At 39.0% G+C, this 60,948-nt stretch overlaps 1 protein-coding gene, 1 non-coding gene and 1 pseudogene across 2 annotated transcripts; 2 read left to right on the forward strand and 1 right to left on the reverse strand.

The window, feature by feature from the left end:
* The first annotated feature begins 29,644 nt into the window (after positions 1–29,644).
* LOC145086910 (UDP-glycosyltransferase 43 pseudogene) lies at positions 29,645–31,284 on the forward strand (annotated as a pseudogene).
* Positions 31,285–33,226: 1,942 nt separating this feature from the next.
* LOC145091000 (small nucleolar RNA U3) lies at positions 33,227–33,437 on the forward strand. The gene has a single exon (XR_013701916.1). It is a non-coding gene; the product is annotated as a small nucleolar RNA U3 (small nucleolar RNA).
* Positions 33,438–34,611: 1,174 nt separating this feature from the next.
* On the reverse strand, positions 34,612–36,148 carry LOC145086911 (mitochondrial import inner membrane translocase subunit TIM22-4-like). The gene is made up of 4 exons (XM_079024763.1): positions 35,802–36,148; positions 35,213–35,403; positions 35,060–35,132; positions 34,612–34,975 (listed from the first exon to the last, which is right to left on the reverse strand). The coding sequence occupies exons 1-4, from the start codon at positions 35,971–35,973 to the stop codon at positions 34,887–34,889; spliced, it is 525 nt and encodes a 174-aa protein (XP_078880889.1). The 5' UTR covers positions 35,974–36,148; the 3' UTR covers positions 34,612–34,886.
* Between the last annotated feature and the right edge of the window lie 24,800 nt (positions 36,149–60,948).

Consider the following 60,948-nt stretch of genomic DNA (forward strand, 5'->3'; position numbering starts at 1 on the left):
CTGCTGATGCGGAAATTAATGCCAATGACAATAACATACCTGAATCAACGAAGTTCAATAATAATTTAACATCACATCATCAACCAATGGACGAAAGTATGCATATTAATCCAGTGGAGGGGGAGCACTTGGATTCGAACACTATTGTTGAGGGGGAGCATTCTTTCTAGGGGGAATGAGAGGGTGAATGCTGATGTTGAGGGGGAGCAAATTGAACAAAATGAACATTTTCATGATCTTAATGATGCATGTTCAATTGCTGGTTCAGAACACGATGATTTGTACGAAGATGCACCTTTGGAATTTGATTCAGCTTATCCACCAATGGAAAAATGGACAAAAAATCATCCGAATGAGCAAATAATTGGTAATCCACAAGAGGGAGTCTTAACTAGAGCTCAAATTCGTGCGAAGAATGAGGTATTAAATACTCATCAAGAATTTTGCATGTTCAATGTCTTTATCTCTAAAATTGAACCAATAACAATTAAGATTGCAATGGAAAACCCAGATTGGGTTGTTGCATTGCAATCTGAATTGTCTGAATTTGAACGAAATAAGGTTTGAAGAATAATTCCTAAGCCAAATAATGTTTCGATTGTCGGGTTAAAATGGATTTTCAAAAATAAAACCGACAAAGATGGAAACATTGTTAGAAACAAAGTCAGGCTTGTTGTTAAAGGATATTCTCAACAAGAGGAATAGATTACGAAGAAATTTTTGCCCCTGTCGCAAGACTCGAGGCTGTTCGTATATTTTTGGCTTATGCAGCTCATAAAGACTTTGATGTTTATCAAATGGATGTGAAGTGTGCATTTTTAAATGAAGAGCTTGAAGAGACTGTTTATGTTGAACAACCCTTGGGTTTTATTAACGAAGAACATCCTAATCATGTTTATATCTTAGATAAGGCAGTTTATGGTTTGAAACAAGCACCACGAGCGTGGTATGCAACATTAACTTCATTTTTGAAACAATCTAAATTTAAACAAGGATTAGTTGATCCCACATTATTTCGAAAGAAAGTTGGGAATCATCTAATGCTTGTTCAAATTTATGTTGATGATATTATTTTTGGCTTAACTAACCTTTCCTTGTCTAGTGAATTCGAAAATTTGATGAAAAGCAAGTTTGAAATGAGCAAGATGGGAAAAATCAATAATTTTCTTGGATTGAATATTCGTCAAAACAGAGAAGGTATTTTTATCAATCAATAAAAATACACGAAGAATTTGCTAGATAAGTTTGGATTGACAAATAGCACAAAGTTACGAGTTCCACTGGCAACTGGCATAAAGCTGACACCTTTGATAGAAAAACCTGCAGTTGATCTAACTCTTTACAGAAGCATGATAGGTTCGTTGCTTTATCTAACTGCTAGTAGACCTGATATCATGTTTTTTGTATGTAATTGTGCTAGGTACCAGTCAAATCCACGAGAACCACGTCTCACTATTGTAAACAATATATTTCGTTATCTTAAAGGAACAATTTCGTTAGGATTGTGGTATCCTTCGAAAACTGGGTTCTTTGTTCAAGCATATTCGGATGCTAACTTGGGAGGTTGTAGTCTGGATAGGAAAAGCACAAGTGGTGGTTGTCAATTTCTGGATGGCAAACTGGTGAGCTGGGAGTCGAAAAAGCAAACATGTGTCTCAATTTCAACTGCTGAAGCAGAATATGTAGTTGTTGCTTACACTTCACAAATCATTTGGATTCAAATCCAATTATGGGATTATGCAATTAATATGAAAAAGATTCCATTATATTGTGATTCTCAAAGTGCTATAAGAATTTGTCATGATCCTGTGCAGCATTCGAAGACTAAACATATTGCTCTTTGTTATCATTTCATTAAGGATCATGTGGAAGATGGAAATATTGAAGTGCATTTTGTGAAAACAACACATCAGTTAGCTGATATTTTCACAAAACCATTGGATGAAAAATCGTTCGTGAGAATTTCGGAAGGACTTAGAATGATCAATAGAAATTCTGTTCCATGCGAAAAAGGAGACTGATGGTCATAAAGAATTGGTTCAGAGACACGTCACTAAAGAAAAAGGTTATTGTTCCTAGTCAACTCTTCGAATCCTTCGTACTCGTATAATTGTCATTTTCTTGAGTGTTTTAAATTTCGTATGTTTGCAACAAATACATTTTTTTTTCTTCGAAAAATCAAAAATACCAAAAAGATTTTTTTTGTTTTCAAAAATTCAAAAACAACAAAAATATTTTTGTTCTTTCTCTCTTTTTAGTTGTTTGTTGCAGAATTTCATACTCAATTTCTTGGAGCAGTGCTTGTAGTTCTAGGGTCAGGTATTTTTCACACACATTGAACTAGTTAAGATGTCCCTAGAAGCATGCTGCAGCATGTTGACTAAAGCCTCTAAATGACTCAATGTTCGAAAGCCTTAATGAAATTTTCATACGAAGATTTCTACCTAATCAGGCTTGCATTCACATTAGTCTTCTGAGCTACCTGACTCTTCTCACATGAGTTAAGAGTTTAGTGTTTGGTCCAAACTAACAGAGGTACATGTTCTTTCTTATACCAATCTTTTTCATCTCAAACTTCTTACACTATCACACACGAAGACATATGTCCAAGAGGTTTCTGGTCAAACCAATCGAAACCTCGATATATCACAAATATGTGTTTATGATCAAAAATCATGAGACCGTGATGGAAGTGAAACCCAAATCAATCAACCTTTAAGGAATTGACGGGGAACTTTGTTCCAGATTTTAACGAATCATTTGTTTTTGTACCTTTATTCGAAACTCCAAATCATATTCATTTCTTATGAGTGGTCTTGATCAAACATTCGAAACCGACGATGTTTGTTACCCAACAGGATCCAGAATACAATTTTTTTTCTTGAATATAATTTCAGTGTGAGTTTTATCAGAAATTCCATGTTACTTAAAAGTTTTTCAAAGAAAACTTGTCACTGACTACACTGGTCAAACAAGTAATTTTTGTTACAATTACTCACCTTATGTTTAGGTTGATATGTAACGAAATTCATTAAACCACCTCAAAAGCCTTTTAAAAGAAGCCTTTCGATACTTCTTTACAAGTATATGATTGTAATTCACAGGAACATACACAAGCTGTTGATTATCTCTCTTGATAATTAATGAAGCAATCTTTGCCCGGGGTTTTAACTACCTTCGTGTCAAATTGAATTTTTGACATCACTGAATATGCAAAAAAAAAATTGCTTCTCATCTATATTCTTTGAAACACGACACACACAAAATCCTTGAGGTTCTAAGTAACACCAACTCAAGCTGGTGATTTCAAGAATCTGGCAAATGAATTTACTTTGAAACCCTAAAGTAAAAGAGCCTTACTTCCATCTGCAGGGTTTCGACGGTTACTATTCCATTAGGGCAAACAATCCAGCCTATTTGAGGGGACTGTTTGAATTATGTGCTGGTTTTGAGGAGACTTGACAGTTACTTTATCACGCATGGTTACTTTTTCATCATCATGACGCGATTTTCTCGATGACACGTCACAAATCATTAAATGCTTATCCCGCTTTGATTTCAAAATCAAGAGTTACATATAAAAGGGGATTCAAGGGTTCATTATCAGTTTATGCTTTCATATTCCCAAATACTCTCTGATAAAAATCCCGCTCTCAAACCCTAACAATGGCGACTACTAATCCTGATGCAAATCTGTCTCACACCACAAATGATGTTACCTCGTTGCCAATAATGAAGATTCAAGGTACAAATTACCAAGTTGAAGAAAATGTCTCTCTTTATCCTGAAGAACTTAAGATGCTCGTCGTTGCTTTGAAAAGCTCTGTATTGTCTAAAGCCATGTTCAACTCCATCTCTATTCCTCTTACATGGTTGTCTCAAGCTGGATCAACAGCTACTTATTCGAAAGCTTTGGATGTAGTTTTGTTTAATCTGGTGATTGATAAAAAGGTTAGACTCTCAAAAATTGTTCATATGTTCAATGAAATGGGTCATCAACCCTAATTTTCCAATTTGTGAAAAGCTCTGTAGTTATCCAAGATAAGTGATTTCAAGAAGTCAGGACTTCCAAGTGCTTGGAATTTTTTGTTTGGTATTTTCCTAAGATGTTTAACTGGAAGAATCGTTGGGTTAGACAAGGGGAGAATGGAGGCTTATGCTATGGTCGCAGGCTTATATTATGATCTTCAAGTTGATTACTCTACTCAGTTATGGAAAGAGTTCTTGAAGAGTATTGAAAACACGAATGGTCTTCATGGCATTTCGTGTGCCCGATACTGGAGCTTGATTCTACAATATTTCTATGAGAAGGAGGGGATTCTGGTTCCTGCAGATGAAGAAAAAGTTGTGTTCCATGTGTATAGTTATCCGAAGGATGCAACTGATGATACTGAAGAGTTTCCAGCTGTTGCTCGTATTCCTGATGCCATGCTTAAACAAGTTGATCCTACCAACACAGTTCTAGTCACTTACTTAGCAAACCATCGATACCTCTGTTGAAACTGGAGTTCTTTTGGCAAAAGAAGAAGAGACAAATTCCAAGCGTTGGAAGAAGACTGCTGCTGGATCTTCTGAGAAACAAGTCAAAGAATCTAAATCTACAAAGAGTCCAAAGAAGTTACCGATTACAGAAGCAGAGCCAATCAAACCCGAAGTTTTCTTTGCTGATACACCATGAACTCAAAAGGAAATCATTCCTTCGAAGACTGGTGTCTTTCGCAGAATCAAAATGAAATCCAACCATAAGAGTCGATCTCCAATAACAAATGTTATCCGAAAACCACAGGTTTCGCATCAAGGACTTCTCTTTCGTGAGATTCCTGCACCTGCTTCACCATCTTCTAAGAAACGAAGGGCAACTGATATGGCCAAACACATCTCAAAGAAGAAGAAGAAGAAGAAGAAGAAGAAGAAGAAGAAGAAGAAGAAGAAAAGTAAGATGGTCATCGCCTCTGAGTCTACTGCTGATGAAATTGAAACAATTCTAGAAACTCCAGAAGCCGATCTTCAGAAAGAATCTTCTCATCCTGCACCAACTGATGTTATACCACCCGAAGATTCAGTTGCCAAATTAGTTTCTGAGGAGGCACGAACTTCTAACATTTTTGTAAACGTATCTCATACGGATGCAAATGTCACAATGGGTGAGGATGCTTCGCATACATGAGACCAAGGTAAAACTTCGGATGTTACCTCAAACATTATTGTTTCTTTACCTCCACAACTCACACCTATCATTCCTACTACATCCACCACTAATTCTCCTACCTTCGAAAAAATTATCAAACAACCAATTACATCTCTTTTTTCTTCACAATCCACTGATCCACCTACCACAAATTCATCAATTGAAGATTCTTCTTTTATGGAAACTGAGCATGAGTCAGAAGGTTTTGGAGGAACATTTGAAAAATTGGAGTTTGATGAAGAAGAAACGGACTTCCAAGATCACATGCTCATGACAATGAAGCAGTTCAAGATATTGAATACAAAGCTCAATTCAATTCTTCAATCACAGGCTGATCTTGGGGGAGGAAATTCAGTGACCAGACTAGAAGTGGATGGTCTGTTAAAGTTGCTTGAATGGAGGATTACTTCAAAGGTTTCGGGAATGATAAAAGATTATGAGTCTTGGATAAAATTGATATTTGTGATCATAGCAATGAGATGAGGGTAAATTCTCAGAAATCTACTTTTGAAGGTGACTTGAAAGAATTAAAATTGGTGGCAAAGGAACGTCATGTCTTATTTGTTCAAGATGTGAAGAAAGTGCGAGAAGATGTGAATTTTAAACTCCAAGAGCTTCGACAAGACATGGAGAAAGAGATTGCAGTTGTTCGCACCGAATTTGCATCTCTCAATCAGAAGGTGGATATAATCTATGATGCAGTTACCAAATTTGCCAAGTTGTATGAAAGTCTGAGTCCTCAAATTGCTCAACTTTCTACAACAGAGAACAAGAATTTTATGGAAGTTTTTACACTGTTAAAGGAGCTCAAAGCACTATCTTCAACAACAGCTTTGTCTTCTCCGCTATCTTCCGAAGATCTTATCCAGAAATTTTCTAAATTCGAAGCCTTACTTCTTCAATAATTGGCTCCTCTTTCATGTATATCCAGCCTTCTTCCCACAATGAATGCCCCACCTGCTAGTACAATGGTGCAAGGGGGAGAAAGGAAAAGCGAAGGTTCGAAGGCTGGAGGTGAAGATGTAAAAGTGGTGGGAAAGGTGTTTCCTTCAAAGTTCCCAGCAACAAAGCCAGTAACAACAACTGCTGGTCCTACCTCTTCAACAGCAGTAACAACTATGCCAATCACAAGACCAATTTCGAAAGGAATTGTGATTGGTAAATCTGATGACACTAGTGGGAGTGATTCGAAGGCAAAAGAAGTGATTGAAGAATCAGCTTCGAAGGCAAGGGGAAAGTCAATTCTTATAGAAAAATCTAAAGAAGAAAAGAAGGCTGAGGCTGAGGCAGAACTGGAAAAGATGAGACTGATTTAAAGCATAATGAATCAAAGGGATAGTGATCCTCCTGGCATGAACAAGGGTGATCCATCAAAGCACTATAATTATAAAACAATTGAAGTGAGCCGTTGGTTGTGAGCCGTGAGTATTCCATCCCGAGGATGATTGGACTCGCAGTATGTGGGCATTACAACCTGTTGGTTGTGGGCCTGGGGTATTCCATCCCGAGGATGATTGGACCCATAGTATGTTGGCATTCCAATCGTATGGTTAAGGACGTGGGGTATTCCAACCCAATGGTTGAATGGACCTATAGTATGCTGTTTGTGATTATATGTGTATTGTTGTGTGTATGGGTATTTTGGGGTAACTCACTAAGCTTTGTGCTTACGGTTTCAGTTTATTGTTTTAGGTGCTTCAAATATCTCGGCAAGGCGAAGGTGTGACCGTACACATCCTCGTATTTGGGACTTATGGTTTCTGGGATACTCTGATATCAAACTATTTTGAAAACATTTTGTAATAAGTAATGGTTATTAGATGTTTGAAATAGTTTTAAACTGGTTTGATTTTTATGGGTGTTACAAGTTGGTATCAGAGCCTTGGTTTGAGTGAATTGGAGGAACACTTGTGTGAATCCAGTCCCAAATCAAGGAAAGGATTTTCAAAATGATTTTTAAATGGTTTTCAAAATATTAAGGGAGGATGCAGAGTGTACGATCAGCCGGAGCCAGTAATTAGACCCCAAAATACCAAACAGTTATTTGATATTGTGATATGTTAGAACAACATGCTAGTATAGTGCTAGGGATCTTCAGGAATTGCATGATAGAATTGCCTGCTTATATGATGCCTGATAGCCTAGGGATTTCCTTATATGAAAATGACATCATTATTGTAGTTGCTTACTGTTTTCATCATGATTGTACATAATTAAGATCTTATAGTCTACGAATGTTTGGTTCGGGTTTATTTCCTATTCCTTGTTTGGTTGTGGGCTTAGAGTGGGACCGAGAATTCGGATGTCTATGGGGTCTAGCGTTATGTATGGCTAGCATACACTAGTGCTGCAAGGTTGGTAGAAGTTTGAGGGGTGGGTTATGTGAGGCCGGGAGCCCAGTTACGAGATATTTAGCATTCCTCTAGGAGTGATGAGTGAGCACTCACTATGATTATGTATAGTGTTAGGCATTGTGATGATACTTGAGACAAATATGGGTAAGTGTCGAAGTTAGTATGGGCCCGTACTACTAACAGCACAGGACCCATACACGTAGCAAGGAAGTCACAACCCCTAGGGTTGGGTTGGGAGTTGGTCCCCTGTCATTATATGGATTATCAGAGATCTTTCTGGTGTCTTAACAGAATGATGGTTACGAGACGTCTTGAGACCAGATCCAGGTAAGGATCAGGAGCTGGCATCCAGGATAGGCCAGCATTGTCAAAGGACCGTGTCAGTGATATCATCCGGGAGGAGGTGATCAGGGTTGTCCGGGGACAGTTTTCGGAGATGTTTGGGTCTATTAAGACCGCCATAGTTGAGTATTTCGACGAGTGTTATGTAGCCATTGACGAGATGGTTGTCGCGGCAACTATAGCAGTTGTAACGATGGCAAGGGGAGGAGCTGGTCTAGCTTTCCAGTACCGGGACTTGTTACTGGGACATATTCTGATGAGCAGAGGGCTGCAGTTACTTGGGACCAGGGTGATATTCTTTACTCATTACATTCTGCGGGCTGAGCGGGAGTGGCTATCATAAAAGTTTTTGGAATTGAGGCTTTGGGGGTTTGCTCAAGGCCTGAATGCGAGTCGCAGGGACTCTTGAGGGGAGTGATGATTATGTTCAACTGGATTTTTGCAGCTGGAAGTAGAATGGTTAATTGATGGATTGGAATGTCGTTTTATAGGGAAAGGATTGTACTCTTTCAGTCTTCGAGCTCGAATGAGTGAGCAGGATTGTGACCCCATGATTAGGTTGTATTCCAGCTCGGGGTTAGCTAGTCGCAGGGGTTGGCGATAGTATTTCAATGCTGGTGGGCGCGGGTGAGTCGATGTGGCATGAGTATCTTGTGAGGTGCACATGATTACCACCCCTACTCATAGGAGCTAAGATTCGTTTCACCTTGGATCTCTTGTATCGGGCGGTAAGGATTGATTGTGCGATTTATTGCACTTTTCGGATTGGAGACTATGTCATGGGAGTAGTTGTAGCTGGTTTAGGGAAAAGGTTGTTTCAGCTACTGTAGTTCAGCTATGGATGATTGAGCTGCTGAGTGAGTCAGGGTGCGAGGCCCTGAATGATATGATTTCTAGAGCCAAGAGCAGCAGAATTATGGGAACACTTTGGGAAGAAGGGTATTATGTGGGAGGTCTATGGACAGGGTCCCAAATGATGGTTATTCAGCATTGTCAGGATTCAGTGGTTTTAATAACCGTTATTGATTGGCGGATGAAAGCGCCAAGGGAAATAGCTTGTTGTTGAGGTATTAGTTAGAGCATCTATCTTTTGGACTTCAAGATTTGAGTATGGGAGCATTCAAGCATTAGGAACTATCGGTTTCCCTGGGATTCTGGAAGTGTTCATGTAGTTGTATGAAGAAGTGTGATCATTTGGGATTAGCTATCAATGGAGCACTAGTTGGAAAGAGTTGGTTATCATTGGATCGATCGTTGGAAAGCGAGGACGATTGGAATTCTCCAACTTTGATGTATTGTGAAGACTTAGTCAAATCTAAGTGGGGGAGGATTATCCTGGGATTCAGAAGTAGGAGCATTTTGAAAATGGGATAAGTTTTGCATCGTTGTCAGGAAGGAAGACAACCCAAGTGGATGTTTGGTTCGAGGGTTGTGTGAGTTGGGAGTTCGGTAAAACTCCCCAGCATCAAAATCGCGTCATCTTGGTGCCTGATAGCAGAATTTAGGGAATCAGGTTGGGATTCTAGCCATGAATTAAGTTAAGTTGTGTGTTAGGTCAAGTGTGTGTTCGACCGGTATGGAAAGTGTTGTAAGACTACGGGGGTAGTCGTAGCATTCACTATAAATCAGGTAGTATGGAAAGTGTTGTAAGACTGTGGGGGTAGCCGTAGCATTCACTAGTGATCAAGTAGTATGGAAAGTGTTGTAAGACTGTGGGGGTAGCCGTAGCATTCAATATCGACCAGGTAATATGGAAAGTGTTGTAAGACTGTGGGGTAGCTGTAGCATTCACTAGCATCAGATAGTGTTGGAAGTGTTGTAAGTCTGCGGGTGTAGTCGTAGCATTCACCAGGATAGTGTGAGGAGTGTTGTAAGTCTGCAGGTGTAGTCGTAGCATTTACAATGTTAGCAGATAAGTGATAGAGTGATGTAAGTCTGTGGGTGTAGACGCGGTAATGGTAAATAGCATGAGTGCGTTGTTAGGACGCGGAAGGGACAGTAGTACCCACCAGTTCGAGTGTAGCAATGAGGATATGAAAATCCACGGATTGGTTTATGTGTTTCCCCAGAGAGAATTAAACCTGGTTAAGCCATTGATAAGACTGTAGGAACGTCACTACAGTTATGAGATCAAGGAAGCAATGTATTGCATAAGGTTGCTTGTGATGTAAGGCTACCATTGGTCATGTAGTAATCACTTTTAGCCATGGATTTGGTAACGACGGGATTCGACACATGGATCCGATCGGTTGGATCAAGAGGTTGTTAGAGTCGCAGTGGCATGATAACTAGTGGCAACTAGTTCCAGGGAAGGATTTCGTTTGGAAGTTGTGTGAGGAAACTATGTGGGAGTCCTTTAGCTCCGTGACCGGGCCAGAACCCGATATGTCAGATGATTGGTGAACAAATTGAGACCAGGGAGGTCTCGGTAAATTTTGGAAAGCAACCATGTGGCAGCATACTACTTCAGGCAGATCAGTTTTTAGGCAATTTCCATGTTTAGTGCGGTATTGACAAATTGGGTGTTCAGGTGTATGAGAAGTATCTAGATGTTGGAACCCCCCAGATATCAGAAGTTGAATAGTTAGATGAGAGACAAGCGGACTAGGCTCAACAATAATGATTTGGTATGAGAGGTCTGTTAGGGAGCTACTCCATCTCGAGACATCAGATTTCGGATCGAGTAAATGTGATCATATTGCAAGGGATTCGTTTATTTTCAAGTTTTAGAACCCTGTGAGGGTCGGTTATGGTTGCCTTGGAAAGGATAGGCTTATGCTCGGGATTGTAGTTCAAGTTGTTTGGCATGTAGGGAACGAGAAGAAACGATTTTGAGGACGAAATCAAATTTAAGTGGGGGAGAGTTGTAACATCCCATTTTAAATATAATAATTAAATAATAAACCCGAAACCCCGAGAAGTAATTTTTATTATTATTATAATCCAAAACCAAATAATAATTAGTTGGGAGTTGGTTTCAGGAAGCCAAATGACAAGATTTGAATCTCTAGGGGTTAAAGTGTAATTTTGGGATCTATTTTGAAAATGATTTTAGAAGTCGGGGTGTGTTTGGTATCATTTGGACTTCTATTGAATAGATTCTTGGGGGCAGGGACTAAATGGTAAATTTTGGACTCAAAATGAAAAGGGTTTTGTATAGGAGGGGTTGTTTGGTAAGTTTGAGGGTTGAGATGAAAAAGAATTTATGGGGAGGGAATAAAAATGGAAAAATGGACCAAAGTTGTATGAGGACACGGGATATACCCGGTGATCCCTTCCCCATCGTTTCCTGGAAACAAACCCTAAGCCTCACTTGTTAGATCAGCCACTGCTACCCTTGGTACACCTCCAGTCATCGTTGCTCGCTGAGGATCTCCGCCATCAAAGCTTCGCCACCGGAATCGTCGTGTACAACCGGAATGGCCGCCAAAGACCGACAATTGAGCTAAGATTGTTGTTGTGGGAGTCGTGCACGACTGGAAAACTACTGGTAAGGGTCGTCTGCCACCTCTCCTTCTCCATTTTCAGTGAGTCAACGTTGTGTACGTGTCACACCCCAAAACCGGATCGGCAGAACGTTTTGGGGTGGATGACGTCGTGTCAAGTATCACAACACATGCATTATAGTAATCAAAGTACAACAAAACATTGCATTAATAGTAATAGTTTTACATGGTTACATTACAATACATCGAAGTAATACAAGTAATAGAATGAATACAGCGTGGTACTAAGCTATCTTCATCAACAGCTCCGGGGATGTACATGTCTAATGCTAACCTGAGAATACAAGTTATTTGAAAAGCGAGTATCAGCATTTTTACAAATGCTGGTGAGTTCATAAGCATTTAGTGACATTTATTCAAATAACTTTATAAAGCAGTAGTTTAAGTGTTTACTGTGTATTAGAGTTCTTTCCAGAAAATCCTATATTTTCTTTAATAAAGCAGCCTTCTACCAAGACTGGTCAGTGTTATGTGGTAAAAAGTAGTTTTCCCTAAATTGCTATCATTATCAAAATACTGATTTTGATTATTGAGGAAAGCAAACGACATCAGGGAATATCATATGCCTCAGTAGTGAGGACTGCTGACTAAGGCAAGGAATCATAGACTACAAGAGAATATCGAGCTAACGATATGCCTGGTTCAGTCTAACAAGTGGAGACACAGACCCCAGAAGGTACCAAATGAAAGGTACAACTAGTAGGGTCTAACACAGTGAATACAGACCGCAAACAATATCAAATGAAAGATTCGTCTAGCAAGGTCTAAAACAGTGAATACCGTGAATACAGTGGATTCTGTGAATACAGTGGATACAGACCCTAGACAGCATCAAATGAAAGATACGTCTTGTAAGGTCAAAACAGAGATAACAGACCTCAGACAGTATCAAATGAAAGATACATCTTGTAAGATCAAAACAGTGATAACAGACCCCAGACGGTATCAAATGAAAGATACGTCTTGTAAGGTCAAAACAGAGATAACAGACCCCAGACAGTATCAAATGAAAGATACGTCTTGTAAGGTCAAAATAGTGTGACTCTGAAAATGAACTACCAGCATACAGTGTAAATAGTTGGCGAAATATCGTTACCTTAAAGCCATGAATTATAAGGTAACACGGGATACTCGTAACCATACTAACCGACACTAGAGAACCAGACGCCCTACAAGCGTCTTGAGAATGTGACATTTGTCACCCCTTGGCTTCGTGGGCCGTGGACTGTAGCTAGCAGTCAGGGTGCGGGGGTGTCAATCCCGTATAGATCTATACACACAATGTCCGCTCTCCCTACAGGAGACTCTGGTTACCAACTAGACGACGGAGAAGGTCGTGTCCTGAAGATGCATCCCAAATAGTGGGTAGAGACTTCCAAATAGTGGGTAGTGTGTAAGTGTTGAACTAGAGATAGAGACTTCCCAATAGTGGGTTTCTAATGTAAGTGTAGACTAGAAGTAGAGACTCTTAACTGAACTGACTAGAGAATTCCTATATGTCCATACTTATATACATAATATATAACTAATGAGTCAAACGACCTCCGGACGGCCATCCGATCCCACCAGACCACATCTCAACGAAGAAAAGGAAATAGGGCAGATGAGCCTTCCTAAGTCTCTCAATCATTACTTGTATGTACCTATATAAGCACAGACATACATCTAACTACAACTGAGAGGGTATTAAGTAGAAGTGATCTTTGTGAAGTAGAAGTGTCTAACAAGTGAAGTAGAAGCGGTCGCAAGTGAAGTAGAAGTGTCGAACAAGTATAAGCGTATCACGAAGTAGAGGCGACAATAAGTGAAGCGACGAAGTAGAGCCGACAATAAGTGAAGCGAGAGCGTATCAAGTATAAGTGAAGTAGAATCGTATCACTAAGTAAGAGCGTGAATAAGTATAAGCGTCATCAGGTATAAGCGACTACAGGTATAAGTGAAAGCGTTACAGAGTAGGAGTATGAAATAAGTATAAGCGAAGCAGTAGTATTTAACAAGTAAAAGTATACGTCGAAAAAGGAAATCTTTGATGAAAAGCCTTTATGTATAGAGAAAATCACAAATTGTATTCTTTTGTAAAAATATGTTTAAAAACCTTAGAGAATCTTTCATAAACCAATTTAAAATGAATTTGGATAAATCAGTATAAGTAAAAGTTATGAAATAAGTAAAAAATCATTATAGTGTCCTACTCGGTACAACAGTGTAAAGTGGTAAAATCTTGTGCATGCGGGTTATCAATCACATGTGATTGATATGATAACTGGCATGCGTAACTTCTTTTCCCCCCCTATAAAACATTTAAAAACATTAAAAGGTTCATTTAGGGGTATGAACTCACCTAGTGTAAGTAGGTCCGACGAAAGTGCCGTTTGGGCGTTCGGTGTCACGCAAGGACTTGAACACACACAATGACCTATTTAACATATGATAACATATGTTCACATACAATTAGTATATTTAATACTAATTAAACAAATATACGCGCTCAAAGGAGCGGAAAACACTTTGGCTAAGTGTTTGGGTGTCCTGGGTAGCGTTTAAGGGTGTGAATGGCTAAGGAATGGAGTTTACTATCCAAGAATACCCCCTTAATACATAGTTTACGGCCCAAGGACTTCCCACCATGAGTTTACGGCCGTAAACTCATGGTGATGAGTTCTAGGGTGTTTAAGGCTTCTACTTGCATCATAGAATTATTCTAAGCATTTTTCCTCAAAGGCATGAGTTGATTCAAGGCTCCTAAGGGCTCTATATGGGAGTTTACGGCCTAGGGACACTCCTAAGGGAGTTTACGGCCGTAAACTCTCACCCTTAGAGTTTTGGGAAGTTTAAAGCCCCTAATGCCTTTCTAGTGATTTCTAATGAAGTGTGATGCTATTTTGGAGGATTAAATCTACCATTTGAATGAGTTTTGGGGAGTTTACGGCCTAGGTACTTGCTTGGGCTGTAAAACTCCTTTTTACCCCTCCATTTCATGTGTTTAAGTCCTTAACTCCTTCCTAGTATTTTATAGAAATAGTCTAAGGTCATTTGGGGGATAAAAACCAACATTTTGGCTTGGTTTGGGGAGTTTACGGCCTTGACACATGTCTGGACCGTAAACTCTTATTAATCCTCCAATTCCTAATGTTTAAGTGATCTAAACCCAAGAGAATAAGCCCCTAATTTATGTGTGAAGCCTAAGGGTGATTTGGGAGTGTTTTTGGAGCATTTTTACAAGTTTATGAGGGGTTTACGGCCTAAGCATGTGCTTGGGCCGTAAACTCTCATTTATGCCCTAAATCATTGTGTTTTGATGTGTAAACACTCCTAGGCAATTCCCTTAATATATTTCCAAGCTTAAAGGCATGTTTGGCACCATTTTAGGGGTTTACGGCCCTAGAGTGTTCCTGGGCCGTAAACTCCTTATCCCATGCCTTCTTGGGTGGTTTTTGGGCTATAACTACAGCTAGTAATGTTTAGAACAAGCTAGGGTAAGCAGACTTACAATTTGGAAGCGTTTCGTTGCGGCTTCAGGGCGAAAACGAGTCTAGAGAGAGAGTATAGAGAGAGAGAGGGTGGAAAAGCTCCAAATGGAGTTTACTCCCCTTTATATATGGGTGGGAGTTGGAGCTCAGTGGAATCCTACCCAATACTGCCGTTATACGGGGCTTTTGGTCGAACCCGATTTAGTGGTCGTAATAATAAAACTTGACATTTTCCAAATAAATGGAAATGTGTGTCCTGTGTTTATATTTCCTTTTATCACGACTTAACGGCATGTTAATTGCAACCAAATGGAATGTTTATTAAATTGACGCCCTCTAAGTAACGGAACTTTTATACAGTGGAATATTCTGTTAACGGTAACGGGGAAATGTAACGGAACAACTTGGGTTGTCACAGTATGTTAATTGCCACCATCGGTACCCTTATGGTCGCTGTTTCCGCTGTTCCAGCCTCCTCAGCCACCTAGTCGGTGGTTGGGAGCTATTAAATCATATATGGAAGAGTTGGAGCTACTATTAGAACATGGAATGGTTGTGGGAGCATGTTTGGACAGAGAAAACTCAAGAGAAACCCACCATGGCCGGCAACCATGGTGGCTGCCACCATATCATACTTTTATGCCGCCACCAGCCACCATGCGAAGGTGGCTGTGTACACGATTGGTTGTGTGTATGCCCATTTTCGTAAGGTTACTGATGTGTAAGTTTTTTTTGGCTAGCAACCAGAGGAAAACTCATTACCACCGCTTGTTGTCGTCGTTCCGCAACTTGCTGCCAATTTTCCATCGCCACCAGCCACCGTAGGAGGTGGTTATGTGTGTGTTTTACAATGTATTTAGGTGTGTGTGCTGCTATTGTATTGCATGGAGCGTGTGTGTGTTTATTTTGGTATAAAACATTGTAATATGTAATTAGAAAGTAGAATAATGAAAAGAAACTCAAAAACACCACCGTAAGGTGGTGGCTGCCGCCGTGTTGGGTAGCGGTGTGCCTCGTTTGCGTTTTGGACTTGTTTGGGATGTTTGGACAAGGGGATTAAAACCCTAATGGGACCAATGAAGCCCTAATTTACCTAAAAGCCAAAACATGTGACTAATGGGCCTAATGAACCCTAATTGATCAAAAGACCTAGCTATTAGGCCTATCACCCAATCACACCATATGACTTATCCAATAGAGTGATCGACTTAATGGATTAAGTCCGTAATGGGTTAAGTGAGAAACACTTAACCTTAATTGTCATTTTATGTGAAACCCTAATTTTGGTAATTTGATTGGGACCGCACTTGAATTATTAACTAAACTTAATATATTAATTAATAACCATTTGCAATCAACCTAAGTCAATATTGGACTTAATGGATTAAGTCCTTAATGGGTTAAGTAGGAAAACTTAACCCTAATCATCATTTTATGTGAAAACCCTAATTTCAATTGGGCCTTGATTTGGGCCTTTCCATTGGGCTTTGGTAATTGGATTATTAATGGCCATCCAAGAATAATCATATGGACTAGAATATGTTGATGGGCTTAGGGTAAGGCCCATATGAGGGTTTGGGCATAATTTGGAAAATTGGGCCATAGATGGGCCATATTTTGGGCCTTAATGATTATATGATATCGGGCCATTAGAATGTCAAATGTTGGATTGGAATAAATGGTTGGGCCTTAGAGTGAGACCATGTAAAGGTTTGGGCCCAATTTGGAAAATTGGGCCATATGTTGGGCTTTGACTCATAGTTGACTATTGGGCCTTTGGATTGGGCCTTGGGCTTACATCAAGCTAAGATTGGGGTAAAGCGGTCTTTTACCCCAAGCATGGACTTATGGTTATGTATTGGAAGCCAATTATTAAGTGGGTGTTGTTTGATGCTGACAGCTCGGGAATTTGTCAACCAGCAGCTAGAGTTTTATCTGCGGGACTTCAACAGTGTGAGGTGAGTTATCCTCACTATACTTAAGGGTCTAAGGCACCAAGGCCAACCCTTTTGGATTGCTATGTATGCTCGAGTATTATATGATCCGTTAAGTCAGTATCCTGGTAGATGGGTTGTTATATGATGTTATGATTCGTTAGATCAGTATCCTGGTAGATAGGATGTTATATGTTGGTATGATCATGTAGATCAGTATCCTGGTAAATGGGATGTTATATTCTATTATGGTCCGTTAGATAAGTATCCTAGTTGATAGGATGTTATATGTTAATATGATCCATTAGATCAGTATCCTGGTAGATAGGATGTGTTATGCTGTTATGATCTGTTAAATCGGTTTGTCTATCTATAGACTGCTATGTGATTATTTGTTATATGTGGACATGTTGTTTGGTGGTTGAGGCTTATCTGTTTTATGCGAAAGCTAATAGACCTAGGCATTCCAACCTGTTGGTTATGGGTTATGAGTATTCCATCACGAGGATGATTGGACTCGTAGTATGTAGGCATTCAAACCTGTTGGTTGTGGGCCTGGGGTATTCCATCCTGAGGATGATTGGACCTATAGTATGTTGGCATTCCAATCGGATGGTTAACGACCTGGGGTATTCCAACCCGATGGTTGAATGGACCCATAGTATGTTGTTTGTGATTATATGCGTATTGTTGTGTGTATGGGTATTTTAGGGGAACTCACTAAGCTTTGTGCTTACGGTTTCAGTTTATTGTTTTAGGTGCTTCAGATATCTCGGCAAGGAGAAGGTGTGGCCGTACACATCCTCATAGTTGGGACTTAATGTTTCTGGGATACTCTGATATTAAACTATTTTGAAAACATTTTGTAATAACTAATGGCTATTGGATGTTTGAAAAAGTTTTAAATTTGCTTGATTTTTATAGGTGTTACATACACAGCGGCCAACTCATCGAGTTTTCCTCTCCTACTCGGCGAGTTAGCCCAAAAAGATCCGCAACCCAAAGCCTTTCGATACGTGTTCAGGCCATCAACTCAATGAGTTCCAATGGAAACTTGGCTTTTTAATAAAAATATCATACCTAGGAAACTGGATGTTACAACTCTCCCCCACTTGAACTAGGATTCGTCCTCGAAGCCTGCTGTGGTGAACAAATCCGGATAATGCTCCTGTATCTCAGCTTCCGGCTCCTAGGTTCACTCAGATCCCCTCTGATTCTGCCATTGTACCTTCACCACAGGTACCTCCTTGTTACGCGGAGCCTTTACCTTCCTTTGCAGAACAGCCACCGGCCTCTCAACATAGTTCAGGCGCTCATCAACCTGAATGTCATTGAATGATACCACTGCATCCTAGTCCAGTACACACTTTCGCAACTGCGAAACGTGGAAAGTGCTATGAATCTGACTGAGCTCCATTGGAAGATCCAATCTATATGCAACCTTTCCAACCCTAGAAACAATCCGGAATGGTCTGATATATCGAGGGCCCAACTTCCCCTTCTTCCTGAAGCGAATCAGACCTTTCCAAGGTGAGACCTTCAGCAACAGCATGTCACCGACCTGAAACTCCAACTCAGATCGGCATCGGTCAGCATAGCTCTTCTACCGACTCTAAGCAGTCTGCAATCTCTATTTGGTCTGCTAGATCATCTTCGTAGTCTGCAGAACCACCTTGGTCCGACCCATGAACCAGTTACCAACCTCGTCTCTACAGACTGGGGTGCGACATCTCCGCCCATACAGAAGCTCAAAAGGCAGAGCACTAATGCTGGAGTGGAATCTGTTGTTGTAGGAGAACTCTACAAGAGGTAGGTACGAGTCCCAGATTCCAACAAAATCAATGACGCATGCTCGCAAAATATCCTCGAGAGTCTAAATGGTCCGCTCACTCTGGCCATCGGTCTGTGGATGATAAGTTGTGCTGAAGTGTACCCTTGTGCCCGGTTCCTCATGGAACTTCTGTCAAAATCAAGAGGTAAACCGACCATCAAGGTCTGAAATAATAGAAACCATAACCCCATGGTGAGCGATGATCTCGCAAATATATAAATTGGCCCTACATGAAGCGAGATGTAGCATGGTATGTAGAGAGATGCCTGACCTGCAGGAAGGTCAAGGCAGAGCACCAGAGACCCCTGAAGGTTTCACCCTGTAAGGTTAAGGCAGAGCACCAAAGACCCCTGAAGGTGTCACCCTGACATACAGGAAGGTCAAGTCGATAAGCGACGCTCGGATTTGGAGTTCCAGGTGGGCGATATGGTCCTCCTAAAGGTGTCACCCTGGAAGGGTGTCATCCGATTTCAGAAGCGGGGCAAGCTGGGCCCTAGATTCATTGGTCCCTTTAGGGTTTGGGTCCGGGTGGGTCAGGTTGCGTATCGGTTAGATCTTCCGGCAGAGCACGGCCAAATCCACAACACTTTTCACGTTTCTCAGCTGCGAAAGTGCCAGGTGGATGAGTCGGTAGTTGTACCATTGGAGGATATTCAGGTTGATGGCAGCCTGAATTACATCGAGAGACCTGTTGCGATCTTGGATCGGAAGACAAAGACCTTGAGGAACAAGGTGGTTCAGCTAGTAAAGGTGCAGTGGCAGCACCTCAAGGGCTTGGAGTGGACGTGGGAGCCCGAGGAGGAGATGAGAGAACACTACCCAGAGTTGTTTACCGAGACAGCAGACTTTGAGGACGAAGTCTAAGATAAGTGGGGGAGAATTGTAACGCCCCGTTTCTGGTACGTAATTGATCTACTTTTATATCATTTGTATTAGTGACTCGACGAGTAGCAGCCTCAACTCGTCGAGTAGATGCAAGGATGGGACGTGGGTTTAAGTAATCTACTCGCCGAGTCCACGCTTGGACTCAACGAGTAAGCCGGTCTGGATGAAACCCTAATTAAAGGGTTTGCACCCTATTTAAACAACATTATGGGCTTCAAGTCTAGCCTCCATCACCTCCAGAGCATTTCCTTCGAAACCCTAATTTCCTTTTGGCAAGATTGAGCTTTCTTAGTGACTTGGAGGGTTTTTGGTGCATTGTGTATTTAGTAGAAGAGTTGGAAGAAAGAAGGATCAATGGAGAAGGACTAGATCCAGGAGCAACATCAGTTTCTTTTCACTTTCAGGTAATCAAGCTCAAAACTTGACTTGTGGTTTTATAGATTTTCTCCTTTGCCCCTTTATGGAGTTTTGGGGTCAATAAGCTTGATCCTAAGACTTGGACATCCCAAGTCGATTCACCTTTAGATCTAGACTCTAGAACTGAGTTCATGGCATAAAGATGTAAGCTTTATGGCCATATTAGCCCATGCACCCCTTTAGACTTCATTTTGGGTCCTTAACGCTTATACTTCCACGCATGCACGTAAAGTTCATAACTTTACATGATAGATCGATCTTCGAAGCCCATATCTACCTTTTGGATTAGATTTGTACGCTAGAAATCGAGATTTTAGACTTGGAAAATAGGCAACTCAACGAGTTGTTCTTGGATCTCGGCGAGTACGGGGATTCAGTCCCCAATATGTTGTGGTTCAAGGGGATCCACCTGAGTGATAACAAGCATTTAGTTGAGTCCAGATGAGTGATTCTACATATTGAGATATAGCCACAATATGGAAATCACGGGACTCGACGAGTGTTAGAACACACTCAGCGAGTCCAAGGTAATCTCCTTACCCACATGAACAGACTCGACGAGTTGTTCATACAACTCGGCGAGTCATAGTCTGGACGTGTTCATATGATGAAGGAGGACTCGACGAGTTGTTCCTACAACTCGGCGAGTTAGATGAAGGTTGATTAGATGTCATTATAGAAGGAGAACTTGTCGAGTCTTTTCTAAGCTCGACGAGTAGAGTCGGATAGAAGGATAAAAGAATGGACATGGACTCGACGAGTTGGCGGCCCAACTCGGCGAGTCAGGTCAATTAGAAGTTGACTTTGACCAAGATATTGACTTTGACCAGAGGTAAAATGGTCATTTTACCATAAGATTAGTTATCCGTGTTTGATTAAGTGTCTTTACGGGAATTGTAGCCAGGGAGTTACCGGAGCAGCAGTCAAACAGTTCCCGATCATCATTTAAGCAGTCAGCCTTACGAGGTGAGTTTCCTTCCGGTAGGAAAGGGTCTAGGACCATAATGTCGGCCCATTTAGATAGCAATAGTTCAGTATGCTTGATGTCTTTGTGATTCAGGCATGTCTATGTGTTATGTGTTCCGGGCTGCGGTCTGATGCAGTATGCAGTATATGTGTTATTGTTATATGTTGTGATATGTTCAGTCAATTCCAGACTCTGGTTCAATGCAGTGGGCAAGGCCCTAGTCAGTTTCGAACTTCGGTACGATGTAGTGGGCAAAGCCCTAGTTAGTTTCGGACTTCAGTCCGATGCAGTGGGCAAGGCCCAAGTCAGTTTCGGACTCTGGTCCGATGCAGAAGGCGAGGCCCTAGTCAGTTACAGACTTCGGTTCGATGCAGTGGGCAAGGCCCAGTATGTGCTTTATTTGTTATTGCATGGTATGTGCTAGTTTGGGGGAGCTCACTAAGCTTTGTGCTTATAGTTTTTAGTTTTGGTTTCAGGTACTTCAGCTAGAAAGGGAAAGGGCTCGGGTTGATGGCATGGTACACACCACAGTTTATCCTGGGAGTTAGACTCTGATATTTTGACATGATCATGACATCAGATTTGATTTGATACATTTATTATGACATTTTGAGATACACAACTTATGGTTTTGTTATATGACATTTGGATATTATGGTCTTAGTAATGTTTTCAAATGAAATTTTTGGCTTGTATTTTTGGGTTGTTACAACTGCTCCCAATCCGGTGATGGATGCATCCCAAAAAACCAAAAAATCCTTAATTCCCTCTGGGATGGTCAACACTGGGGCCTCGCAAAGTCTCTGCCGAAGGGTCTTAAATGTGGACTGTTGCTCAGGGCCCCACCAGAAATCCACCGTCTTCCTCGTTAGACGAGTGAGGGGTACTACAATCTTGGACAAAACCTGAATAAATCTCCGGTAGTACCCTGCCAAACCTAGAAAACTCTTGATATTAGGGAGACTTCAGAACATCCTACTGCATCGCCGCCTTGATTTTAGACGGATTGACCAAAATCCCATCTTGGTTAACAAGGTGTCCAAGGAACTGAACCTCTTGCTACCAAAACTCACACTTCGAGAACTTAGCATAAGGTTGTTCTCTCCTCAAAACCCCCAGAAGCTTGCGAAGATGCTCCTCATGCTGCTCTCTAGTCTTGGAATACACCAAGATATCATCAATGAATACAATAACTGAGCGATCGAGCATCGGCTTGCATACCCGATTCATCAAATCCATAAATATTGTAGGCACATTGGTGAGCTTGAATGGCATCACCATGAACTCGTAATGCCCATAGCGAGTCCGGAACGCGGTCTTCTCCACGTCCTCCTCCCTCACCCTCACCTGATGGTACCCATACCTCAGATCAATCGTAGAGAACCAAGATGCTCCTTGCAACTGATCAAAGAGATCATCAATCCACGGAAGGGGATAATGGTTCTTCACCGTCAACTTGTTCAGCTCCCTATAATCAATACACATCCGGTGCGAACCATCCTTCTTCTTGACAAAAAGAATCGGCGCTCCCAATGGAGAACTGCTCGGTCGGATGAACTGCTTGCCTAGCAGCTCCTGCAGTTAAGATGAGAGCTCCTGTATCTCAGGCGGTGCCAATCAGTATGACGCCTTGGCAATAGGGGCCGCACCTGGCACAAGTTCGATCCTGAACTCGACCTGCCTCTCAGGAGGCACACCGGGTAACTCCTCCGGGAATACATCAACGAATTCCCTAACAACTAGAACATTAGCAACTGACACCTGATCCCCACCCTATGTGTCAGGGCCATCCTCTGCTCCCTCAACCGAAGCTCTATCTCAAGCTCATGTTGCCTAGCGGCCTCATGCAACTCCAATAAAGTATCACACCGTTGGGTAGAAACAAACTGTAGGATATCTTTCTTGAGCATGCTTAAGTAACGGTTCATCTGAGCCTACTCCGAAGCAAACTCAGGGCAAAACATGGCCCTCTCAATAAACATTCAGGTGATCTCCGTCACCGACTCCGATCTCTGCCTTAAATCTAAAAGTTCCTGACACAACCTCTCACGCTCAACCCTTAGCACATAACGAGCACGGAACATCTCCACGAACTGATCCCAAGATAATGCAGCCCTCTGCTCAGCAGAATATGGTCGAGTGACAAGTCTATCAGTCGCTTCGGAACTCAAAAGGTTCAGAGCGCACCTAACCTTTTGGTCATCTGGGCATGAACATGTGAAAAAGCATCCCTCAATGTCAGATAGCCACCTCATGGATATAATAGGGTCCTAAACTCCCTTGAAGGTCGAGGGCTTTGTATTATCGAAGTCCCGATACTGAAAGACCCGACCTGGTCCAACACCTATAGGGGCTACGGCTGCAGCAGCAGTAGTCTCAGCAATGGCTGCATATCTCTCATCAAAAAGCTCCATCATCGTGGTCTTAATAGACCCAAACAAATTTGGTATCTGATCCCAAACGATGGCCACAACCTCCTCTCGGAGGATCTCCCTGATCCTGGCATCCAACTCATCTGACCCAGTCTTCCTACCGACTCTCGACCCTGATCCAAACCCAATATCAAATCTTCTCGTAGTCACCATACTAAAAATACACCAGGAAGATATCAGATAATCCACATATCATAACAGGGAACCTACTCCTGATAAATCCCTAAGGGTTGTGACTACCTTGCTACATGTACTGGTCTTATGTGTTCAATAGGACGGGCCCATACTACCTTCCACACTTACCCATATTTGTTTCAAGGATCATTACAACACCTTAACAATACTCATAATCATAGATGAACACTCAATCCTCACTCCTAGAGGAAAGGTTAAACATCTCACGACTGGCCGGCTAACCCCACACGACTCATCCATGAAACTTCCACCAACCCTGCAGCACTTGTGTATGTTAGCCATACATAACATTGGACCCTATAGACATTCGAATATCTGATCCTAACCTAATCCCTTCATCAAACAAGAACAGGAAATAAGGCTAAACCAAACATTCTCAAGCTATAAGATCTTTGTTATATATAATCATGATGCATACACTAAGCAACTACATTAATGATATCAATTCAATAAAAGAAAGGTCCTAGGCTATCAGGCATCATATACTCAGGCGATTCTATCATGCAACTCCTGAAGATCCCTAGCCTATCACTAGCATGTTGTTCTAACATATAACAATATCAAACAACAATATGGTTATTTGGGGTCTACTTACTAGCTCCAGCTGATCGTACACTTCGCATCCTCCTTGATTATTTTGAAAATAATTTCCTTAGTTTGAGATTGGATTCACACGAGTGTTCCTCCAATTCACTCAAACCAAGGCTCAGATACCAACTTGTAACATTCGAAAAATTCTTGAAAAATTAAACTTTTAAAATAAACCACAAATCATCATTGTTTACAAAATTTTTTCAAAATAAATTCAACATCAGAGGAATCCCAAAATCATGAAATAAAAACATGAGGAGGTGCACGATCACGCTTTCACCTTCCCGCGATCCTTGGAAGTATTTCAAACATAATCCAAAACTGTAAGCCCAAAGCTTAGTGAGTTTCCCCCAAAATATCAGCACACAACAAAACTAGAAAAATACAATAAACAACATGCATATAGAGCCTTCATCCTAACTGAAATGCCCCACTGGCGTTCAGTCTAACGAGTACGCCACCTTCAGCCTTCAGTCTATCTGGGACGCCCTGGGTCTGTTGGCCTTCAGCACAATACAGGACCGCCTCAACCCAACCACGCATAACATAACAACATATATCATATCAAGGACTAGCTAGCATGCACAGTCAGACAAACAGATCTAACAGATCCCTATACATAGCATCAGACAATAACTGGGGTAACAATCCAAAGGGATGGCCTTGGTGCCTTCAACCCAGTCAGTATAGTGAGGAAAATTCACCTCACAAACAATGCTGGCTGATAAGATCCAACTCCCAAATCTAAGCTCCTGACTCAAATGACTACATCCACCATGTAACCAATTCCATCAAACTCCATAAAACCCAAAATGCCCTAAAAAGTCAAACTTGGTCAACCATGGTCAAAGTCAACAGTCAAGGTCAAGAGTAAATGTTGACCAAACTCGTCGAGTGCACCTACCAACTCGTCGAGTTCCTACAATATTCAGAGAATCGGGAAAACCCTAGCCAACTTGCCGAGTTGGCTGGAAAACTCACCGAGTTTTCCCAGCTTAACACATCCAGTCCTTTTTCATCAAGTCTAACGCTTTAAAATGTAGATCTGATACCTAAGAGTTGGAAAACCACGTAAAGTTGCTAACTTTACGTCCATGCATGATACAAAGAGGCTCCAAAACTCAAGGAAAACTTAATAAGGGACCCAAAGCATGAAGGAGGCCTAGAACTTTATAAACCTTGAAACTTTAAGTCATTGAGGCCATAAAACATCCAGATCTGAAGTGATAACTTCATGAAATACTCAACCCATGAACAATCCCAAAAATGAGCCAAATATGACAATAAACTTCCAAGGAAGAGATCTAAGCAATAGATAAGCAAGTTGTCAGCTTTTTATCTCAAAAGAACTGCAATACTCAATGAGTTTCTGGATCTGAACACTTCCCTTCAATCTAGACACTTCCAACCTCAAGTTCCTTCAAAAGAGCACCAAGAAATCACTCTTCAAGCTCACTCACACCCAAATATGGGAGAGGATGCACGAAACTAGGGTTTCTGGACAAAGGAGGCGATTAGGGAGGCAAACAATAGGACTTAAAGCCTTTAAATAGGGTGCAACACCCTAAAAATTAGGGTTTCTTACACCGCCGCCAACTCGTCGAGTTTTCCTCTCCAACTCGTCGAGTTGGTCCAAAAAGATCCACGACCCAAAGCCTTTCAACATGTCGAGTTGAGGCCATCAACTCGACGAGTTCCAATCTAAACTTGCCTTTTAAATGAAAATTCTCATACTTGGGAATCGGGATGTTACATCTTTGATTGATCTAAACTCGGAGCATCATTCCTTGTAACCAAAAGAACATTCTTGATCTTTAAAATTCATCAAAATAACATAAAAAGCATCAAAAAGAGGAGAGAGGAGAGGGGAGGTGCTCAAATCTTGAAGGTGGAGGCTAGGGTTTCTCCTAAGGGGTTCTAGAGGTAGTGGAGGCTGATAAAATGCCTAAAAATGTGGAACCTTATGCTTATATACATTGAAAACCCTAAAATCAAGGGCTTGGGCCTGAATGATCGTCATGCCGTGGCAACGATTCGCCGTGGCGATTCTCGCCGTGTCTTGGCAATGGTTTTCACTCAAATCCACCTCAACTTCAAATAGCCATAACCTCTTTGTTTCGACTTTGCTTTCAGTGATCTTTATATCCACAGAAAGGTATTGACGATCCCCACACTTCTATCTATTTACTTTTGACTTAAAACACACCGAACTAAAATCCTTAATTCATTAAAGATGTCCAAAACATCATTTTTTCCCTTTTACCCTTTGACTCCAAACACAAACCAAGGGCTTAGGTCACATAACCAATTTTATCAACATCTAATAAGCTCTAAATCCTATTCCATTGAAGCCCAATGCTTTTACTTGATCCATTTATTGTCCACAATCTCAAAATAAGAAACTTCTCAAATATGAGGTTACATCTCGTTACCCAATTGAATATGTTTTCTTCATTCGGTGATAATGCGTTCTCTTTCCATTCAGCTGAGTCGGCTATTGTTCATTAGTCTGCTCGCAATTAATGTTATATATAATATACATAGCTCATTAGTCTGCACCCGATTAATGTTATATATAATGTTATATATAATATATATATAATTAGTTAATAAAATGAAAGTTTAAAGGTTTTTCATTCGGCATGATAAATAGTGATACGAAAGTGCCATACACATCTAAATGAGGTCCAACATTCGAGTCTTAGAGATAGTGATAATTAACAGGATGATTACTTATTAGGGTAAATAAAGTTACTTTTGTTATAATATTTACCAATGAATTTTTAGTGCTTTAAAAATATTATTATGACCGGATTTAGCTGGTTTTTTTGCGACTTTAACATCCTGGCGACTCTCCTCCCAGCATGAGTTCCGACAACTTCTCGGCACATCACATCAGCCCTTCAAGGGTTCAAACGATTCACCAAAGATTTCGTTTATGATGTGTCAATAACTCGCCGGAAAACTCATGTTGGGCAGAGGCTAACCGAAGAAGATGAAGGAAGAGTCGTCGAAGATACTTTTGGAAACCAGCTAAAGCCGATTATAATGGTTTTTTTATAACTTAAAAAAAAGTTAAATGATAAATAATTGTACAAAAAAAAATAACTAAATACTAAACAAAAATAAAATTTGCTTCACTCTACCTAACTTGACATGGATTAAAAAAAAATAGACAAAATTACAAGAATGGTCATCTGTTATATTACAACTCGTAAGTTTGGTCCAAAAAGGGCTGGACTCGTGCCAGTGATCCAAAATTTTGATTTTGATATGAATTTATTCGAAAATTTTCAAAACTTTTTATAAAGACATACTTTCCCTTGGTATTTTCCATTTTCAATTTTTTATTACGGAAATTAAAAAAGAAAAAATAAAAAATAATATACTCATACCACCTCTATCTCCCTCTCTCATGAAGAAAAGGGCGTAATACTTATCCCCAATGAAATTGTCGCTCCGACTAACCACATTTATCCCCTCTTTCATCTTTCTAACCCAAAATTCATCAAGAAACCAAATTCAACATATATGGTACACTTTAATCATCGATTAGTGGCTACCTGGAGGTCTGAAACGAGTTGCAGATCGGAGCGGCGGTGGTTTCCAGCTGCTAGGGTTTGCAGCAGAAGATCAAAGTCTATCTACAGGTGATAGGAAAGGGAGTGGGATTATGGATCAACATATGAACTGAGGAACCGACCGGAGCCGGTCGGGCCGGGACAATATTCTTGTGGATTTTTAGAACCAATAACCGGTAGGAACCGGAAACAGTAGAACCGGAAAAAACCGATAGAACCGGCAAAAACCGGCACCGTATGTTGCTATTTCTTAAGGACTAGTTCCAACATTTAAAGACACAGCAAGAACCGGTAGGAACTGGAAATGGTAGAACAAGAATCGGTAGAACTGGTGGTCCGGTTCGGTTCCTATTTTCCACCAAGTTCGGTTCCCGGGTTGGTTCCGATTCGGGTCGGTTCCTTTGCTCATCCCTAGGTGGGATCTTCCTTCTTGTTTGAGCTTGCAAACCCTCGTTTTAGAGTTGGAACAACAATATTGATGGAGAAGGAGAGATATGGGTGGCTGAAACCCTAAACAGCGGTGGATCTGAAAAACTGAACTGTTATACGGTGAATGTCTCTCTCCCATCTCTCTAAGAAGGTCGTATGGTGATCTCGTCGGATCTTGGTACGACCTCGTCTCCTCCAGCTCTAATGAATGCTTTGGCGGGTGAGAAATTCAAGGTAGGTTTCAAGTTCAAGAGCATTGTGGTGGATTTGGGGTAGGAGGATTGTCATGGATTTGTGTTCACACAGTAAACACACACTCAAATGTGTGTATGTTTGTGTGTGTGTGAGAGATAGAGAGATAGAGATAGAGAGAGAGATAGAGAGAGAGAGATGTATTTTCTTTTTGTTTTATTTTTAATTTTTGTAATAATAGAAATTTGGAAAATAAAATAATAATGGGCAAATCCGTCACTATAAACAAGTTTAAAATAATTTGTACCAAACTCGCAACAAAAACAAACTTTTGGACCACTTACGTGAGTCCAAAATTTTTTTGGACCAAACTTATAAGCTGTGACATAACATATGAACCATTCTTACAATTTTGTAAAAAATTATGCTCTCCTGTAATTGGTAAAGCAAATAGTGATTACCTAAAAAGGAAAAAGACAGATGCTCTAAGGATTAGAGGTGTTCGTTTGGATGAATCGGTTTAATCCGATCCGATCAAGTGAATCCAAATCAATTTTGATTTTCAAAATATAGATCCAAATAGTCCAAACTAGATTCAAACCCGATCCAATCCAACCAAATTATAATTCGGTTTGATCGGTTTTTTATAATTCAATTTTCAATAATCAAGACATTTCAACAAATATATAACTTTAGTATTAACTTACTCTATAATATAAATTAAAAAATATTGTTCTGAATTAAAACTTATAAATAACTATTAAGAAAAATATATTATAGTTTACTATTTTATAGATAATTTTTTTTATAAGAAGTACATATTAAAGTATTATAATAGATAAAAAGGTTTAATATATTAAAAGAATAATTTAGCAAATTTATAATTTATTAAAGATATATATTAAAATAAACAAAATAATAAATTACAATTAGGTGTTTTTTTGGACTATTCGGTTTTTATTTTATAAATTAAAACCAATCCGAAATCCAAAATAATAATTTGATTTTATTAAAAACCAATCCAAAATTTTGAATATCCGAACCAAATTATCTGATCCAAATTGTCTAATTTGACAATTTGATTTTATCTAAATAGTGAATGTCCTATTGATTTTCTATCGCCCACCATTGGATGTTGCTAATAAGACATCCCTTAAACATCTTATTATTATTTTTTAAAAAGTCAACTATGTTTAATTATTTATAATTAGTTTTTTTCGAAAAACAATGAAATTTCAACCAATAAAAATATTTAAAAATAAAATTAAGATGTGTATATGGTAAAATATAGAAGGTGTTTTTTTAACCCATCCATTTTCTATTTTATTGTATGTCGCGAGGCTATGCATCTCGTAAGTCCTAACGTCTGTATAATGATTAGTTTATTACGCGTATGAGTGATTCCAACGTTGAACAGAGAGCAATTCCCAATTTCAAGATATGAGGAGAGCAGAGGTAGCAATCATCGCAACACCCTACATGGGTAACCTTGTTCCTGCCGTTGAGTTTGCAACCCGCCTCATCAACCACCATCCCGATCGTATCTCCGTCGCAATACTCACCATCTCCATGCCGCAAATGCCACTCATCGAAGACTACATCCAATCACGCACCTCCATCGAACATATCCGATTCATCCAAATCCCTCCGGTTGACTCACCACCGTCGGATCAATACAACTCCAGGATCGAGTTTACTTCAATCTATATAGGAAACCACAAACCAATAGTCAAACAAACACTCAAAACCCTCTCAACCTCGGTTCCACTCGCCGGATTGTTCGCGGATATGTTCTGCACTTCCATGATTGACGTCGCCAACGATCTCAACATTCCGTGCTACCTTTTCTTCGCGTCTCCGGCAGCTTATCTGGGTTTTGTACTCCACCTCACAACCTTGCCGGCTAACGAGTCAGTTGACTCAGCAAACGAGTTAATAGTACCTAGTTACGCCAAACCTATTCCTTCAAACACCCTTCCAACGTTCTGTATCAAGAAAGACGAATTTGGTTACTCGAGATTTGTAAGTCACGCGCTAAGGTACAAAGAGACGAAGGGTATTATTGTAAATACCTTCCAAGAGCTCGAACCCTACTCCATTGACTCTCTGTCTTCCAGTTACATGGATTTGCCACCAATTTACCCGGTTGGACCGATAATTGATCATGTTGGACCGGCTAAGTGGCACTCAAACCGTTCTAGGCATGAAAAAACCATCGAATGGCTCGATCATCAGCCTGAATTATCAGTTGTTTTCCTGTGTTTTGGTAGCATGGGGAGTTTAACCCCGGTTCAGGTGAGAGAAATAGCTAAAGGTTTGGAGCGAGCCGGGTACCGGTTCTTATGGGCATTACGTGAACCGGCGAAGGAGAATTTAAAGCTTCCAAACGATTATGAACATCTTGACGAGTCTTTGTTTCCAGATGGGTTCATTGATCGAACAGCTGAGATAGGATTGATCTGTGGGTGGGTCCCGCAGGTGAGTGTGCTGGCACACAAAGCAATTGGTGGGTTTGTGTCCCATTGTGGCTGGAACTCAATCTTGGAGAGCATTTCGTACAGTGTACCGATTGCCACGTGGCCTTTATATGCAGAGCAACAGTTGAATGCCTTTGAAATGGCAAGAGAACTTGGATTGAGTGTGGAGATAAGACTGGATAGTAGAGATAAGGGTGGGGATCTGGTGTTGGCGGAGGATGTTGAGCGGGGTATAAGGGAGTTAATGAACGGTGGTGATGGTAAGTTGAGGGAAAAGGTCAAGGAAATGAGTGAGATGAGCAAAAAAGCTTTGATGGAAAATGGATCATCTTTTAGAGCTATGGAGGATTTGATTAATATTCTTCTATCAAACGTATAAATACCCTATTTGACATAACCTACTTTATATGTTTGTACGGATTTAACAATCCACTCTTTCATGTTGTATTTTACATGCTTCACATAATATTTAACTCAACTAAACGTCTTTGCATTGTTTTCTCCACGTGCACCACCAACATATAAGACTCATAATCTTGCAAACTAAAAGGTTCAAGATGTTAGTCCATACAAATCTTAAAAGAATGCTAGATCATTATTGTTATACGTGAAGTCAATGAACATATGGTAGCATATACATGGAATAATAAGAAACTACAAAAAGGTAATAAGCTTTGCAAAACATCAAGCATTTAAGTGCAAGTTAGTTCATACATATCCATCTACCATCACGAGCCTAATTTGCTTACCACACTCTACAACCATGTTTCTTCTTTTAGGGTCTAGGAAAATACAAAATATTCATGATTTTCTAGCTTCTAGTGCATCAATTTCATAATTGTAGAACCAAATTAGAATCCTTACCTTATTATTCTTTGTACTTTGTATCAAGGGCAGATTTAGCATGTAGCATAGGGTAGCATGAGTTATTCATCAAATTTTCCCGTCAAATATAAATTTAGTGAAAATTCATCGAAATTTCATCACAAATCCGTTGGAATTTCGTCACAAATTCATCATAAATCCGTTGACAATCCATCACAAAGTATGATAATTGTGAATTTAGTGTAAATTCGTCGGTTTAGTGACAATTTTGTGACAGAAGAGCGTTATATGAGCAACCCCTTAAAATTTTGTGCAATCCTTAATTTTTCTTTTTGGGTCTGTCACTGCCTTGTATATCATAACAAAGCCTCCATCGAAGAGCACTAGTGTTTGTTTGAGGAGGTGATATGAAGACGATGATGGCACATAAAAGAAAGTAGTATGGGAAAACCACCGCAAGAGACAAAGAAACTCTGACAATGGTTCTCCCTTCCGGCTCGACGAGCCAGTCTAGGGTGACAAATATATTTAGAAACTGACGCTTGAAGAACGTCAAAACATGTGCGTTAGTCACATTAGCATGGTTGTAACGACTCACATAGAGAAGGATTATATTATTTTGTGTATTGTTCTTGTGTAGGTGTATTATCTTGATGGAGAATCGATTTTAGAGGTGACCCTTTGTTGCTTTAGTTCACTGACACCGAGGATATGTGAATTGATTGTTCGATCGTGTTTAGCAAGAGGAATACTTGTTTGTTGTCTTTTGATTTCGAGGATTTTGGCTCTTGTTATTTCATGAATGAATATTGATGGTTTAAGATCAACCGTTAGTAGGAAGTTGTTTAATATATAAGACTGACATTTTTTTTAATGGTATACACATGAGCACTTTATATATATTTTTTTGAACAATTGATTTTCTAAAGGCAAAAACAAAGTGCAATGACTTTTTTCACACTACCATTGGAGCTTTAGACTATGTTTGTTAAATACATTTTATATATGTTCGTATATGTAATTTGATGTTTTCAAAGTAACCTATCAATTATTTTTACCAAATGCTATTTTTTATCGGTTAGCTTATAAGCTACCAACTAACTTTTTAGCTACTAGCTAATATTTAAGTTAATATTTAAGTTATTCTGTTAAATATAGCTTTTAACATTGCGAGACTATGAGCGATCAATAATTTTTACGGAATTTTAGTTTATTTTAAAATAAAAAAATGTTTAATTTTTTTGTAATCTTAAAAACGATAAAATTTGTAATAACTAATAAATAACATAAATTGAAATACTCAAACTATATATGATTATACGTAAAAGAGAAAGATAAATAGATAATATCTCTTAGTAAAATATTAACTTGAGATAGATTTATTAATAATTATAATTATAATATTTTTAATTTAGTAAGGGAGAAAAGTCCAAAAATATAGACAGTTAAAAAGCAAGTAAGGATTAAAACGTCTGTGAATTAGTTCACTTAATTTCTTACTATACAACACAAGGTCACAAGAAGACCCAAGAATCTAGAAGCGACATCCCACATCGCCTCCGAAGTGCAAATAAATCGGCGATATTTGAGAGTTAGAGAGACTGATAAGCACGACCTTACTTGAACAGGATCTGTTCTATAGGCTCGTACCTCTGTATTCTTGATTCCTAAGAAGACAGAAACCCATGTCTGGTTGATGAACCACGACCATGTTGCCAGAGCGATTAACAGAGCTTCATGGTCTCGGCTATGGCTCAGTAGATGATCGTTGCCAGCCTATCTGATGGGTCTTGGCATGGCTACATGGTTGTCTGACAGACAACTGAACCTTTTTTTTGTTGCCCGGTAAGTGTTCGATGAAATGCCTGAAAGAGAATAATCACAGTTTATTGAGAATTGAGGCCTTGTCGATGGGCTACACTTGCAATATACTGTGCAGGAATATGGTATAATGCAGAAGTAAGTTAACAAAATCGCAAATTACATTATTACCCTTTTTGCTGATTCAACATTTCAAACTCCACAAATTACAATTTACTGTGCATTAACTTTGTTCCTGCTACCATTCATCTTCTATCCACTTTACTCCATGGTCATTTACAACCTATGCTTCAATAGTTTCTTTTTTATAATCTAGAGAAAATTACATTTTTGGTCAGAGTGTAACTTATTTCTTTTGCAATTTGGTGCTTATTTAAGGTTCTTGTAATGTTTTTTGGTCCATAAGTATAGCTGATTTTTCCAAATTTGATCCCAAGAATATAGTCATTTTATTTTAAACAGGAACCAACAACGGGACAAAAATCTCACATAAGGACCAAAATTGCAAGAGAACAAATTTGAAAAATTCAGCTATGTGCAGGGACCAAAAATATAACTTACTCTAATCTATAGTTTTATATCTTCACTTATGGATATTTTTTACTTTTAGAGAAGCAAAATCTCAAACCAATAAAGGGTATTGTGTCCCAAATATAGTGATTTCAGGAAACAAGAATACTCAAGTTGTAGAAAAACACTTCACATGTCAAGATAGCATATTCGCTGTTTTTGAGTAGGGGAGAAAAAAAAAATGTGATGGGTGGGATAATATTAGAAAAGATGATACTAACTGTTTTCTTTACAAAAGATTAGTCATGCTTACATCTTTTATAATCTTAAAATCAATGAAATTTGCTATAAATATTTTTTCTAATTAGAGATTGAGCTAATAAGTTGGTTGATAATAACAAATACGTAACAAAAATAAAAATATTTGAGTTACACACAACCTTTGAATGTACAATGGATGAACAAATCACAAATGACTCCACATTTCACATTTGCAACAGAACTATCAAGAAACCAAATGGGTAAGAAAACACCAAGAGAGCTTTTTCCTTTTCACTCACCAACATTATCATGAGAAAAAAATGGTGTAGAAATAGTAATCTAACTAATAAAAAAAATGTAAAACTTGTATACATGTCATACGAACTCAATCTCACCAACAAAATAACCACAATAAAGTTCTTGAAACAGTTTGATTAGTTATTACATTACACAAGAAACATTTCCAAAATTTCCAACTTCTTTTTCAAGTTCCAATAATCTACGAACAATCAGCAATGGGTCCCATTTTATCAAAGTAAAGAAATTCCAAAATTGAACAATGTTTAACCTATCTTGCTTGTGTCACACATCCTATGCTTCTATTTTTTGTAGGAAAATTGTAAATGGGGTAACAATTTATTTTATTGTATCTTCAAAAATTGATGTCTCATCTCTCATTCATGAATCATGTCTATCTAGAAACTTCTCAATCACAACAGAAAAAGCAGCAAATCCTGCACAACCAACACAAGCTGCCTTTGGACCTCCTGAAAAAATCACCAATACATTAAATTAACACACAAACTAATTTTCGTATAAAAAATATATCAAAATAAATAAATAAATAATACCCTTTGCAGAAATTGCACCCCCAGTTACACACCCAGCTGCAACTGTGTTTGTCATGTCATGTTTTGCTCGTGCCTTTAAAGAAACAATCAGCATCAATGGAGATGAAGGAAAAAAGAAAGGAAGAATATATTGCTAAAAAAATTGCATCTTGCCTTTTCAACAACACATTCAGCAGCTGAGAAGATAAACCCCATAACTGCAAAAGCCTTACAGGAACCCCAGCTCCTTCTACCCATCTGTTTTGCAGTATAGATAAACTGTTGTCTACCACTCATCTCATCTTGCATTATTGGATTATCCAATGCACCAAGAAACAACCCCATAGCTAGCCCTAGTCCACCTCCTGTACCATTTATCACAATCCAGTTTAGGTCATGGTGTGTTAGAGATCTTAAGTTTGTTGATCTGAAACAAATTGGAACTAGAACTGGAATCGCATCAAAAGTTGAACTTTATTAGCTTGAATTTCAGTTCTTATCGTTGACATCAATGCTCTCAAATGTAAACAGAAAATCAGGTTGATTTACAACCAGCAATTATCGATTTGTAACCCTTGCTAAGATTATGCAACAATTTTACTCTTGACACAGGTTACCTTATGACGTTAGAACAAAAATAAAAATCTATTCGGTTTTCTAGCAAATTGAAAAGAGGAGCTTGTTTAATTTGGGGCTAATGTAAGAAAAAGGATGAAGAAAATACAGAGAGGTGAGAAAGAGAAGAAGGATGAGGGAGACAAACCCATGACGCCGCTGGCAACGCTACGAACAGCACAGTTGTTCCAAATATCTTGGCCCCTTACTTCTTCGATTGTAGGCATTCGAATTGGTTCTATTGTACTCTTCTCAGCTTCATTTGTGTTTGCAGCAGGAGGAGGAGGAGGAGGAGGACTAGTGGATGAATCTTCGCTCATTTTGTCGTCGGCCGAGTGCTTAGCTGATTGTTATGCTCTGCTGCCAACGAAGAAGAGATCAAATTACTCGGAGGAGGCGGAGATGGGTGGGAGGATCCAAGGAGGTCTTGGATTTGGAGGGTGGGTTTCTTTTTCTTTTACTAAAAGAAAAAGAAAATCCGACAGAGCACTGTTAGGGTTTTTGATCGTCTTTCAACTTTGAATAAGACCAAAATTAATGAGGATTTTTACGAAAATGGTCGTGAGATTTTAGACGAAAAAAAAAAAAAAACTTATTTTTTAGGCATTTGTAAAAATAATTATAAGATTAAATCTGTTGTGGTTCGGAAAATATCACAATTTTAACCTAGGTTTTTAATTTTGTATCATTAGTCCTTTTGTTTTTGAATTTTTGCAATGTGAGTCCCCCTCCGTTAACGCATACATATTCTGTCAACCTGTCCATTGTTGATATCTCGACAATCAATCACAAATTCTGGAAAATCCACACATTGTGATTCCAATCAAACACACATACACACGCATTGATTCCAATCAAACCCAGACATTACGCTTCCAATCAAACAGACATATTGTGATTCCGATAAAAAAAACACAAGCATTAACTTCGAGTCAAGCACAGATATTCATTCTAATCAAACACACATATACACATTGTGATTCCAATAAAACACATTCACACATTGATTCCAATCGAACACATAGAGACATACACAATGATTCCAACCAAACACACAGACACTAAGTCCAATCCATTTTGACAAGCTTGTTTAAAGGGAAAAGTTTGAGAGTAATGCATTATTTCTAATTGAATGTCTACTTACATGGAAAATACGAGTAGAGGGTTCGATGAATAATTAACAACAAAAGATTTACACCCCGTTCCCGAGTTCAACTTAACGAGAGAAAAGAAAGGAAATGGGAGGAAATTAGAAGAAAATAAAAGAAATTGGTGTTCCCGAGTTTCATTAAAGGAGAGAAATGGAAGGAAGTGCAGGGAAATGGGAGGAACATTTTCCCTCTTAACTTTCCTTCCGATTTGGGAGGATTTGGAAAGAAAGAACAAAATGATTCATTTTCGTTCCACTTCTCTCAAACTCGGGAACACAAAAGAAAATTTTATTTTCCTTTCCTTTCTCTTCTTTTCTCTCATGACTTTCTTTTCTCTTCTCTTCTTTTCTTTTGTTAAACTCGAGAACGAGGCGTTAGGAAGAAAAGACAAAAATAAATAAAATAAAATATAAAATAAAAAGGGTCTGAAATTCTATAAACTTGCGACAGTTTTCTTGGAGAGCATGCATAGAAATTTAGAAATAAATTGATCGGGAAATAAAGTTGATTTGTGTGTCATTACTTTATTGCATCTTTAAAACCCTACAATTCTATAAAATAATTTGGTGTTAAAGACTAAATCACCGCCCAATTATGTGGGGGGGGGGGGGGGGGGGGGATGATCCGATATGCATACAAAATATTGAAACCTTATGGTATATGGAAATTGTGTAATATATTCATGTTTGTAAGGATAATATGTTTAGTGCTGCAAAACGAACCCTTGCCATCATACATCATATGATGGGTCTCTCATGATTAATGAGATTGTTCATTAGGAGAACTTTTAAAAAAATGATGTTTTTTAAAGCTAGATTTCGAAAAGCATATCACTCAATCTCTTGGGAGTATTTAGATTGTATTACGGAGGTTATGTGATGTAGCTTTTAATTTATAATTTTAGTCTATCACATTTAAACCGCACCTTACACGCAGTGAACCTAACCGAGTATAATATAGTTTTGATAAGCAAATGTATTGAACTCAAGAGGAATGGTTGTGAATTAACATTAGAATATTTGATTATAGGTTATACTAAATAAAAGAAAAAAAATAAAAGGTGGGGTTTTCTTATTAAATCTTAATTAAATCAACAACTAAACTAACTAGATCAACTGACTGGAAACAAATCACTTCAAGTATTTTGGTTTAGATTGGATTTCATCACAAAATATTGGTTAACTACTATGTGCAATGGATATTTATTCATTATTCATTGATTCTTAAATTGACTAGTTTCCGGGTTTAGACAACTAATCATTTGATTTATGAGACTTTTCATTGCAGTGATCAAGTAAACTAGTTATCCTAAAAATCAATGTTCAATTTGTATTGTGAGAGACTTGAATTATGAGCATCAAAGATCATGAAGTTGCTACACATGAATGGTCATCATATATATTTTTATACATTAAAATTACAAACTTTATTATTTAACCTTAGGTTTTGATCAAACACTAGTCAAACCAAGTTTATAATTGTAAAATTAATATGATTCAAGCAAACTTAGATATATTGATTGTTTAATCTATGAATTACTCAACAATAAATAGTATATCAATTTATGTAACGTCTCAAATATCATGATAAAAATTTTTAATTTTTCAAAAACCATTTTATAAACCACACGTCATACAGAACGATATTTCCAAAACATAGTCATGAAAATCATAGTATCCAAAAAATTCATTTGCTTTCACCTTGCCCCGATCATCTGATGTACTTGAACCCATGAAACAGGTCACCTATACAACAAAAAGGGACCAAACCTCAATCTACGACTCAAATTACTTCATTTGACCTAAAGTCAAACTTGGTCAAAGTTAACGGTCACCGGTCAAACAGTCAAAAGTCAACATCCAACCATATTACATAATGCGTAACAACTCTACGCAAGGTGTGGAGCATAATGTGGAAAAAACAGGGGGAAAATGGAGTTATGCCCCGCATAAGGAAATTTACACCATGTACTCCCAGAAATTCTAACTTAATCATTAAGTTCTTAATACAGAAAGTTAAACCACCAAAGTTCCAAATCTAAACTAGATATTTGTATGCATACCAAGGGCACAAAATCATAACCTATGTAAAAAAAATTCACCCAATGCTCCATAACTTGTGCATGGTTGAATGAGAGTGCCCAAGCTCTCAAATTTATAACTTATTGTAACAATTGGTAAAAATCGGTCAGGGTTCGACGGTCAAACCACCGCGAAGTACTATGTATCAAAAACCAATTGTGGATAACTTTGTGTTTATAATGTATATTAAATATATTATATTCATAATTTCTTTTATAACATATCAAAACATATATCGTTGAAGATCGAATCGAAATCACCAAAAAAAATAATTTATTGGTGACGTTAAAAATAAATTTTTGCATTGAGTATTTTTGAGAGTTATTGATGAGAATTTTGAATAGATTATGTTCTCCTAATTTTGTGGATATAAAGAACATCCAAAATGGAGATCTTATGAGAAAGTTATGCCTCTTTAAAGTACAAAAATCAGTATTTATCTGATTTTCTTGAAACGAACCGTACACTGCTTCGTTTGCGATAGCTATAAGCCTCGTAAAGTTAGGGACCAAACGTGATATTTTGACCAAACCATAGAGGCGAAAAATGCAACGAAATCAAACCATAGGGACGATCCGAGTGCAAAAAAAAAAAGTTAGGGACCAAACGTGTAATTTTGATCAAACTATAGGGATGATTTTAGTAATTTACTCAAATATAAAACAAGATAAAATCAAATTTTTATTTATTTATAAAATGCGGAAAAACTTTTTCCTTACAGTGCAATTACAAATGAAACCTATGTTTCTAAACATTTCCTAAGCAATTTATCATAACTCCTAGCAGCAGCTCAGGAATCTGATCATCGGACCATGCGATCAAAACCCATCTCTTCGCGATCAGACTCAACTTACTCTTCCGTTAAGCTTCCTTTCTTTTCTTCGATCCTACAATAACATCAAAATGTAATTACATTACATCATGTATTAAGAATCTCCAAATAGGAACTTAATAGAGTTAGAGAGTGGACTTACTGAAGCAGAGTCAAACTCTTTGACTTTACCATCCTTATGATCCTTCAGGTAGATTCGACAGCTTCATAACCAATGCCCTTCTCTTGGCAATAGAAACATATGGACTATTTGGGAATGATACACGGGACTATCTCAGACTTAGCATTTCTCTTTTCCATTTGGTCAAATGATGTGACCATGACCGATCCCTTTCTGTGGGGAAGAGAAAACTTTTCTGGACTTCCAATGTTACCATTGTCAATGTCCATGGAAGTTTGGGAAGTATATTTTCCAATCAAATTTTCATGACCAGTGCGCCAAACCATTGCTGATTCAGCAACAATTAGCAAATATGTAAGATCGATAAGGGTCATGTCGCGGTAAGTCATATAGTAATCTTTAATGAACTCACTATATGACTCAGGGAGTGACTGAAAAACCAAGTCAACAGCTAGCTTCCTTGAGACATCGACTCCTAACATTCCTAACTTGTCAATGTGTGACTTCATCTCCAAGACATGTGCACACACAGACCTTCCATCTTGGTGTTTGCTTGCCAATATGTCTTGACTCTTGAGTGACCTTGAACTTTTCAAGTCTTTGAACTTGTGGGTTAGGGAGAAATATTGGAGGAGGTGGAGGAAGTGAAGTATGATTTCTGCGAACATCATCTTCACGAGGAAGGCTTTTTCCAAAAGATTCGGTGTCACAACTAGAAATTTTTGGTGCCTTGTAACTACAACACTTATGTCAACTATGAATCAAAAACATGAAAGCATGCATGATGCTTACTCTATGGCAACAGAATTTCAATCAAACACTTCATACAAGCACTACAAATAGTCAACAAATAATTGGAAACCCTAGAAGTCCTTGTTTAAGTCCATTTTGGACTAGGACTTCCTTATTGGGCCCAATGGACCAATAAGCTTCCAATTGGAATATCATGGGCTTAGAGCTCTTGAATGGGCTCTAATTGGACTCACTTTCATTTATTTTAATATTTTGGGCCATATTGGGCCTAGAATGAAACAAAATATTTAAATGAACCTCATTGGGCCATAACTAACCTAATTAGCCCTAATGGGCCATAAAAATCATTTCTTGATTTATTTTGGGCAAATAGTTATCTAAATTATCTATGATTTGGACTTAGGCATTTAAGGGCCTAATTCTTTCCTTTTTTTTCTCTCCAAATCTCGGCCCAAGCCCAAATGAAAGAAAGAGTTGACTTCTCATGGCCACCTCATTTTTGCCTAATGGTTTTCCATGCAACTTATCCCATATCTCCATGCACACATCACCTCAAGACCTCTCTCTTCTCTTCTCTCTTGCTCTCGGCCGAATCGAAACACGCACACACACACACACACACTTCATTCAAAATTCTCTCACAGAAACTCTCTCTCTCCATTGTCTCCAAATTTTCGAGATCTAAGTGGTGTTCAAGGAATCTCTTCCATAAAAATCATCATTCAAGGTAAGTTGGTGCTTAAATCTATGATCTAACTCACTTCTTTCCATCAAAAATCATCTCTTAATCCATTCAAGTTCATGATCTTGCATCTTAGAACCCACCAAGTTTGAGATCCATCCAAGGATCTTGATAGGGCCGAAAATAGCACCAAACTTCTCCAAATCTACTTCAAAACCGATCCACAACTCAAGGTGAGATTCATACCCTTTCCTTTTCGGTTTTTATGAGTTTTATGGGGGAGAATACAAGTAAATGTGTAGATCTATGTGTAAATGTATGCTATGTGAGATTTGATGCATGTATGTGTGTGATATCATGTGTTTTGTGATGAATATGTTATCAAAAATTGTGTAAAAACCGAGATCTAAGGCATGAGAAAAGAAATAAACATAACTTAAGTTATTATACACTAATCAAGTCAAGAAAAATGGCTTATAAGGTCTTGCTGAACATAATCTAACATTAAACCCATCTTTGGGCTTAAAATGTCAAAATACAAAACTTATGGTACAAACCGACAAATTTATAGTTTCTGGATGGTCAAAAGGTTCCAAACAGTTTCTATAATAATTTTTCTGAACAACAACATTTTTAAGGGACTTAAAGTGTAAATTTTGAACCTAATGGGCTAGATTTGGGCTTTTCGGCCCAATAAGCCTCAAAATGCGAGATTTATAAGTTTGAGGGGCTAAAAATGCAATTTTATGTAAAACAGGGGATTTGAAGAGTATTGAAACTATTTCAAAGGTCGAAAATGCTTTTCAAATTCAAAAAGGATCAAAAATGTAAAAATTTTCTATTTTGGGCCAAAACTGTAAAAGTTGCGAAACTGAGGGTTTTAACCGAGAAAACATCATTCTAGAAGGGCTAAAGCTGTTTACAAAATAAATTTGGGTTAAGAATGTCTTTTCAACAAGTTTATGATACAAAAGTGTCAAAATAATGTTTTAAGGACTAAAATGAAATTCTTTTATATAAAGGACTAAAAGTGCTATTTTTATAAAAGAAAGGTTGTGAAAAGGTAAAAATCTTACTTTTAAACAAATTAATTCACTAAGACAAAATACAAGATCCACGACTACCGACAAAACGGAAACACAAATACACTCTCAACAACAAATATCGTTACAAAACGAATTGATTCGATCTCGATTCAATAACAAAACAAAAATCAATAAACCAAAGTATTTCAATAAACACGCGATAACTATGATGAGTCAACATTCAAACTTTGGGCTTGAAAGTTTCAAATCATGCTTGTTGGGCCTTGCTATCCCAATAACATGATCTTTGGGCCCGAAGGGAACGCGCTTACATGTTAATGGGCCTCCTATGACCCAATTCCATGTAAAAGGACTATCAATAGCTCTATTGTGCTATTGGGCCCTAATGTTCCATTAGTACTGCTAGTGAGGTCGAGAAGTCAAATGCGAGTTGGGCCAAGTGCCTTGAATAACTTATGGAAATAAAGGGGGCTTCGTACCCTCCTTTCTCCTCGGTTGACCGGCTTATGAGAATTCGAGTAAACAGATTCATGGCGTTAATCAAGAGAAGTCAGGGTGGTTGGATTATGTGAGTAGTACGGACGACGCCTTAAGGATCGTCCGTAACCTGTAGTTATAAACTAGTCATTTTCATTAATGCGTGATTGAAACAACTCACAAACCTTAATTAATCCAATGTCACCTGGGTAATGAAAAACATTCGTCGTATCGGTATAACAATAAACAAGTCATGTAATTTGCGTATTCGGAAAACATCGGGTTTTCTCGAAAAGTTCAACATTTTCACCTATGTGATGTATACAAAGTTCAACAATTATACATGTTTTCAAAATCGACAAGCATATTTACGGATCTTCACACTTTTTATAAACAAATACTCTTTTCAGAAAATATCGGATTTTCTGGGTTTTTCAAACTTCACAAAAATCGTTTTTCCATAACATTACTTATGAACTCACCAACATTTCATATGTTGACGTTTTTCCAAAATAACTTGTATTCTTAGGTAACAGGTAAGCCGAAGAATAAGTATCAGGAAATGTCATGGTGTTTTGCTTAAATTATCTATCAGACAGTCTATGATATGGTATTGTAATGTTTAAAACAATGTACTGAATGTAAACAATATCATTTGTAATATTCCAATGCATGGTGATTATTTGTGTTATGATTCCTGTATATTCATTGTGATGGTATTCAATTTGAGTCACAAGAGCCCTCGGACGTTTCCGCCGTCCGGTTCGGGGGTGTGACAGGTTGGTATCAGAGCTCTGTTTATAGTGAACTAGCATATCTAACCACACATTGATATGCAACTATAAACCAAAAAGAGGGACTAACACAACTCTGAACAAAACAAGTAAAACATAACAATAAAAACATCCTTGCTTGTATTAGGAAAACGAACATAATACCGAACCAAACAATATAATGCTAGTATCTCGGTTAAGCCAGGACTGTTCTTAGTCGTATCAAGGAGTGGATGTAGCCTGATCAACTACATTTCCTCCAAGTTACAACTATCACATGTCCTGAGGAAATCATGATAGCTAGGGAACCTAAAAACATACCCCTTTACCCCAAGAAGGGAACCTCAACTCAATCTGTGCAATAGTTGTAGAGTCATAGGAGTAACGATAGTTTATTCATATACCTTCTCCCAGTCTTCATGGAGGGAGAGCAGCAGGGCATTCGGTTTCATCAAGTCTTACTGGCTCACGGGATGCTTGAAGATGAACCTGAAGGGAATCAAGGGGAAGCACACAACGTCGAGCCTGACGAGTACACGGACACCGACTATGAGTTCGAGGAGGCCGATGATGACGTGGAGGAAGAAAAAGACTCGGGCAAAGATCACGCCACGTCATTTGTTAGCGAGGCGCAACAGGACCACCCCACCCCACCAGTGAACCCCGCAAGGGAGAATCGCTCCCCCGAAGCTGAGATTGCCGCCCTGCGGCAACAACTATTCGCCATCGAAGCACGTGCAGTGCGAGCTGAGCATGAGAGGGATGAGGTCATTGGAGACATGACGGAGATGGCTCAGTTATTGGCTCAACACTTCGGCATATGATCTCACCCCTATCTTAGGACACTTCCTAGAGTGTAGGGATAGACTTATCTTACCATGTCATTAGGATCCATGCTATGTACCCCGACTCTATGTTTAAGTGACTACACTACTCATAGAGCCGTTATGCTGTCGAACTAGTATCATTTATGTATGCTCTTTCGAGCAAAATTTTCATGTATCAAATGCGGATAATATTAGTAAAAATTCTATATGTTTTACTTTGATGTTGTAATCTGCTATGTGTTACATATCCATGATGTGTGCCAAATTGTGAAAGTACCTAAGTTCTTGCCACACACCTAGCTCATAGGATCACACTCTCACAAAAAGCACAGATACTCAACATCTTTCTGTTCCATGGCAGAAAGATGCCTCGACGACCAACCCGCAGAAACCCTGAGCCAAACCCTCCCGAGTTCAACTCTGTTGCTTTTCAGGCATCGGTGTCGGTTGCGGTCACCGCGGCTATGGCCCAAATTCACCAAGGGAACAATGGAGGAGTCAACGGACCAGGCGCCGGAAGTTCAAACAACGGGATGAATCAAGGACCTACCAAAACATGTTCCTACAAAGACTTCACCAACGCCAAACCACGAAACTTTAACGACACTGGAGGAATGATCACCCTGAAACGATGGATCGAGAAGGTGGAATCGGTATTCGAGATATGCGATTGCCCTGAGGAGATGAAGGTGAAGTTTTCCGCATGCACTTTCGTTGACCAAGCGCTCACTTGGTGGAACGGACACGTGGAAGCCATGACACTCCCCGTAGCCAATTCCATGCATGCCATGGACAGAGATGAAAGAAATGTTGATGGCCGGGTATTGCCCTCGAGGTGAAATTCAGAAAATGGAACAAGAGCTGTGGAATCTCACTGTCCGAAACGCGGATATAGATGCATACATATCAAGGTTCAGTGAACTGTCTCTGCTATGCCCTGGCATGATCACCTCAGAAGGAAAGAAGATCGAGCGATTCATCTGGGGACTAACCTCCTCGATCCAAGGAAATGTGATAGCTGCAAATCCCGAAACTTTCGACAGTGCCAAGAGATTGGCCAAGAAGCTGTATGACCACAACAACAAGAAGGGTGAGAAGCCAGTGGAGACTGAAGTTAAGAAGGAAAATGATAGCAAGAAGGGGAAGAACAACAAGAGGAAGGGGCGTCAAGGCTCCGAATCGTCCAAGAAGCAGCAAACAATGGCAGTTAATGCTGCAACCACTCAAGTTCCATCCACACCACATGCTCCAGCCTCAGCTGCTCCAAGTGCTCCTAGACCTTATTCCGGTAATCTTCCCAAGTGCAAAAGGTGTGGTCTCCATCACAATGGAGAATGCAGAGAGATGCAGTGCACCAGTTGCAATCGGAAGGGACACACGACAAGTTATTGCAGGACCTACCCTCCTTAGAACCAACAACAGGGAAACAACAACAACGATAACCGCAACAACAACAACACCAACACTGGCGGCAACAATGCAGGACCTAGCCACACCTGCTATGGATGTGGAAGGACTGGACATTTCCGTCGAAATTTCCCCAACAACAACAATCCCGGAAATGGAGGAACAGGAAGGGTGCTGACCATGGGTCAGAAAGAAGCGATTCAGGATCCCGCTGTTGTTACCGGTACGTTCCTCCTAAACCACACTTATGCATGCATCCTATTTGATACCGGAGCAGAGCGAAGTTTTGTGAGCAATAAGTTTAAACATTTGTTAAAACAACAACCCCAGAAGCTCAATGAAACCTTTACGGTAGAAATGGCCAATGGAAAAACCGAATCCACTGGGGAAGTCTACATCGGATGTACCCTAACTCTAAATCAACACGTCTTCCGAATAGACTTAATGCCTGTTTCCATTAGGAGTTTTGATGTGATTATTGGCATGGACTAGTTAAGCCCCCACCATGCTAAAATTATGTGTCACAAGAAGGTCGTTCGCCTTCACCTTCCCGATCACGAAACCCTAGTTATTTACGGAGACAAACCTAGCACGAACCTTCGCCTCATCTCGTGCGTCCAGGCACAGAAGCATCTGCGAAAGAACGATTTGACGTTCCTGGCGCATATAGTGGATAAAACCAAGGAAGAGGTTAACGTTCGAGACATTCCAGTAGCACGTGAATTCCCATACATATTTCCTGAAGATCTTCCTGGAGTACCCCCAAAGAGACAAGTTGAATTCCGAATTGATCTTGTTCTAGGAGCAACTCCCCTCGCTAAATCGCCTTACCGACTAGCTCCTGCTGAGATGCAGGAATTGTCCAGCCAACTCAGTGAACTCCTGGGCAAAGGATTCATCCGACCCAGCTACTCGCTATGGGGAGCTCCGGTTCTCCGGATCTTTTAGGATGTGCATAGATTACAGGGAGCTAAACAAGCTCACTTTCAAAAATTGCTATCCACTCCCACGAATCGATGATCTATTTGACCAGCTCCAAGGAGCCAGTTACTTTTCTAAGATAGATCTACGATCTGGGTACCATCAACTCAAGTTCTGGGAAGAGGATATTCCCAAAACCGCTTTCCAAACTCGTTACGGACATTATGAATTTGTCGTAATGCCCTTCGGTCTAACGAATGCCCCTGCCGCATTCATGGACCTAATGAATCGAATATGTCGACCATTTCTCGACAACTTTGTTATTGTCTTCATTGACGACATTCTAGTCTATTCCCGAAGCAAAGAAGATCATGGCCAACATCTCCGACAAATCCTGGAAACCCTACGAACTGAGAAGCTATACGCAAAACTCTCCAAGTGTGTGTTCTGGCTCCGTAGCGTGAACTTTTTGGGTCATGTTGTTAGTCAGGAAGGAATACATGTGGATCCTTCTAAGGTCAAAGCCATCGAAGGATGGGGAGTTCCGACAACACCCACAGAAATTCGCCAATTCTTAGGCCTAGCAGGTTACTACAGGAGGTTCGTTCCAAACTTCTCTAAGATCGCCAAGCCACTTACCTCGCTTACATAAAAGGGCGTACCATTCAAATGGACGGACAAACAAGAATTTTCATTCCAAACTCTGAAGCAAGCACTCTGCAGTGCCCCGATACTATCTCTACCAGAGGGAACGGAAGATTTCGTGGTCTACTATGACGCGTCAAATCAGGGTTTAGGTTGCGTTCTCATGCAGCGTGGAAAAGTGATAGCTTACGCATCCCGCCAACTAAAGACACACGAAGTGAATTATACAACCCACGATCTGGAATTGGGAGCAGTGGTCTTCGCTCTGAAGATTTAGAGACATTACCTCTATGGTACGAAGTGCACCATCTTCACGGACCACAAGAGTCTCCAGCACATCTTGAGTCAAAAAGAGCTGAATATGAGGCAACAAAGATAGGTTGAACTATTAACGATTACGAGTGTGAAATCAAGTACCACCCAGGCAAGGCCAACGTGGTAGCTGATGCCTTGAGCCGGAAAGACTACTCTAATCGTCGTGTGAAATCTATCTCAATAACCATCCAATCTCACCTAACCACTCAGATCAGGGCAACCCAGTCAGATGTCATGAAGGCGGAAAACAAAACAAGCGAAGCATTACACGGAATGGAGAAGAATCTCGAGGTGAAAGAGGACGGAGTATACTATTTCATGAACCGTATTTGGGTCCCTAAATTTGGAGATTTTAGGGAGGTAGTTATGAATGAAGCTCACAAGACGCGATACTCCATCCATCCAGGTTCAGACAAAATGTACTTGGATATTAAACAACATTATTGGTGGCCTAACATGAAGGCAGAAATTGCCACCCATGTCAGCAAACGCCTTACTTGCGCCAAAGTGAAGGTGGAATACCAAAAGCCCTCGGGGTTATTACAACAACCAGTAATTCCCGAGTGGAAATGGGAAGGGATTTCTATGGACTTTGTGACCAAGCTACCCAAGACGTCAGATGGATTAGACACTATATGGGTAATAGTCGACCGACTGATGAAATCCGTCCATTTCCTACCAATAAAAGAATCCTACAAGATGGAGAGCCTGACAAGAATATACATTCGAGAAATCGTGAGGCTTCACGGAGTGCCAGTATCTATCATCTCAGACAGAGATAGTAGGTTCACTTCACGTTTTTGGCAATCACTTCAGAAAGCACTGGGAACCCATCTCGACATGAGCACTGCTTATCACCCACAAACGGATGCTCAAAGCGAACGAACCATCCAGACGCTCGAAGACATGCTTCACGCATGTGTGATAGACTTTGGGAAGTCCTGGGATACCCACTTACCCTTAGTTGAATTCTCGTATAACAACAGTTACCATTCGAGTATCAAAGTCGCTCCTTTCGAAGCGCTATATGGACGTAAGTGTAGATCACCGTTGTGTTGGGCTAGGTGGGCGACACCCAGCTAGCAAAGGAACTAGCATCAGACAAGACATTAACGGGACCGGAGATCATATGTGAAACCACGAAAAAGATAGTTCAAATCAGAGCTCGATTACAAGCATCGCGCGACAAAAGAGCTATGCTGATAGACGGCAAAAGCCATTGGATTTTCAAGTCGGGGATCGAGTACTGTTAAAAGTTTCACCCTGGAAAGGGGTCATTCATTTTGGAAAACGGGGAAAACTGAACCCACGATACATTGGACCTTTCGAGATACTTGCCCGAATTGGTCCAGTGGCGTACAGACTGCAGCTACCCGCTGAGCTCAGTAGTGTAGACCGCGTGTTCCATGTTTCCAATCTAAAGAAGTGTCTATCCGATGAAACTCTCGTCATTCCCCTTGACGAAATTGAAATCAATGAGAAACTCCTGTTCGTTGAAGAACCAGTCGAAATCATGGACAGGGAGGTGAAGCATACTAAGCAAAGTCGCATCCCAATCGTGAAAGTACGGTGGAACGCGAAGCGTGGGCCAGAATTCACGTGGGAACGCGAAGACCAAATGAAGCAAAAGTACCCTCATCTATTCTAGCATTCTCAAATCTAGCTTTCAAAAGAATTTCGGGACGAAATTTCCTCTAACGAGGGGATGATGTCACAACTAGAAATTTTTGGTGCCTTGTAACTACAACACTTATGTCAACTATGAATCAAAAACATGAAAGCATGCATGTTGCTTACTCTATGACAACATAATTTCAATCAAACACTTCATACAAGCACTACAAATAGTTAACAAATAATTGGAAACCCTAGAAGTCCTTGTTTAAGTCCATTTTGGACTAGGACTTCCTTATTGGGCCCAATGGACCAATAAGCTTCCAATTGGAATATCATGGGCTTAGAGCTCTTGAATGGGCTTTAATTGGACTCACTTTCATTTATTTTAATATTTTGGGCCATATTGGGCCTAGAATGAAACAAAATATTTAAATGAACCTCATTGGGCCATAACTAACCTAATTAGCCCTAATGGGCCATAAAAATCATTTCTTGATTTATTTTGGGCAAATAGTTATCTAAATTATCTATGATTTGGACTTAGGCATTTAAGGGCCCAATTCTTTCCTTTTTTTCTCTCCAAATCTCGGCCCAAGCCCAAATGAAAGAAATAGTTGACTTCTCATGGCCACCTCATTTTTGCCTAATGGTTTTCCATTCAACTTATTCCGTATCTCCATGCACACATCACCTCAAGACCTCTCTCTTCTCCTATCTCTTGCTCTCGGCCGAATCCAAACACACACACACACACTTCATTCAAAATTCTCTCAAAGAAACTCTCTCTCCATTCTCTCCAAATTTTCGAGATCTAAGTGGTGTTCAAGGAATCTCTTCCATAAAAATCATCATTCAAGGTAAGTTGGTGCTTAAATCTATGATCTAACTCACTTCTTTCCATCAAAAATCATCTCTTAATCCATTCAAGTTCATGATCTTGCATCTTAGAACCCACCAAGTTCGAGATCCATCAAAGGAACTTGATAGGGCCGAAAATAGCACCAAACTTCTCCAAATCTACTTCAAAACCGATCCACAACTCAAGGTGAGTTTCATACCCCTTCCTTTTCGGTTTTTATGAGTTTTATGGGGGAGAATACAAGTAAATGTGTAGATCTATGTATAAATGTATGCTATGTGAGATTTGATGCATGTATGTGTGTGATATCATGTGTTTTGTGATGAATATGTTATCAAAAAGTGTGTAAAAACTGAGATCTAAGGCATGAGAAAAGAAATAAACATGACTTAAGTTATTATACACTAATCAAGTCAAGAAAAATGGATTATAAGGTCATGATGAACATAATCTAACATTAAACCCATCTTTGGGCTTAAAATGTCAAAATACAAAACTTAGGGTACAAACCGACAAATTTATAGTTTCTGGAGGGTCAAAAGGTTCCAAAAAGTTTCTATAAAATTTTTTCTGAACAACAACATTTTAAGGGACTTAAAGTGTAAATTTTGAACCTAATAGGCTAGATTTGGGCTTTTCGGCCCAATAAGCCTCAAAATGCGAGATTTATAAGTTTGAGGGGCTAAAAATGGAATTTTCTGTAAAAACAGGGGATTTCAAGTGTATTGAAACTATTTCAAAGGTCGAAAATGCTTTTCAAATTCAAAAAGGATCGAAAATGTAAAAAATTTCTATTTTGGGCCAAAACTGTAAAAGTTGCGAAACTGGGGGTTTTAACCAAGAAAACATCATTCTGGAAGGGCTAAAGCTGTTTACAAAATAAATTTGGGTTAAGAATGTCTTTTCAACAAGTTTATGATACAAAAGTGTCAAAATAATGTTTTAAGGACTAAAATGAAATTCTTTTATATAAAGGACTAAAAGTGCTATTTTTATAAAAGAAAGGTTGTGAAAAGGTAAAAATCTTACTTTTAAACAAATTAATTCACTAAGACAAAATACAAGATCCACGACTACCGACGAAACGGAAACACAAATACACTCTCAACAACAAATATCGTTACAAAACGAATTGATTCGATCTCGAATCAATAACAAAACAAAAATCAATAAACCAAAGTATTTCAATAAACACGCGATAACTATGATGAGTCAACATTCAAACTTTGGGCTTGAAAGTTTCAAATCATGCTTGTTGGGCCTTGCTATCCCAATAACATGATCTTTGGGCCCGAAGGGAACGCGCTTACATGTTAATGGGCCTCCTATGACCCAATTCCATGTAAAAGGACTATCAATAGCTCTATTGTGCTATTGGGCCCTAATGGTCCATTAGTACTGCTATTGAGGTCGAGAAGTCAAATGCGAGTTGGGCCAAGTGCCTTTCGCATTCCCGATAGCCTTGAATAACTTATGGAAATAAAGGGGGCTTCATACCCTCCTTTCTCCTCGGTTGACCGGCTTATGAGAATTCGAGTAAACAGATTCATGGCGTTAATCAAGAGAAGTCAGGGTGGGTGGATTATGTGAGTAGTACGGACGGCGCCTTAAGGATCATTCGTAACATGTAGTTATAAACTAGTTATTTTCATTAATGCGTGATTGTAACAACTCACAAACCTTAATTAATCCAATGTCACCTGGGTAATCAAAAACATTCGTCGTATCGGTATAACAATAAACAAGTCATGTAATTTGCGTATTGGGAAAACATCGGGTTTTCCCGGAAAGTTCAACATTTTCACCTATGAGATGTATACAAAGTTCAACAATTATACATGTTTTCAAAATCGACAAGCATATTTACGGATCTTCACACTTTTTATAAACAAATACACTTTTCAGAAAATATCGGATTTTCTGGGTTTTTCAAACTTCACAAAAATCGTTTTTCCATAACATTACTTATGAACTCACCAACATTTCATATTTTGACGTTTTTCCAAAATAACTTGTATTCTCAGGTAACAGGTAAGACGAAGAATAAGTATCAAGAAATGTCATGGTGTTTTGCTTAAATTATCTATCAGACAGTCTATGATATGGAATTGTAATGTTTAAAACAATGTACTGAATTTAAACAATATCAGTTGTAATTTTCCAATGCATGGTGATGATTTATGTTATGATTCATGTATATTCATTGTGATGGTATTCAATTTGAGTCACAAGAGCCCTCAGACGTTTCCGTCGTCCGGTTCGGGGGTGTGACATTCGGGAAGACCATAGTTGTTTGAACTAGACATCTACACGGTAGAAATTCAAGTTTAGTTGATTTAAGTCCTTAATATAACACCCAAAATGAAATATTAAGGCTAGGACTCAACATAATATTTTACAATTTGGAAGAGTGATGTCGTAATCCAATTGCAAAATATTTGAAGGTAGGTAAATGATGATTTACCAATTTCCACCATGAAAAACAAAAAAAAAAGAATATTAGGTTTTAAATGGACTGAAATTCCTAGATCTTTTGAGATTTATTGAACTTTTCAATGACATGTTTAATCTCGATTACGCCCTCTCAAGTTTGTGACTGTGATGCCGAGAATCACAAACAAGGTGTGAATAACCATGCAAATTAGCTTGGTACTCTCAATGTTACAAATCACCCAATAAATGTGTCGGTTAACCACACACGCTCCATTGATCCATGATTAACATCAAGCTACCCTTTTCCACCCTTGTTAGTCTCAAATTAGTGTGTCAGTTAACCACACACGCTCCATTAACGACTTAATAAGGTGCAAAGTGCAATTTCATGGAATAGCATCAAATTCACATTTTTCCTAAGTAACTAAGATTGGAAATTTATAAGTGTTTAGTTACTTAGTATTTTCATTATCCTTTTAATGAAAATTAATGTCCTATCCTACCCGTTCGGCTAACGACCCTCCACCAGTCAAGGAAGCGGTGGGTGAGGGTGGACACCCATTAAACCACCATTTTATAGGCAGTAACCTTATACCCCCTCATAGACCGGCTTCGTGAATGAGGCCTACTAACGATAAAACTGACCTTTTAATTATACATATTTAATATATTAGACTTTTAATTTTATATAGTATAAGGGTGTATTTTAAACTTTTAAAATACTTGATGGTTTAATTTATTAAAAAATTATACTCTTAATTCAATTAAACTTAAACCACATGATTATGGATTTAATAATACTCCTTTGATTAAACATTTAATTAACTATTAATAAAATCCATAAGATTTAATTGAACTTATTCAAAAAACATCAAGATGCTAAATCGAATTAAAACTATTTAATTAATTTTATGTTATGAACCTATGAGTTATATTTTTGAAAACTTTTCAAATTCCTAGGGTTTCTATGAATTCAATGTTTCTTAACCGATACTTTTTAACTTTTAAAACTTGAGGGAAAGTTTTGTAATTCTTGAAAAACTTTTGAACTCCATAACTTAAGGAATTAATTTGTTTTATGAAGATGAAACTTTTCAAGTTCCATAACTTATGGAACTCTTCAAAAAAGCTTTTGAGTTGCAAATTTGATGACAAATATTGTAACTCCTTAAAAACTTTTAGAATTTCAAAACTTAATAACAAGTTTTGTAACTCTCCAAAAAAACATTTAGATCAAATTAAACTAATCCAATTATCATATAATTCATCATTTACCAATTTGACCTAGTTTATATTCAAGATAGTTTCAAACTTTACCAATAATTAGATTTTCACAAAATCAAGTAATTATCTTAAAATTTGACAAACTTCATGTTTTTGGATGGGGATAAACATTACCATATCATTAAAACCAAATTTTATGAACCTAAACAGTTTGTGGTAATGTTCCTAATCCAAATCAGACCAAAAACTAGAAAATTCTACCATCAGATGCATCAACTCGTCGAATTCCATTATGGACTCGTCGAGTTCAAGGCAAATCTCATCCAACTCGTCGAGTTCATAGATGGACTCGGCGAGTTGGCCCTGGCAGAATCCCGAAATGTAGTTTTTTCAGCTTTGAAAATTACACAATTGCATCAATACAATAGAAAACACCCATGTCTCTGATACCACTATTGGGTTTAATGTATTCTAGCATTCCTATGGTGCATATACAACCCTAATGCTTTGGATCTAAGTTTTCTCTAATTATACATGCAATAAACATTTTCCAAAGCATGAAGCCTAAACTAACATGCAAGGTAACATTTAAATCATAAAAACAGTTAGAAGAATACCTTGTGCAGTAGCTTGCTTGTCTTTGACCTTTAGGAGCCTAGCACCTCAAGTGTGATGCCTCAAATATATTATAACAAACCAAGAACAAGAGAATGGACTTGAGAGAGAGGTTTGGGAGAGCAAAATCGGCTAGCTACAACTAGTGTGCATAGGGGTGCGATTTTAGGTGTTAGGGTCTTCTTATATAGCTTAGGATTACAACCATGCAAACCCTAATGACTCTTCACATTTCTTAGTCTTTTGGGCTAAACCTTTATGGACTTTCACATATGTTTATTCCAACTCTAATCAACATGATTCATGAGCCCAAATAAGAAGTCTTATTGATTTACTTAATCAGTCCCTATAACTTTAATTAGTTTCTTTTGATCACTAAATTAATACCAAATTAATTCTTGATTAATACTAATTAAATAATGTGATTCCTCAATTAATATATTATACTTACAATATATTAATAAATCACAATAACCTCTTTCTCAAGTATCCATCCTATCAAATTGTTCCAGAGTGTTACAACCCAAATGGATCATGCTATTATCGGGTCAAGTACATACCAGTTATAGTTATGTGCTTAGAAACCTAATCCAACAATCACAACCAAGACTAATACGAAACGAAGGGAAAGTACAACAGCTGACGATGAGCTTGCCGCGAAACCAGAAGATTTGACAGCTGCGTAAAAATATGGAACTTAAAGAAATCTGAATGGAACTAAATCTTGGCACAAAGTCTTCCAGCTGTGAGGTTCATATCAGTTATAGTTATGTGCTTAGAAACCTAATCCAACAATCACAACCAAGACTAATACGAAACAAAGGGAAAGTACAACAGCTGACGATGAGCTTGCCATGAAACCAGAAGATTTGACAGCTGCGTAGAAATATGGAACTTAAAGAAATCTGATTGGAACTGAATCTTGGCACAAAGTCTTCCAGCTGTGAGGTTCCAGTCTCCCCCACTTGATATTCCGACTAACTCGAACTCTATTACTTGATCTCAACCACTTATATCCACACACATAGGAGAATCTGATTTTACACCACATTCATACATCCCAACTCGCATACAGTCAAGGTCAAAGATAATTAATCCATACATATCAAGAGATCAATTGAAGCTTATGAGTTTTACATATTGTAACATCCCCCTCTGGCACGTATCACAATATTGTCCGCTTTGGGCCACTCGGCACGAGGACTTCCCAGAGGGTCACCCATCCTGGTACTACTCCCGCCCGAGCACGCTTAACTGCAGAGTTCTTATGAGATCTGCCTGCCCTCACGGCTTTAAAACGCGTTGTGATAGGGAAGGTATCCACACCCCTTATAAGGAATGCTTAGTTCTCCTTCCCAGTCGATGTGGGATCAGATCTAACCCACTTTCACCCCCCATTATAGGGTTCGACGTCCCCGTCGAACACATCGACCCGTGCCCTGGCTCTGATACCATTTGTAACATCCCCCTCTGGCACGTATCACAATATTGTCCGCTTTGGGCCACTCGGCACGAGAACTTCCCAGGGGGTCACCCATCCTGGTACTACTCCTGCCCCGAGCACGCTTAACTGTAGAGTTCTTATGAGATATGCTGCCCTCACGGCTTTAAAACGTGTTGTGTTAGGGAAGGTATCCACACCCCTTATAAGGAATGCTTATTTCTCCTTCCCAGCCGATGTGGGATCAGATGTAACCCACTTTCACCCCCCCATTATAGGGTTCGGTGTCCCCGTCGAACACATCGACCCGTGCCCTGGCTCTGATACGATTTGTAACATCCCCCTCTGGCATGTATCACAATATTGTCCGCTTTGGGCCACTCGGCACGAGGACTTCCTAGGGAGTCACCCATCCTGGTACTACTCCCGCCCGAGCACGCTTAACTGCAAAGTTCTTATGAGATCTGCTGCCCTCACGGCTTTAAAACGCGTTGTGATAGGGAAGGTATCCACACCCCTTATAAGGAATGCTTAGTTCTCCTTTCCAGCCGATGTGGGATCAGATCTAACCCACTTCGGGTGTGGATACCTTCCCTATCACAACGCGTTTTAAAGCCGTGGGGGCAGCAGATCTCATAAGAACTCTGCAGTTAAGCGTGCTCGGGCGGGAGTAGTACCAGGATGGGTGACCCCCTGGGAAGTCCTCGTGCCGAGTGGCCTAAAGCGGACAATATTGTGATACGTGCCAGAGGGGGATGTTATAAATGGTATCAGATCCAGGGCACGGGTCGATGTGTTCGACGGGGACGTCGAACCCTATAATGGGGGGTGAAAATGGGTTAGATCTGATCACACATCGGCTGGGAAGGAGAACTAAGCATTCCTTATAAGGGGTGTGGATACCTTCCCTAACACAACGCGTTTTAAAGCCGCGAGGGCAGCAGATCCCATAAGAACTCTGCAGTTAAGCGTGCTCGGGCGGGAGTAGTACCAGGATGGGTGACCCACTGGGAAGTCCTCGTGCCGAGTGGCCCAAAGCGGACAATATTGTGATACGTGCCAGAGGGGGATGTTACACATATAAACTATACAAATGCTTGTATAAGGTTTCTAGAGTAAAGTTGGTTATTTTATGTTTTTCACAATATGCGATATGACTTTATTTTATATAAATTGACACGCAAAGACTTATATAAAAACATTTTGGTCATGGGAACTGTATAATTTTGATATAAGTCTGAATTACTTATGTGTATTTTTCCAAATTTTGTACTTTTGGATTTGAACAAATGGTATTTATGAATGAGCCCAAATACATTTTTATAACTCAATTATTTTATACTTTTGATAAAAAAAAGTGCGTATTTATAAAAGCCGGTCAACCAGATAAATTTTATAAAACATTTTTTGTTATAAAAATACTTTTTGTCAAAACTTGTGGAGCTCACCAACAATTTTGTTGACGTTTTTTAATGCAGGTATTCTAAGTTTTACTCTATCATTGTAAACGTCGATCTGTTAGGTGTGTGTAGTGATTTATCAATAGTCATTGTCAATATAATTTCTATTTTAGTAATAATAGAAGATTAGATTTGTATTGTTCAATATATGTTCAATAACTGTGATTACTGATTTACGTCGCGCACCTCGGCGTTTCCGCCGGCGGTCGGGGGTGTGACACTTATCAAGCCTAAAAACTTTTGAAAGTAGAGTATGATTTCATGAAAATAAAGTATGATGTAACTCACTAAACCTATGGTATGATGTTGTAGATTTTCATGTTTTGCAGGTTCTAGTAGTAGCCATTGTACGTAGGAGATATGAGACAAGGACTTGGACTAGAATTACTTTTTATACTTGATATTTCCTTGTTGCTTTAAATTATGGTTAGGATCTATTGTAAACCCGATTATAACTTGGGATTTAAAGTGTTTTTGAGATTTAAAATTTCACATTTTTATAGAAAACTCTAATAATCCCTAGAATATTTATTGAGAAAAGTTGGGTCGTTACATTGATGGTCAATGGACAACTCGGTTATGTAGGCTGATCATGGAGACAATTTGTGTTACTTTGATATGGGTTTTGTGGACACATCAGAACGCGATTGTTTTTGGCAACGTGAAGTACAACAAAGAGCTCATGTTTGATTTAGTTGTCTCTATTTCATTAAATTGGTTTTGTAATAGCAATCAAAAAACTAGAAAAAATTGGAATGAGTGGATGCAAAATCCCTGATGAACTATCTGTTTCTTCTTGATAACTTTTTCCAAGCCTTTTAATACATGTAGACTTAAAAAAAATCATACATATATGAAAATGTAACCATAGATAACATCTACATTATTATAATAAGGTAATTAATATATATATATATATATATATATATATATATATATATATATATATATTAAAAATGTCTTAAGTTATGAACAGGAAAGTTCCTAGGCAATTGTCAAAATTGGTCCCTTATATATATCTATATGTTGAATTTTATCTGTTTTCTGCTTTTCTTTCTGAGAGGTCCTTTTAGGTTATTTTTGAAATTAGTGCTACACACATGTTAGTCCTATATGCCTTTCACCGTCTTTGTAAGCCAATCAAATTAAGATCGGTGTCATTCTTCTTCACCTCCTATCTCTCGGTTACTTTAGTTTGCTCTCAGATTTTACTTCCCAATGTTTCCACCACCGCTCACTTTATCCTCCCCAAATTGAGTCTCTTCCCTTCTTCAAACTTCTGCTACCTCCACTGCTTCTCAGCTGCTCTGTACTTTGCCGCTACAACATCTTGCTCTGTTTTTTCTGTTAAATAGATTGGGGGTCATCGCCCACATCAGCCCCGTCCCCAACTCTGGTCATATCTCCTCCAACAGGTTTGGTTATGTGTAGATCCTCCCACCGCCTACCAGCGACGGATCACCGACTGCCTCCACCTTTGTTGGCCGTCGTCAGCCACCATATGTGCCGCTGTTCGTTGGGGTGGTTTTAAACTTATGCATATTTGATTAGAGGTCTTCGACTTTTCCTTTTTCCTGCTTATTTCTACTCAAGAGGCGATTAGACCAGATGGCTCTCGGAAGAGCAGGGATAGATGTGTCGGCTAGGGAAGAGCCGACACAGAGTTCTAATTTTCTGTTCTTTCTTCCGTTGCTTTCTAATTTTTGGTCTCCATAATTTACCGTTGCTTCTGTTCCGTCTTTACCTTCTCTAAAACTTAACGCCTTTGATTTATTGTAGCCAAGTTGTCCTCTCCATTTTAGGTCTTCACAACACGAGTTAGGGTTTAAATTTGACGGATTTGATTTTGTTTGTTCCTAACGCCTTCCATCACCAACCCTCGAAAACATGCTTCAGAGGTAAGTCTTCTTTTTTTAAATATCTTTCTTCGGATTTGGGACTATAACTACGTTTTAAATTTGATTTTAGGTCTCTTTTTAGTTATGCTATGGTCTGGACAAGGAATGACCCTCGAAAACATGCTTCAAAGGTAAGTCCTTTTTCTTAAATATCTTTCTTCGGAATTTGGGACTATAACTACGTTTTAAATTTGACTTTAGGTCTCTTTTTAGTTCTGCTCTGGACAAGGAAATAGGCAGAACTGATTCATTGTAGGTCTGTAACATCCCAAATTTCGAGTCCAAAAATTTTGTTTTTAATTAAGTAAATTATAAAATTGTTTACTGATAACATTGTCGATATCAAATAAATCCATAAACCATCATAACATGTCTCAAAATCATATCATAAAATAATAATAAAATCAGAGTACAATCCCATAGATCTCAAAGTGCGGAATCTTGTGTGAATGTGATGTGTAGCTACCGCGTCGGCTCCTTCCCCTTCGCTGAGGAGGTACCTGAAACAAAACTGAAAATTGTAAGCACGATGCTTAGTGAGTTCCCCCATCATAACACATACCATACAATAGCATAACACATCAGACATATCTGGGTGTCGGCCTCCCCTTCGGTCTATTTCAACCGGATAACTGCCTAGCATATCTGGGTGTTGGCCTCCCCTTCGGTTTATTCTAACCAGATAACTGCCTAGCATATCTGGGTGCTGGCCTTTGTTGGATTAGTGTCTAAGTCCATAACTATTTTGGTATGTACTTGACCCGATGGTGCATGGTCCTTTTGGGTTGCCTTCACCAAAGCAACTTGATAGGATGAATTATGGAGAGAAAGGATTAAATATGATTTATTAATATATTATGGGAATAATATATTAAAGGAGAAATCATATTGTTTAATTAATATTAGTCAATAATTAATTGGTAATTAGTTTTGTGACTAAAAGAGATTAATTAAACTTAAGGGACTGGAATTGTAATTATAAGATAATTGCAATTTGGGCCATGGATTGCCTTGAATCAAGAGGTGGACGAATTCTATGGGGAAACCCATAAGGAAATCGTCCATGGGCTTGATTAAAGGAGTCTATGGGTTGCTTAGGGCTTAAGCAACCAAATTAGGGTTTCCTTGTTAGATAACCCTAATAGCCTCACTATATATAGAACCCTTAAGGCTAAAAAAAACATGGGGGAACTTCTTTTCTAGGGTTAGAACACGTTTTGGGCAGCCTCCATCCTCTCTCCTCTTCATCCTCTTGCTTATGGTGTTTGTGAACCATTAGAGGAGTGACACTTGTGACTCTAAGCCTTCCAAAGTCAATTCAAAGGAGGAATTGGGATTGTTATTACTACATAACAATTAAGGTAACTTTATAATCCTATTCTAATATCTAATATGATTACTTGAATGCTAGAAATAGGGTTTATAGTCTTGGATTCAAAGCATGTACAATAGAGAAACCTAGATCCAAGCATTAGGGTTTGTATGAGCACATAGGATGTCTTATGACCAAAACCCATCAGTGGTATCAGAGCCTAGCTTGGTTTCAATTGTATTGATGCATTGTATAACTAAAAAAATTCGTTTTTTGGGTTTCTGGAGGCTAGACTCGCCGAGTCCATGGCTGAACTCGCCGAGTCCATGCAGACTCGCCGAGTCCAAGCCTGACTCGCCGAGTCAGCTCGTCAGATGGAGGGTACTTCGGGATTTCTTGCCGTTT

This window comes from Lactuca serriola, chromosome 2 (genome assembly GCF_051521515.1).
Source record: "Lactuca serriola cultivar US96UC23 chromosome 2, Lser_US96UC23_V15, whole genome shotgun sequence".
In the NCBI taxonomy this organism is placed as follows: Eukaryota; Viridiplantae; Streptophyta; class Magnoliopsida; order Asterales; family Asteraceae; genus Lactuca; species Lactuca serriola.

Excerpts from the sequence above, each read along its gene's own strand:
- LOC145086911 (XM_079024763.1), bottom strand. The coding sequence starts at position 35,973 with ATGAGCGAAGATTCATCCACTAGTCCTCCTCCTCCTCCTCCTCCTGCT. Across the intron at positions 35,404-35,801 it reads CGTTGCCAGCGGCGTCATGG|GAGGTGGACTAGGGCTAGCT; the intron begins GTTTGTCTCCCT and ends TAAATGGTACAG. Across the intron at positions 34,976-35,059 it reads GGGTGCAATTTCTGCAAAGG|GAGGTCCAAAGGCAGCTTGT; the intron begins GTATTATTTATT and ends TGATTTTTTCAG.